We start from the raw sequence: 72,089 nt of genomic DNA, 5'->3' as shown, positions 1-72,089 counted from the left end.
ATATAATTAGAATATCATCAAGAAGTTGATTTATTTCTCTAATTCCATTTAAAAAGTGAAACTTGTATATTATATTCTGTCACGGAAAGAATGACAGATGCAAGTGCAAGTTAATCTCTTTATTAGAGCTTCACACCAGAGTTAGTCATTAAACGAGGAGAGACAGTAGCAGGAGAGTGGTGACGCAGGGACTTCGATGGGCAGCTGGAAATCCTGTGGTGAGGTGAGATGGTGTCGTGAGTCCGTGAGTCCGTGCGTCCGAATCCGTGAATGCAATCCAAAGTGAGAGTCTGACGGAGAACAGGAACAGGAAACAACGACGAGGTAATCCACTCCGGGGAACAAACAAACACGAGAGAGCACAGGACACAACACCAGGATTCCAAACAACGATCTGACAAACACGAGACGAAAGACAAGGTGTTAAATAGGCAGATAATGATTGCACACAGCTGCCGCTGATCAACAATCAGCGGCGACGCCCACACAGAACAATCAACCAGACACACCCACACAAACACACAGACACCAGAATGAGACAGCGGATTGATCAACCGTGACAGTACCCTCCCTCCTAGGAACGCCTCACGGCGTTCCCAGAACCACCTACCTGTCGATTGTAATCATCGATAAGGGAGTGATCCAGGATGTCCCTAGCAGGAACCCAACTTCTCTCCTCCGGACCGTAACCTTCCCAGTCCACCAAGTACTGGAATCCACGTCCCCTCCGCCTAGAGTCCAGAATACGATTGACCGAATAAGTGGGTTCCCCGTCTACGAGTCGCGGCGGTGGGGGAACCGGAGTGGGCGGATTAAGATGTGAATGAAACACAGGTTTAATTTTGGAGACATGAAAGGCGGAATGAATTCTCCTGTACGCTGGAGGAAGTTTGAGTCGGACTGCCACCGGACTAATGATCTTGGTGACAGGGAACGGGCCGATAAATTTGGGAGCTAACTTGTTAGAAACGGAGCGGAGCGGAATATTCTTGGTAGAAAGCCACACTTTTTGACCCACGACGTATACGGGAGGCTTCGACCGGTGGCGATCAGTCTTAGCCTTGGTGCGCGCCCTCACCTGCAGAAGAGTCTCACGGGCTCTACTCCAAGTGCGGTGGCACCTCTGGACAAGGCGTGAGCGGAGGGGACCGCGACTTCAGATTCCAGACTGGGAAAAACAGGTGGCTGGTAACCTACACTACCTTCAAATGGTGAGAGGCCCGTGGAAGACACTGGTAACGAATTATGTGCGTACTCAATCATAGAGAGTTGTTGGCTCCAGGAGGAAGGATTTTTGGAAGCCAAACATCGCAACATTCTCTCTAAATCTTGGTTGGCTCTCTCGGTTTGACCATTGGTCTGGGGATGGAACCCAGATGAAAGACTGACAGTCGCCCCCAGTAATCTACAAAACTCTCGCCAAAATTTGGACACAAATTGGGGACCCCTGTCAGACACCACATCTACCGGGAGGCCATGTAACCGAAAGATGTGGTCAACGACAGTTACCGCTGTCTCCTTAGCAGAGGGTAATTTGGTTAAGGGAATGAAATGAGTCGCCTTCGAGAACCGGTCCACTACGGTCAAAACGACCGTGTAACCCTGAGAGGGTGGGAGGGCGGTGACAAAATCTAGCGCGATGTGGGACCAGGGTCTCGAAGGGACAGACAGCGGTTGGAGTAACCCATCTGGGGGTCGGTTGGAAGTCTTACCAGTGGCGCAAACCGAGCAAGCCAAAACAAAACTGCGAATGTCACGAGCCATGGCAGGCCACCAGAATCGTTGCTTAACCAAAAACCTGGTACGATTAACCCCTGGATGACAAGCTACGTTGGAACAGTGACCCCATTTGATAACGCAGGACCTCAACCTCTCTGGCACAAATAAACGTTTCGGTGGGCAACCGGGCGGAGGCGTTACCCCTTCTAAGGCCACCAAGACCTTCGATTCGACCTCCCATGTAAGAGTGGAGACCACTAATGTCTCAGGAAGAATACACTCGGGAGTAGACGGGCGTTCGGAAGGGTCAAAAATGCGAGATAAAGAATCGGGCTTGATGTTCTTGGAGCCCGGGCGGTACGAGAGAGAAAAATCAAATCGTCCGAAAAAAAGTGCCCACCGAGCCTGCCTGGAGTTAAGTCTTTTAGCTGATCGGATTTACTCTAAGTTCTTGTGATCTGTCCAAACGATAAAAGGTACCCCAGAACCTTCCAACCAATGTCGCCACTCTTCCAACGCTAATTTGACTGCCAACAACTCTCTGTTACCAATGTCGTAATTGCGTTCGGCGGGAGACAAACGATGAGAAAAATACGCGCAAGGGTGCATCTTATCGTCTGTGGGAGAACGCTGAGATAACACTGCACCTACCCCCACCTCTGACGTGTCGACCTCCACCACGAACTGACGTGAGGAATCAGGGGCAATGAGAATGGGAGCCGAAACGAAGCGACTCTTCAGTTTGGTAAATGCAGCCTCCGCTGCATCGGACCACCTTGTAGCGCGGCCACTTTATGGGGAACATTTATACTGCTGTGAATTATTCTAATTAATAATATAAGTACAGCTGTTTTGTATATATGTTTTCCCCTGTGTTATGTTGCCCGGATATGTGTTTGTGTTCCCGTTTTACTCACGCGAGACTGCTGTCGGGAAGATCCAGGGAATCCCCGTGATGTCATGGGGTTGGACAGCTGATTGTCACGTCTGATAAAAGAAGCCGGTTTACCGGTGTTCGGGAGAGGACGCTCTCATTGCTACGTGGATATCGCGATCGATCGCTCTACACACTATTTGTTTGTCATCGTCTGTGACTGATCATCTCGTTGTGGAAGTAACATCCATTGGATTATTTCCCCTTCGGGATACGGGACAGGACAACGCTATACATCGTGCTCCCGGTCTAAAAGCCTTTCCGGTGAGGCCGATTCAACACACACCCGCACACACACACCTACACACACACATTACATTGGACTGAAACGGACTATTCCAACACGCATACATACATTTTTGTTTATATATATATATATTGTATATATTGTTGGGGTTGTGGTATATTTATGTTTCTTGTATAATACACTTTGGTTTGACATTTATTCTGTTTATTTTGTGGAGTATTTTATTCAAACCCGTTTAAAATAAAGGGATTAAGAACCGGTTGACGTTGTGTAAACTGCCTTATATAGGCTGAGTGTTACATATTGGTGGCCCGTACGGGGATTTTTCCCGACTAAGGTGTTTTGTTTTTTTTCTTTCTTTCTTTTTCTTTCAACGGGCATTATGGATAGGACAAATACTGAAACAGTTGTTGAAGTTCATGTTGAGCAAACTGATGACACTGTTACACATGGAATTGTACAAAGTGAGAATGAACCAAGTGATATGGATTTTACTGCAGGCCCATTTGTGACAAGGCGTAATCCAGCTGCAGAAATAACGTCTATGATTAGTTCACTGTACATTTCTGATTCTGAACAGTCTGATGATGATGATAATGGTATAAGGAATGTTGATATGGCACAATCATTACACACAGACATGGCACAATGTAAAGTGGATTTATTGGCCCTTAACCAAAAAGTACTCACTTTAGACAAAGATTTCAAACAGTCAATGGACAGCACATTGAATAGGGAAACCAACTTCAGGCAGGCAGTGGATTCTAGCTTGGCAGGGTTGGAGGATTATTTTATGAAGGCACTGGAAAAATTAGAAAAGGCTGTAACAAATTGTTTTCTTAGGAGAGACCATAAATGGGAAAGTCAAATGAGGAAATTGAGACTGACTAGCACTCCCACACTCTCCAGATTACAGGCCTACTCTCCGGATGCCTCACGCTTTTCGGCTGTACGTCATCCTCAGACCCCAGTTCCAGTATCTAGGGAGAAAATTCCAGCTTTTAAACCTCTTGATGATACATATGACATTCCCCCCCCTGTGCATACTAATCGTCAAAATGTGCTTACCTCTTCTTCAGTAGGGGTTGGTGCTTCCTCATTCTGTGCTCGACCTCCCATCCGCATTGAGTTCCCCTCTTTTGGCGACTCCTGTGAGACCTCGGAGGTGCTAAACTTCATAGAGCAATGTGAGAACTTCCTGGAGATCAGGCCCCTTCCTTGTGTTGAGCTTATTGGAACCTTAAGTACGGTCCTGAAGGGACCCGCTCTGAGCTGGTGGAAGGCAGAGAAAGCGAAGGTAACGGACTGGAAGTCCTTCAAAAAGGCATTCATGGCTGCTTTTCTTTCAGATGATTACCTCTCTGAAGTGGAGGAAAAGCTGAGGACCCTGGTTCAGCAGCCACAACAACGCCTGAGGGACTTTGCTTATGACTACCGGGCCCTCTGTCTTAAATGGAAGCCAGAGATCTTGGAGGAGGAACTGGTGAACCGCATCTTGAACAACATCAACCCCAGGGTCGCAGGATGCCTGAGAGGGACAGTTCACTCAGTGGAGCAACTGGTGAAGGTGGGGTCAAGAGTGGAGAAGGACTGCATGGGAGCCAAAGACTACTGGCAAAAAGTCAGCACTCAGAGCAGCAAAGAAAAGCCATACAAAAAAGCTGGAGAACGTACCTTCAACAAAAACCTGGCCGGAGTAAATCTAGCCCAACCCCATCCTGGGTCTTCTCTCCTTGTTGTGCCTATAAGGGTGAATGGCAGAGAAGTGAGGGCGGTTCTGGACACAGGCAGCACGTACACATTAATGCAGGAGAACCTGTGGAAACAGTTGAAGGGGGAGACACCAGCGGTTGTTAACTCCAGTCCTCAGAGATTTATTATGGCGGATGGCACAATTCACCAATCCAGAGACCTGCAAAAGATCAGGTTTCAGTGGCATGATCAAGAGTGCAGTATGGATACTTATATCCTGAAAGATACTCACCTCGCCTTTCCTCTTATTGCTGGTCTGGATTTCCTGAGTGCCACAGGTGCTGTCTTGGAGGTGGGACAACGCAGGTATGGGTTGAAATCTGAAAAAGGATACACGTATTACTCTTTCCTGCCTTCGCTGATACCGGCAGGTCCAGCAACCTCTACAGGACAGGTTCATTCTCTTACGGCGGCAAAGCTGAATCTATACTACGCCTTACCACCGGTTGACATTCTTCCTGAGCTCACATCATTCAACCCCGAGATCACTCAGTGGGGTTCAGACAATCAGGAAGAGATGATGAAATTGATCTCCACCTGGCCACGCACCACCTCTAACACCCTGGGTAAAACATCAGTGGTACAACACAAGATTACATTAATGGACGACATACCAATCAAATCCCAAGCATATAGAGTGTCTCCTCTCAAGAAACAGGTCATAGAGGAGCAAGTTGATCAGATGCTGCAGGACGGCATTATTGAGCCATCCTTCTCACCTTGGTCATCCCCGGTGGTCCTAGTCCCCAAACCTGATGGGTCATATAGGTTTTGTGTGGACTATAGGAAGCTAAACAGCAAGACTGTACCTGACGCTTACCCAATGCCCTTGATTCATGACATCCTTGAGTCCCTTGAAGGTGCTTCTTGGTTTAGTTCATTGGATTTACAGTCTGGGTACTGGCAGGTTGAGATGGAGGAGTTGAGTCGAGAGAAGACCGCTTTTATCACCACCAAGGGGTTATACCAATTCAAGTCTATGCCGTATGGACTCAGAAATGCCGCTGCCACCTTCCAGCGCTTGATGGAGAGGGTGCTAGCTGATTTGAGGGGGAAAATATGCTTTGTCTATATTGATGACATCATCATCTATTCAACGTCACAAGAACAACACATTCAAGATCTCAACACTGTTCTACACAAACTTACCCAAGCCAATTTGACGCTGAACATGAAGAAATGCCACTTCTTCAAACGCCAGCTCAAATTCTTAGGCCATATAGTCTCTAAGAGGGGGGTGGAGATTGATCGAGAAAAGACCAGGGCCGTTGATGAGTTCCCCCCTCCACAAGATCTCAAAGCCCTTCAGAGGTTTTTGGGCCTGGCAGGGTGGTATCATAAGTTCATTCCCCACTTCGCTGACATATCTGCTCCCTTGAACCACCTCAAAAAGAAAGGAGTAAAGTGGGAATGGACTCCAGAGTGTCAGGCTAGTATGGATGCTCTTAAACAAAGATTACAGAACTCACCTGTGTTGATACAACCTGACCTCAACAAAACCTTCCAGATTCACACGGATGCGAGTGATGTTGGACTGGGCGCCATCCTCACTCAACACTCGGATGAAGGAGAACAAGTGGTGGCGTATGCATCACGGACCTTAACAGGGGCCGAGAAGAATTACAGCACTTCTGAAAAGGAATGTTTAGCAGTGGTGTGGGCTGTTGAAAAGTGGAGGCATTACCTGGAGGGATGTCCTTTTGAGGTTTTCACGGACCACTCAGCACTCTCCTGGGCATTCAACTGCCCTAAAACCTCCTCCCGACTAACCCGCTGGACACTCCGCCTGCAACAATTCAACTTTCAGGTCCATCACAGAAAGGGCTGCCTTAACTTGGGACCTGACGCTTTATCCCGGGTCCAGGAGCCGTTTTCTACTGATGATGCCCCATGTCTTTCCATGTCATCGCAACATTCATCCACTTTACCCCACTCGCTGGAAGAAATCGCTCAAGCACAACGTATGGACAATACTATCACTCACCTGCAGTCTGGCATCAAACCTCGATCAGTCAAGGAACAACCCATCACCTTTGAAGACCACCAGGGGGTGTGGTACCGCAAGGTTCCTTTAAGAAATAAGGGAGAGAAGTATCAGTTGGTAGTACCATCCTCGTTAACCACTGACTTCATGCATTATTACCATGATAATCCCCTAGGTGGCCATCTTGGACAGTTGAAAACCCTGCTGAAAGTCCTAGATGTGGCATGGTGGCCATCCGTCAGGAAGGATGTGTGGCAGTATGTCAAAGGCTGTGAGGTATGCCAGAAATATAAACCCAGCAATACAAAACTGTCTGGATTTATGCAGAGTTCACCTATCACAGAACCGGGATACATGCTGGGAGTGGACCTAATGGGACCATTTCCCGGCAGTAAAAAACAGAACACTTACCTTCTTGTCATTGTGGATTATTTCACTAAGTGGGTGGAAATGTTCCCATTGAGAGACGGCAAGACCCAGAGAATAGTGAAAATACTCAGGGAGGAGATATTTACCCGATGGGGGGTGCCCAAATACCTGGTGTCTGATAGGGGGCCCCAATTCACTTCCAGCCTTCTGGGCGATCTGTGCAAGACATGGGGTTGTGTTCAAAAACTAACCACGAGCTACCACCCACAGTCAAATCTAACTGAGAGATTTAACAGAACGATAAAGACCATGATTGCTGCTTTTGTGGGTCAACAACATCAGACCTGGGACCAGTGGCTGCCAGAGTTCCGCTATGCCATCAACAACGCCCAACAGGAAACCACAGGAAGGACACCTGCTGAGCTCATGATGGGTAGGCAAATTCTGGGACCACTGGAACGCCTAATCCATCGGCCACCTTCACCAGATCAAGCTGCATATTCCCTGGTGGAAAGACAAAACATCATGGCGGAGGAGGTGAAAAATAGAATGAGGAAGTGTCAAGCCAAACAAGCTAGGTATTATAATTACCGTAGAAAAAATGCGCAGTTTCAATCGGGTGACCTGGTTTGGATTAAAACGCATCCTCTCTCTAGTTCATCAAATAAGTTCTCTGCCAAGCTAGCGCCCAAGTGGGAGGGTCCAGCTGAAATAAAGAGTAAAACAGGGCCAATAAATTACACTGTGTCCTGGGGCAACCCACCTAGAACAGACGTATTAAATGTGGTAAACCTGAAGCGTTATTATGGACGTTCTCCTCCGATGCCGCTGGCTGGGGGGGGGGGATTTATGTAGCGCGGCCACTTTATGGGGAACATTTATACTGCTGTGAATTATTCTAATTAATAATATAAGTACAGCTGTTTTGTATATATGTTTTCCCCTGTGTTATGTTGCCCGGATATGTGTTTGTGTTCCCGTTTTACTCACGCGAGACTGCTGTCGGGAAGATCCAGGGAATCCCCGTGATGTCATGGGGTTGGACAGCTGATTGTCACGTCTGATAAAAGAAGCCGGTTTACCGGTGTTCGGGAGAGGACGCTCTCATTGCTACGTGGATATCGCGATCGATCGCTCTACACACTATTTGTTTGTCATCGTCTGTGACTGATCATCTCGTTGTGGAAGTAACATCCATTGGATTATTTCCCCTTCGGGATACGGGACAGGACAACGCTATACATCGTGCTCCCGGTCTAAAAGCCTTTCCGGTGAGGCCGATTCAACACACACCCGCACACACACACCTACACACACACATTACATTGGACTGAAACGGACTATTCCAACACGCATACATACATTTTTGTTTATATATATATATATTGTATATATTGTTGGGGTTGTGGTATATTTATGTTTCTTGTATAATACACTTTGGTTTGACATTTATTCTGTTTATTTTGTGGAGTATTTTATTCAAACCCGTTTAAAATAAAGGGATTAAGAACCGGTTGACGTTGTGTAAACTGCCTTATATAGGCTGAGTGTTACAACCTGAACATCGTTCTGGGGGAGGTCAAGGCGGTCAGAGGCGTGGCTAGTTGGCTGAAATTGCGAATAAACCGTCGGTAAAAATTGGCGAACCCCAGAAACCTCTGTAGGGCCTTACGTGAATCTGGACTTGGCCAATCCACCACAGCCTTAACTTTGTCAGGATCCATGCGCACTCCCTCAGACGAGACGATGTACCCTAGGAAAGAAACAGACTGTGCATGAAAATCGCATTTTTCCGCCTTGACAAAAAGCCCATTCTCTAACAGACGTTGAAGCACTCGTCTGACGTGTTGCACATGTTCCTGGAGAGATGAAGAAAAAATCAATATGTCATCCAGGTAAACATAAATGAACTGGTCGACCATATCTCTCAACACATCATTGACGAGTGCCTGGAAGACCGCCAGGGAGTTGGACAGCCCGAAGGGCATGACCAAGTATTCAAAGTGCCCCCTAGGGGTGTTAAAAGCGGTCTTCCATTCATCCCCCTTCCTGATGCGAACCAAATGATAAGCGTTTCTTAAGTCCAATTTAGTGAAAACGGATGCTCCTTGCAACCTCTCAAAGGCTGAAGACATCAACGGCAAAGGATAAGTATTCTTTACCGTGATGTTATTCAGCCCTCGGTAATCAATACAAGGTCGCAAGGAACCATCCTTCTTCCCCACAAAAAAGAACCCCGCCCCCGCTGGAGAAGAGGAAGGACGGATGAACCCCGCTGCCAGAGAATCAGAAATATATTTCTCCATGGCCTCCCTCTCGGGAGCGGACAGAGAGTATAATTTGCCTTTAGGCGGAGACTTACCGGGCACTAAATCTATAGCACAGTCGTAGGGACGGTGCGGAGGAAGAGAAGCAGCACGGGACTTACTGAATACTTCCTTCAGATCCGAGTACTCCGTGGGCACGTTTGACAAATCCACCACCTCTTCCTGTAACACAGAAGCAGACACAGTGGAACAAGCAGACAAAAGACAAGACCTGTGACAATGAGTGCTCCACTCCGTGATGGAGTGCTGCTGCCAGTCGACCTTGGGGTTGTGTTCAGTAAGCCAAGGGTGTCCGAGTACAATGGGTGCCAGTGGGGAGTCCATGAGAAGAAACTTGATGCTTTCGGTGTGGTTGCCTGACGTGACGAGAGTAATGGAATCGGTAGACTGAGAAATGTTGGGGAGCCGTTGTCCGTTGAGTGCGTTGACTGTGATCTGCTGGTTGAGTAGAATGGTGGGTAAGTTGTTGTTGCGTGCAAAGCCGGTGTCCATGAAGTTCCCCTCAGCCCCAGAGTCTAGGAGTGCCTGGCAGGTGAGGTTGTGTGTGGCCCATCTCAGTCTTACCGGAAGGAGAGTGGATGGTGAGGACTTCTCGGCGGAGATCCCACCCGATAGTAGCCTCTTCATTACTACCGGGCTTGGTCTTTTACTGGACATGACCGTAGGAAGTGGCCCGTTCCGCCGCAGTACAAACATAATCCCTGGGATCTCCGCCTTTCTCTCTCCTCCCGGGAAAGCCGAGCTCTCCCTACCTGCATGGGTTCAGGATCGGATGAAGGACCGACCGTGTCCACTGAGCTGGCCGACTGTCCCTCCGCTCCACGGGAAACAGGACTGGGAAGAGCGAGACGCTCCAGCCGCTGGAGGCGAGCATCCACTCGTAAGGCGAGATCGATGAGTCCATTGAGGGTTTGAGGAAGGTCCAACACGTAGATCTCTCTGTGGACACGGTCGGCCAACCCATGCAGGAATACATCCCACTGCGCCTCCTCGTTCCATCGGCACTCCGCCGCCAGGGTGCGGAACTCAATAGAGTATTCGGCGACCGTGCGATTTCCTTGTCTGAGCTCAGTGAGTTGTCGGGCGGCGTCCTTGCCCACCACCGCACGGTCAAACACCCTCTTCATCTCGGCGGCGAGTGCCTGGAACGAGGCGCAGCACGGGTCCTGGTTCTCCCACACCGCCGTTCCCCACAAAGCAGCCTGACCAGTCAAAAGCGTCAGTACGAACGCCACCTTGGATTCTTCTTTTTCAAATGTGCGTGGCTGCAATGAGAAATGCATGGAACATCTGGTCAAGAAGGCTCTGCAAAAGTTTGGCTCACCAGCGTAGGTCTGCGGAACTGGGAGGCGTGGCTCTGGCTGGTCCATTCGCTCCGGAGGTGTGGGGGGAATCGGCGGCGTGGGCGGCGCAGTGGGAGCGCGAAGTTCTTGAAGCTGCTGGGAGAGCTCGGACACCTGCGTCACCAGCGCTTGAACAACGCGTCCGGTTGAAGAGATACTCTCCTGTTGTTGATCCATACGAGAAATGCTGTGATTGATGAACTCCGTCAACGCTGCTGAACTTGCTGCATCCATAGTTGGTCAGATCGTTCTGTCACGGAAAGAATGACAGAAGCAAGTGCAAGTTAATCTCTTTATTAGAGCTTCACACCAGAGTTAGTCATTAAACGAGGAGAGACAGTAGCAGGAGAGTGGTGACGCAGGGACTTCGATGGGCAGCTGGAAATCCTGTGGTGAGGTGAGATGGTGTCGTGAGTCCGTGAGTCCGTGCGTCCGAATCCGTGAGTGCAATCCAAAGTGAGAGTCCGACGGAGAACAGGAACAGGAAACAACGACGAGGTAATCCACTCCGGGGAACAAACAAACACGAGAGAGCACAGGACACAACACCAGGATTCCAAACAACGATCTGACAAACACGAGACGAAAGACAAGGTGTTAAATAGGCAGATAATGATTGCACACAGCTGCCGCTGATCAACAATCAGCGGCGACGCCCACACAGAACAATCAACCAGACACACCCACACAAACACACAGACACCAGAATGAGACAGCGGATTGATCAACCGTGACAATATTCATTCATTACACACAGACTGATATATTTCAAATATTTATTTCTTTTAATTTTGATGATTATAACTGACAACTAAGGAAAATCCCAAATTCAGTATCTCAGAAAATTACTACATTACTTAAGACCAATACAAAGAAAAGATTTTTAGAAATCTTGGCCAACTGAAAAGCATGAACATGAAAAGTATGAGCATGTACAGCACTCAATACTTAGTTGGGGCTCCTTTTGCCTGAATTACTGCAGCAACGCGGCGTGGCATGGAGTTGATCAATCTGTGGCACTGCTCAAGTGTTATGAGAGCCCAGGTTGCTCTGATAGTGGCCTTCAGCTCTTCTGCATTGTTGGGTCTGGCATATCTCATCTTCCTCTTCACAATACCCCATAGATTTTCTATGGTGTTAAGGTCAGGTGAGTTTGCTGGCCGAATTAAGAACAGGGATACCATGGTCCTTAAACCAGGTACTGGTAGCTTTGGCACTGTGTGCAGGTGTCCTGTTGGAAAATGAAATCTGCATCTCCATAAAGTTGGTCAGCAACAGGAAGCATGAAGTGCTCTAAAACTGACTGTGGAAACTTTACACTGGACCTCAAGCAACGTGAATTGTGTGCCTCTCCTCTCTTCCTCCAGACTCTGGGACCCTGATTTCCAAAGGAAATGCAAAATTTACTTTCATCAGAGAACATAACTTTGGACCACTCAGCAGCAGTCCAGTCCTTTTTGTCTTTAGCCCAGGCGAGACGCTTCTGACGCTGTCTGTTGTTCAAGAGTGGCTTGACACATGCGACAGCTGAAACCCATGTCTCGCATACGTCTGTGCGTAGTGGTTCTTGAAGCACTGACTCCAGCTGCAGTCCATTCTTTTTGAATCTCCCCCACATTTTTGAATGGGTTTTGTTTCACAATCCTCTCCAGGGTGTGGTTATCCCTATTGCCTGTACACTTTTTTTCTACCACATCTTTTCCTTCCCTTCGCCTCTCTATTACAGTATTTCAAAATTGCTAAAACACTAAAATCCATTTTCAAAACCAAAGTTGCAAGTGTACAAACCACTTTATTGATTGAATCACACAGTTTGCAGAACTTTAAACACTTATCATGTGCTTAGACACAACCAGCAAATCGGAATCACTCTTTGTGCAAAACTGTAAACACATTGTCATTCACAAAGCACATGTAGCATTGTGGTGCACTTAACTCAGAATGGCACAACACAGCCCCCAAAAGTGAAACACGAGCAACACATTGTTGTCATCGGTAACACACAAGCACTCAAAACTGAACACACCTGTTTCAAATCAGTAATGTGTTGCACCTAATCAGTAATCAGGATATAAAGCCATGTCAGATACAAATGGCATGTGTGATTTTCACAATGGAGGGCAGGAAAGAAGGAGCAAGTGGAAGTGGAAGAGACAGAGGAGGAGGAGACGGAGGAGGAAGAGATGGAGGAGGAGAACATTTCCTATAACACTAGATATACCTGTACATCAGAATAAGAATGGCATCTACGCTAATATCTGTCTCTCTGCTTATCCTGAGGTTTGCCGGGTGCTGGATGCAAGCCGTATCCAGATCAGATGGAGAACCTGTGTCTGGACCTGACTACAACATAGCCCAGGAGACAATGGGCCTACAGATCCAGTTCTGGCTGCATCTATAATTCAGATTTTTAATCTCCGTATCCGCTTACATATATTTATATATAATCTATTTTTAATCTCTATAATAAAAATGTATAATTCAGATTTTGATCTCCATATCCATTTACATATATTATATATATCTTCCAAGGGTTTTTTTTTCCCTCCCAGGACTTTTTTTTCCCAGTGCTAGCACGCTGGGTTTTTCTCCTAGGGTTTTTTTTCCACCCCTGGGAGTCAGCTTTCTGGATGCTCTACAGGAAGCACTACTGAGACGTGAACAGAGAGGTGATGAGCAGGCAGAGCATCCCATGTATGTGGTAATCTGGGACAGTGTGAACTTTCACCATGGTCCTAGAATTCATGAGTGGTTTGAAAATAACCCACATTTTATAAATGTGTGCCTCCCACCATACTCGCCCTTCCTTAATCCCATTGAAGAATTTTTTTTCTGCATGGAGGTGGAAGGTCTATGACAGAAATCCTTATGCACAGGAAAATCTCCTTCAGTCAATGGATGCAGCATGTGACAACATTGGAGTGGAAGCAATTCAAGGTTGGATTCGGCATGCTGAAGGATTCTTTCCCCGTTGTTTAGCAAGGGACAGGATTGCCTGTGACGTTGATGAGGTCCTGTGGCCTGACCATGCCCAGAGGCATGATGCTGAGGCAGAATGATTTCAAGACATTGCTTACTATTGATCTGTTGCATATTTAGTTTGTGACTACATTTTATGTGTGCAAGTACTTGATAATAAAAATATTTTTTCCCTGCTCTGCCCTGAGTGCAGTGTTTTGCATTTATCTCTGTAGTGTGTAATGACTGCTGTGTAGTATTTATGCATTAGCTGGATGTGTGTGTTATTTGAAAACAATGTTTGGTTTTGGTTAAAGATAACATAGTTCTGAAGCAATTGTTTGATATAGTAAGACAAGTCAAAGATTTTGACAGTGTAGCTTAAGTTTGGTAATTTGTGTTTAAGGTTTTGAGAAAGCGAGAGAAACTTTCAAAAAAAGTGTTTTAGCAATTCAGAAATACTGTAATGTGCTTGGACACAGAGCTCTGTGAACAGCCAGCCTCTTTTGCAATGACCTTTTGTGTCTTGCCCTCCTTGTGCAAGGTGTCAATGGTCGTCTTTTGGACAACTGTCAAGTCAGCAGTCTTCCCCATGATTGTGTAACCTACAGAACTAGACTGAGAGACCATTTCAAGGCCTTTGCAGGTGTTTTGAGTTAATTAGCTGATTAGAGTATGGCACCAGGTGTCTTCAATATTGAACCTTTTCACAATATTCTAATTTTCTGAGATACTGAATTTAGGATTTTCCCTTAGTTGTCAGTTATAATCATCAAAAAAAAAAAAAAAGTTTCACTTTTTGAATGGAATTAGCGAAATAAATCAACTTTTTGATGATATTCTAATTATATGACCAGCACCTGTAGTTTGGTAAAATTAGAGGAATAGTTCACCTAATAATGGGAAAAAAAAGTTTCTTTCTAGTGAAACATTTGGAGAATGTCCATGCTGTTAGTTGATATGACTGCTGAAATCATAGAAGGCTTTGTGTGAGGAACAGACTCAAAATAAATTTCAGTCAGTTCATTATAGAAAACATTACAGTTTTTTACGATTGCTTACACACTAAAATTAAAAATAACACACAATTACTGAAACTCTACACTCAAGGAGCAAAACCTAAGCCCAGATCTGCACAACTATAAGCACATTCTCAGCCTCACACTTTTTGCAAAACAGTACACACATTGTTTTGCACAACACTAAGCACACTTCTCTACATTAGACACAGAAATCAAACATAATGTCACTTCTTTGCCATTTCAAGACACTGCTTTCCAAAATACCACCCCTATAAACCAATTGATCAAACACAGCCGTCAGGTGTGCAGACACTTAGGTGCTTACAGTTTTTTCCAATTGCCAACACACAATTTTTCAAACTAGTCTGGTTTTATCAAAACACTTAACACAATTCACAAAACCACACACCCAAACTGCAAAATACCTCATATATCCTGCAAAATGAAGCACTGCAACCAAAACTACACAGAGCATTATCAAAATCAAACTTTTGCATGAAATGGCACACACTTCATTCATATTACCAGATTTTTGCCTAACCACCTACACACTGTTGGGCATAATGAAAAGCACCCCCATCTTTAGTATGCTTTGCCATAATACTAAAATATGTATCAGATTGTTCACATGCACAGAAATATTTGCAGATACACACACATGCTGTTGCAACATTTTATTTTTTTTCCTTCACTACAGTAAACAAGTCAGTACAACATAAGCACAGCAGATATATTTACATGGGACTGAACAAAAATATTCTTACAAAAAAAGTAAACTGAAAAAGAAAATTTCTGAAAAAAAAAATATATTACAGTAAAAAAACAAACAAAAAAAAAAGGCAAGAAAAATAATTAGGCAGCATCTTGCCGCACAGCCGGGTCTGGCCACAACGCCTCGTCAACATCACAGGCAATATCTTCCCTTGCCAGACATCGAGGGAAGAAGCGCCTTGAGTGCCTTATCCATCCCTGAATTGCACCCACATCAATCTCATCACATGCCTCTTCCATGGCCTGCACAAGAGGCATGCGCACAAAGGGCTGCCGGTCGTATACCTTCCACCGCCATGCCGAAAAGAATTCTTCTATGGGGTTCAGAAATGGTGAGTATGGTGGGAGGTATTGCACAAGAAATGTTGGGTGGTCAGCAAACCAGTTTTGGACTGGGGCTGCACGATGAAAGCTCACGTTGTCCCATACTACAATGTACCGGTTTCTTTGATGGTCTGCATCATTCATACGCTCTGGTGGTATGAGAATGTTGTGAAGTCTGTCCAGAAATGTGAGAATATGGGCTGTGTTGTATGGTCCAAGTTTGGCATGACGGTGGAGGACACCATGCATATTGGAGATGGCAGCGCACATTGTGATGTTCCCACCACGTTGGCCAGGAACATCTATAATGGCTCTGTGGCCAATGAGGTTTCTCCTCTTCTTCTGGTCTTTGCTAGGTTGAACCCAGCCTCATCTATAAAGATGAACTCATGTGGGATTGCATGAGCATCCATTTCCAGTACTCCCTGAAAACAAAGAACAAAAATCACTCAATATGGTGTTATCCAGTACACTGGGAAACAATGTTGTGTGTAGTGTACTGCAGTCAATATAGTACTTACATCCACATATGCTCGTCTGAACTCTTTGTTTCTTTGAGAGTTTCTCTCAAACGGCACCTTATAAAGTTGTTTCATTCTGATTTGGTTTCGCTTGAGAATGCGAGCCAATGTGGACAGACTAACTCGTTGAATGTTGTTGAATAAGGTGTTGTCTTGGATGATGTGGCTTTGAATTTCTCGTAATCTGATTTCATTATTTTCCAAAACCAAGTTTACAATGGCAGCTTCCTGTACCCCGGTGAACATTTGGCCCCTTCCTCCACCATGGTGTCATCTCTCAGTCCTTTAGAAAAAATAAAATAAAAATATATATAGGGCTTGGACAATGCAGCCTAAATATTTTCCCCCACAGTAGAGTACATTGTACAGGAAACTTGTACAGTTCATGAATGGCTGATGTCATACACTAAGTAAACAGGTGTCACCCAACTGATACACTATGACATGGGGTATACTACATGTGTACTACATGAAATTTTGGTTACATACCTGTTCTCCAGTCTAAAGGTCCGGATGACAGAGGCGACAGTAAAACGGCTCCAAGTCTGTCCAGCCTCACGCATTGTCAACCCATGGTTGATGACATGATCTACTAAGGTTGCTCTGATTTCATTTGAAAGTGTTTGTCTTCTTTGGCCATGAACTCCTCTACCTGCTCTACCCCTACCTCTCACTCTTCCTCCCCTCTTATTCTCAACCTCCCTCTTCCTCTTCCTCTTCCTCTCTCTGCAATGTCTTCCATTGTTGTTGTAAAAAAAAAAGGTTCTCACCTGTGGTCTTTTCATAGTGCTTACATCCTGATTGAAGTGTTAACAATTAACCACTGAGGTGTTTGGCCAGGTGGCACATGTAATTGGCCAATTAGCTCATGTAGTGTCATTTTGAATGGCAGTGTTTTGAAATGGCAAACATGTGACTTTATGTCAGATTGTTGTGTCTTATGCAGAGAACTGTATTTAGTGAATTTAAAAAGTGCTATTTTGAAATGCAAAATGTGTGTAAAACAGAAAAGGTGTTTAGACTTTTGGAGACTTGAGAAGAAGTTTTGCTCTCTGTGTGTCAGTTTAAATAATTGTGCTGTGCATGTCATTTTAGTGTGTTAGCAATTGGAAAAAACTGTAACTGTAAACTCAACAATCAGGTGCAAGTACAATAAAAAGGCAAAAGAGTGAGTTTATGTATCTTCATCAAAATGAAAGGCAATGTTGCAGAAAGAGGGAGAGGGAGAAACATCATTTTGAATGTCCTGGGCCACCGTGGTGTTGACATCATAATATATGTTGCAGTCCTCCACCAGCATGCCAACTTAGACCCTTACAACACGGCCCACATATTCACATTTCAGACAGACTGCACAAAATCATCACAGCAGAAGACCAAATGGATGCAGAGCAGATGAGATACATTGTCATACGGGGACAATGTAAATTTCCACCTATCTGCTCTGGTCCAAAACTGGTTTCATTAGCATCCACAATTTTCACTCTAATACATCCCATGCTGTCCCTTCCATAAACCCATTGAGTTTTTTGTTTGTTTGTTTGCTTTTTTGGCATGGAAGGTTTACAATCTCCAGCCCTATGTCAGGATGTGCCTCATTCATGGAGAAGGCCTGACCTAATTGATGCAGGGTGTGTGCAAGGATGAATTCACCTTTCAAGAAGATTCTTCAAAAAGATTCTTCCCTCACTTGCGAGAGAGGACATTGCCTGTGATGTGGATGAAGCGCTATGGCCAGATCCAGCTAGGCGAGGAGATAATGTATAGTATGTTTACTGTAGTATTTTCTGTACAATATTGTCAGTTTTTTCAGATGATTTTTTATGTTTGGTGTTGTTATTTACTGTAATTGTAACCTGTACTGGATACAGTATTTTACATTTGTCTGTTGTTTGCTGAGCTAACAGTGTTATGCACACTACTGTAGTAGCATGACAACTGGGACATGTTTTGTTTTTATTCTCCATGTTGACTGATTTGGGTATATGGAGAGAAATCAATGATATTTTCTCAGTCTGCAGCATTGGTCTTGTGTAGTGTTTGGTGAACTATTGTATAGTTGCACTTTCTCCGTGTACTTCATTTACAGTACTCTAATCACTGAGAATTAGACTTGCTAAAAGTGTTTTAGGTTAGCAACAGCAGTGTGTAACTGGTTCAAAAAGATAAAAGTCATATGAAATGTGTGTGTTTCGTATGGTAACAAAATATTGTTTTTATAAAGTTGTGTATGGTTTTGACAAAAGTGTTCCATTTTGCAAATGATCTGAAGTGTTGTGCTACTTTGGTGTAGGGTTGTATTAATTGTGTGTAGTGTTTTGACAAACCGGGCCTTTTTTTCAAAATTGTGCTTAAGCAATCGTAAAAAACTGTAAATGACTTCAGTTCAGAAGACCTCGTGTATGTGCAAGATGTATGAATGACTTTCATGGTTCAAAAATTGAGAAACACGTTCCATTCGTATATGTAAAATAGCAGCCTGGATATTACCCGAAAAATAATAATGTTGGGAAGTTTGGAACACATGAGAGTGAGTAATAGATTTTTCTTTTTTCAGGATGAAATATCTCTTTAACATTACCATGAAACAAAATTAATATATTTTTTATTATTATTATTTTAAGGATTATTGCAGTATTTATTATTGATTTTTGCACCTTTCTTTTTATTCATGAGCCTTTACAATTTTCAATCAAAACAACTTCCCCTCCCTCTTGCAGCGACATCTCTTCTCTGATGTGTTTTTACTGGTGCAAGGGCAGGACAGCCTGTCACTCACATGAGATCAGCCAATAGAAAACCACAACCATCCAATTAGTTCCCGATGGACAAAAACGAGTGACCTGCTTTCAGCCATTAACCATTAGTGTAATAAACCGTACACAAACACACCAACACAGAACAAACTCTGATGACAGAAGACACAATGAATGAGATATCCAGAGAGATCTGTAAAACTTGTCTGTATTTAGATGTATTTAAATATGTATTTTAGTATGCATGTAGCTTATCGTTCAGGACTGATGTTAATCAACTCAGTTAAACCGATTAGAATGATAGTATAATAATCACAATGATGACAAATAACTTGACATCACATGTCATAAACAATGGAGGAGATGCTAAAACATGAGGCATGAAATAGAAATCTATATATTTAGCTTTGTTTAAAAAGCATCTAAAATAAATATATTTAGCAAACGTTAAATCTAGCTTAGCAGATATTAGCAGAGTAATGATGTTAAATGGAGAATAGATATTTTCTTAAATCCTGACAGGCTAAGCTATGTTATTAATCAGCTCACTTTGTTATAATCTCAATACAATATTAATAATATAATATGAATAATTTAGTAGTAATCAAAGCATTAATCATTACTCTAAAAGGAATAGTTCACCGAAAAATTATCATTCTGTCATTATTTACTCTTCAGCCAAGTCAAACCTGTAGGACTTTCTGTCTTTGGAACACAAAAATGAAGATATTTTGAAGAATGTACTGATCCTTCTTTTCCATACAATGTAAGTGAATGAGGAGATATTTAAGCAATTATTCACTGATTATCTTCATATTGAAAACAACAGTGCAGATATTTTACAAAAAATCTCCTTTTATATTTTGCATAAAAGTCAGGTTTGGAACGGCATGAGGGTGAGTAAACGATAACAGAATGACCATTTTTTGGTGAACTACTACTTTAAGTTTTCTCATCCTTTCATTCAGTGTTTGCTGATCCTTCCTCACTGGGATCTGGATTCTCTTCGGTCTTCTCTTCCGGATCTCCCTCATTCTCTGTGTTCTCTTGGTTTTCCTCTTCTGCTCCTTCCACTTGTTTGTCTTCTTCATCCTCTATATCAGCTTCTCCGTCCTTTTTCTCTTCACTGGTCTCATTTGCCTCTTGTTCTGATGTCTGTCCCTCATCCTTTATCTCTCCATCCTCTTCTTTCTCTTCTTCCTCTTCCATTTCTTTTTTTTCATCCTCTTGTTTCTTCTCTTCTTCTTCTCCATCACATGGTGATTCTTCTGTGTTTTGAGCTGGTTCACTTTCTGTTTTAGATGAGTCGTCTATATCTTGACTGGCCTCTGCTGCCTCCTTAATAAAACAACATTCAAATGAGTGTGTGTGTGTGTGTGTGTGTGTGTGTGTGTGTATGTGTATGTGTGTGCTTTTGTTTATATTACATTGTGGGGACCAAATGTCCCCATGATGTAATATAAACCTGAGTTCACCTACATCGTGGGGACCAGCCAGCGGTCCCCACAATGTAAATGGGTTTATAAATCATATAGAATGAGTTTTTGTGAAAAAGTAAAAGTTTGCACAGTTTCCTGTGAGGGTTAGGTTTAGGGGTAGGGGCAGGGTAGGGGGATAGAATGTACAGTTTGTTCAGTGTAAAATGCATTGAAGTCTATGGAAAGTCCCCACAATTCACAAAAACAAACATGTGTGTGTATGTGTGTGTGTGTGTGTGTGTGTGTGTGTGTGTGTGTGTGTGTGTGCCTGGTACTCCATACTTCATGGGGACAAATGTCTCCACAATGATAGTAATACCAGATAGTAAATTTTGACTTTATGGGGACATTCATTCATTCATTCATTCATTCATTCATTCATTCATTTATTTTTGTCCCCATGAGGAAAAAAGCTTATAAATCATACTAAATACTAAATGTCCCAAACTAAGTTTTCTGTGATGGGTAGGTTTAAGGGTAGGGTTAGTGGGATAGAATATAAATGTATGTTCTATCCCCCTTCACTTATATGTTTGTACAGTATAAAAATCATTACGTCTATGCCCCCATAAAACATGGAAACCAGTGTGTGTGTGTGTGTGTGTGTGTGTGTGAGAGCCTTTTTGTGATTTATGAGGACACAAATTTGTATAATGACATGGGTATTACACAGAATACGACGTAAACATGAAATATGAGAACATTTCATGAGTCCTCATATTTGAAACAGCTTTAAAAACATACTAAACAATGTTTTATTAAAAACTTAAAAATGTAGAATTTTTTCTGTGATGGGTAGGTTTAAGGGTAGGGGTAGTGTAGGGGGATAGAATGTACAGTTTGTACAGTATAAAAACCATTACGCCTATGGAATGTCCTCACTTTTCATAGCAAAACCAACCTGCGTGTGTGTGTACACACTATCACTCAAAAGTTTGATTTTTCTTTATTGTTTTTGAAATAAGTCTCTTCTGCTCAGCATGCAAGGCTACATTTATTTGATAAAAATACAGTAAAACCCTGTTTTTACTGTATTTTAATATTACTGTATTTTTTATCAAATCATCCTTCTAACTTTTTTTTATTTATGTAACATACATGGTCACATGTATATGTGTGTCTCATATGTTCAGCATATATATCTTGAATAAGCTATATTCTCTTGAATATTATCTTGAAGGCTGAAACGCTACTTTACACTAGCCACAAAGGTGAGTGACTTCTGAGTGACTCTGTTAAGAAATGAATCGTATGTGTGCAGATTGGGTTTATGTAAGAGTATTAGAGATCATGATGTGGTTAGTGTACCTCACCTGCTCGACTTGTGAAGTCTTGTTATCCTCTGCACTTACGTCCTCTCCATCATCTGCACATACACAGACATAAAAGATAAAACAGCAGCGCCATCCAATGGTCAGGATTAAAACTACGATGTAATTGCTGCAGGTCAATAATTACAACTACTTTGCACATTCACACACAGACACATCTGATATTGTATATAAATCCTAATTTGATGCTTCTATGAAAACTTTGATGAAAAAGTAAAATGGCTTTCATGCCTTCATGCTCAACTGCATCAATAAAATGAGCAAAAGTCCAACAATGAAATAAAGAAAATCATATATATGCCTACTTATATAAAATAAAATAATTTTCATTTATGCAAATTTGTGATTTTATTGGTGAAAGCAACGATGATCAATACGATCATCGTTAGAGATCTAGTGGTTAACATGACAGACTCTGATTTAGCTTCAGAACTCAAATAAGCAAGTACAGAATAGGCCTATGTCACACTCTTATTAAAATCTCTCATTAATTAATTACAGAGTCAATTTTTAAATGACCATTAGCTTTCGACGGTTCTGTGTAATTATTTTTGCAAGATTTACAGTCAAACCATTGTACTCTCTAGTAAACAAGAAAATTACACGAGTGTTTTAAATACTTAATGAGCAATAAATCCAAACATTGTGTGTGAAATCAATATACTCTAAATAATTAAACAGCAGAATTAATGCACCTCATATAAGTTCACGCTTTCCCCAATAGCGGCTATAAAAATATTGCTGTGCAGATGATAGCATTTCACCCAGGCATTTAATGCGTTTCAAATGCAAAACTGATTGAAGTTTAGCAGCGGAGATGAGCCGGCATAGCAATAATGGGCTTCTTTGAATATTTTATGGAAATTGCTCACATTTATTAACTGTAGTCCAAAACCCAGACTGTAAGCAGGACTGCTAATGTAACAATAAACAGTTAAATGTGATTGAGAGAAGGGCTTGTCTCATAAAAATGCTAAATCAAATTAAATAATATTTTAAAACCTTCATTAAAGGCTGTTGGATGGGGGATGGGGAGGGGGTATAAATCCTGACTCGAATGACGCACGTTTTTGCCGCCTGTTTTTAAGCCTTCATTTCCAACATGACTGCTGTTAGATAGTAGGTTTTATTTCTCTGCAAATAAATCTTTGTAAGTCTTTCTCTTCAGTCTTGCTTTCTGTCGGCTGTGCATGAATAGTGACTTACAGAATTACTGTAAGTCACTATGTAGTGTAAAAACAGCTATGAATTTTGAAGAAATGCAAAGACCAATTACAATTCAGTATCAGTACATATTACGACATGAGGAGAATTTTTAGTCAAATTTTAATATTACGACAACATACTCCAGTATAGGGTATACTTACTCAGTTGATTGGGTTACATTAAAGAGACAGTTCACCCAAAAATGAAAATTCTGTCATCATTTACTCAACCTCATGTTGTTCCAAACCTGTATGAGTTTATTTCTTCTGTTGAACACAAGATACGATATTTTAAAGAATGTTGGTAATCTGACAGTTGATGGTAGCCATTGACTTCTATAGTAGGAACAATAAAAATACTATGGAAGTCAATGATACCATCAACTGTCTGGTTACTAACGTTATTTAAAATATTTTCTTTTGTGTTCAACAGAAGAAAGAAACTCATACAGGTTTGGAACAACATGAGGGTGAGTAAATGATGACAGAATTTTTCATTTGTGGGGTGCACTGTCCCTTTAAAGCCTGGGACACACCAAGCCGACTTAAAAAACTAGCAGTGAAAACCGATGGTGTTGTTGCCTTGCTTTGGATACATCTGGACCAAAAAGCTGTACTTGAACACACAGCACAGATTACAATTGACTGCAAACTAGCACTTGCATGTAAAGAAGTAACTTTCTATATCAGCAGTTATCAATAGTCTATATTTGTCATTCAAAAGGAGAAACCGAAACAAGGATATGAGATATACACAGATATACGAAACGTAAACAAAGCAGCGCTCGCTTACCATTTTGAATATCAGTTATGTTGATAACTTTCTTCATTTTAACCCGGCTCATGTTGTTATGAAAATATTCACGTTTTGAAATGCTCGGGTAGGATAATGTATGTCATACATTATATAGAATGTCTTCTGTCTGTGCTGTCTTGACTTACTTGTTCTCTTTCATCACTTTCAGTTTAATTCTTGTTCACTGACTCGTTCACTAAACTGAACATCCCAATCAGAGTTCCCACTCTCACTGATGGCCCCGACACTGATTCAACATGCTGAATCGGGCAAACAGCCACCAACGTGAACCCGACGTGCTCTGCAAAAACTAGCCCGACACATGTTCGCAGATGGCCCAACGTTAACCGACTGTCGGCTTGGTGTGTCCTTAAGAATTGCAAACATTTTTTTGTATTAGTTTTCTGAAATGTTATGTTCAAATATGCAAATTAGGCATTATTTAATTAAATATGCACTAATTTGCATACATTTCCAAAACAAAAATCTCAACATTGGATGAAGCCAGGTTCAAAAATCTTGTTTTGTTGACAGGTTTTTACAGAAGAAATTTAAGATATATCTTTTTATTCACTTTTTTTCTTTATTAAAAAAAAAAAAAAAAAAAGTCAACTGCCAGAAAAACACATTTTCACTAAATTTTTAGGCATAAAATGCCTAGTTCTGCTAAAGTGGAGATTTCTGGCTTTAAAAGGTATTTATTGTAATTTATTGTATTGTATTGTATTGTAATTTACAGATACAAATATACAAATAAATAAATTGTTTTCTTTCTCAGAAACAGTCTCAGCAGTTCAGGCAGAATCAACCTTACAAGTTTAACACTTAGTGTTAGAGGTTTAGAACGAACTCTGAGCAGTGAGATTGAAGAACATCATCTACTCCATTCATAGCTAGAAACGAAGACTTTCACAAAAGACACAAGTGGTGACAAGTAAACAAAGCACCACTGCACTTATGAAGTGAGATGTGTATTTGAAAGACGCGTGTCAGGTGTTCAGCACTTCTCGGCCGATTTTACACAAAAGACCGAGAGCTCCAGCGGTGATGTGAAGAACTCACACATGTGAAGCTGTTAAGGCAGTCATTGGTTGCTAGGCACTCGGCCAATCTTTTTAACTCCTGCGGGCCGGAGAAGAACAAGTCCTGCTGTTTTCACGCTATAGATGAGGTATTTATGGATTATTTTAATAAAGACCTCCTAAGGCTCACTATAGCTTTCTCTCATCCACATAATGTTACCAAGCAAACTACACAACCCACGAGATGGAGCATCAGAACCACTCTGCCGTCATGAATTCTGCTTTACATCACTGTTTGACAAGCTTTACTTTCGTTCTTAGACCATGTGATGCATAATGAATCCAATGCAAATCAATTACAGCAGAAGCGATTGAGCCAAACATGAGAACATGGTAATAAAATGTGCAAATGTGATTGGTTTGCATGCACCTGGCATCAAATGTGTTGAATGATTTTGCTCTTATGCAAACAGGGACAAAAACGTGCTGCTCCAGAGGCAACCAATCACATTCATAACCTCATCAAAACGGATAGTTGTATGAAATATGTATGACAGAAACTGTTTAATCACAGATGATAACATTTTAATTTTACAATTTTAGGTTGCTATGCACTTGGTAAAAATTGCATGTTTTTTTGTTTTTTTATTTAGTCTTGCCCTGAAAAAGCTGTTTCATATAACAGATATTTACAGACAAAACAATAGCTGAATTTATTAAAGAAAACCTGTTCAAAAGTTTACATACCCTTAATTCTTAATGTGTCATTACCTGATGAAACGTGGTATGTGTGATGTTTTGTGATAGTGTTCATGAGCCTCTGTTTGTCCTGAGTTGTATTCTTTGGTTTTCTGAGCTACAGTGCTTATAAAACAAATAGCATATTAGTGATAGTATTCGTATATTAGCAACGCGAGCATTGGTGACATTACAGTTAGATGCTTTTCGGTAATGTTGATTTTAATAGTCATTTGAATTTAAATCGTAATGAATTCTACTGCAGATAATGTAAAGAGTGTGTTCCGTCATTCAACCAGAGATCTGAGCCATATCAACAGACCAAACAATCAGAGACCCTTTTTACACCAGACTAGAAGAAAACACCTAGCATTACCCTAGAATCCACCAGAGCACCTTAGCAACAGCACAGCATCACCCACAACATAACAGCATTGTCTTCAGAAAAACGTTCAAATCTAGTTTGATCTACTTTTTTTTCTAATGGCATTAATGGAGTTTATAATGCAGGAACAGTGGCAGAAATAAAAACTGAAAAATAATGATATTGGACGCATCAGCCCCTCAAAGCCATTAATCTCTCAGGTCAAGTGCAACGCTATAAATGTGCTAAAATATTTTTCTTAACATCCTCCACATTTAGTCTACAGACTAAAACGACTGAATATTATTTCTTTCTCTTAATCCAATAAGCCTCCTTCAAAGGATCATAAAAAGTGTTTTTTTTTTCTCAGCCTGGTTGGCACGCAGGATAAGGATGTAATGTTTTTATGGCAATTCATGAGGAAGTGACATGAAAACAGCACAGCGCTCAGACACGCTCGCTTACAGATAGACCTGTCTGCTCAGACGTGCAGTTCCAGCATTTGTTTTTCCCTCATAAGTGAAGACTGCTGGGAAGCATTAAGAAGACGTACTGATTGGCTAATTCGCTTTGGCAGTGTCACCTTTTTTCTATCCGAGCCGGCCCGGGGGGATATATTAAATCATGTTGTTTGCTTATAAAAGCAGCTTTTAACACGCTGATAGCCAGATTAATGAGTGAGCTTGTAATCATAGGCTGCGGCAGTGTCATAAACACATGGCTGTAACGCTGTCCTCTACAATAAATGAAGATGAGAGATCAACCAAACGGCCACCTTCAGCTGCGACTGACCTTGCGGGGATGAAATTTACCAGCTAAAAGGGCTTTTCATTTTGCTGTATGATGTTGATGGCAACAAAATTGCTCTCACAAGGTTAAACTATATAAAGATTGTGCAAACAGAAGGAATAAAGAAGGCAAAACTGAGAAAACCAACAGAGACATGATTTCTTAATAGGTGAAAGCCTTGAAATGCAACAATGACTAAAATGACAGTTTTATCATTCTCAAAAACAACATGTCTAATCTTTAAAAAGCCAAATATACTTCCACTAAAGCTTCTAAGGTGCCATTAAAAAGACACATGTAACCTTCAGTCTATTGGCAGGCTTATTACAGAATAGGAATGTGCATGGTGAAAGAGACCAATTCAACACAAGGCGTTTTGTTACACCTCTATAAAGCACAAGGGCAAACTAACCATGGCTCTTGTGCGAACATTTCCAGATTTGTACTACACTGTGATAATTTGCATTGTTCTGAAAAAAAATGAGTGATAGTCACTTAATACCAAAGTAAAACTGCCACTATCTCTATTATATTGTGGTCTCAACATTGAGAACAAATGCAGAACAGACCCCTAACCTCATACATCAGCACATAGTCTTAACATACATCCCATCTGGAAGACAGCAGAGCTGTTTAATCAATTTATTCACCTATAATAGTGACATGAAGCTGGTATAACGCACAATAGAAGTCATTGCTGGGATTTTGGGTCTTTAATGGTCTTAACACTGCATAATCAGTATGAATCACTCTGCAATGAGGCTTAATTGGGAATATTTTAAGGCACAGTTTTGGTGGAAAGCAATTTGCCACTTCTGACAAAAATAAATCACCATGCTTTTGGTGGGAGGACTGTATAAAATCACACTGATTATCACCTCCTCCTTGTCTAAGTGCATACAAAAACCGGGGGCGGGTTAATCAGTCCTGACTTTCATTCGCCGGAGTGTTTTCTTGCATTCCTGTTGATTTGTCAGAGGAAGACAGGAGACTCCTATAAGAGCGCTGTTACCAGCGAACAGCAAACCCACCAAGGCAATTGTCCAAGCTCCGCCCAGCAACTATTACACGGGCCTCCATCTTGGCCAATCATGTACGGCAGCCTCTTTCAGAAGAATTTCAACAGCCATTTCTGAAAAAGTTCCTCCAAAACATCATACATTCAGGGGCCTGATTCAAAACCACACAATATCTCAGCCCTAAGCTTAATTGTAAACATGAATATTTCATGCATCATTTAAAGAAAAATATGTTTTGATTTAGTCAGCAGACAGTGAGGAGTGAGTCCGTCTCCCGCTGCTGTAAAGACTGGATGTAAAGAGGGATATACTGATTAAAAAAAAAAAAAATTAAAATAAAAAACTACCGTGACCCTACAGACATTGTTATCTCCTGTCCTGGAATCTGAGCATTCCAAGAGCTCTAAAAATTTAACCAGTAACTGACTTTAGACTATTTGTATCACTCCGCCTGTTTGTCCCAGATGGACTGTCAGTCTCTGTGTTAGTGGTGGTGATTTTATGGTGATCATTTTTGCAGGTACACAGTTTCACAAGTGGGTGGCAACAAATGATTTTATGAGTCTTTATGAGTGAGTCACTGAATCATTCATTCAACCGATTTGTTCAAGACTGCAGCCACATACAAAATATGCATACTTCCCTGTTATATTGTAGGTGAAAAGCAATATGTGAAAAGAGTAGTATGTCCGAATTCACAGTATTCATATATGCTGTAGAAAATTATTTTTCAATGTTGTATATAAAAAGATTATTAGAGTATGTTTTACAAGAAATTACAATTTCAATCTTTCTGCTAAAAAAAAAAAAAAAAATGTTTCACTTGCCTGTTCTTTGTAAACATTTGTGAAAATTACTAGCAATTTCTGAATGGAAATCCTACACCCCTAGGTGAAATGTACAGAGCCTCTAAAACGAACATGGTGGTGGAAAAAATATATTTCAAAACTTTTTAATTTCCCAAAGAAGCTTCAGTCATTGAATGATTCGCTCAACCGATTCATTCAAAAATTCTGATTCATTCAAGAATGAAACAAGTGCTTAGATTGTATAAACATTTTTGCTGAAAGTAATAACATTATTTTTTTTACAGCTAAATGTGTATGTCTGTCATTTCTAAAAACAGGTTTTCCTGAACACTTTCCTTGTCATCAACATGGTCAGACAATTTGCCATGTCAGGCTGTCTGGGATGCTCAATCCAACAGAGTTTTAATTTCTTGCTTATAGGTATTAAGGTAGGATAGGATCTTTATTTGATATTATTAATGATTAATATCATATTATTCACATAAAAAATAGGTACTGCTCTGCTACAGTTTACATTCTGGTACATTTAATACTAATGAGATTGCGCTGGTAAAGACACAAGGAAAAGACTGTGTGACAAGAAAATTGCATTTCTACATTTAAAGAAGGATCTGACTCCCTCTTCCAAACCCTCTTATATTCTCTTGTCTCTCGCCTCTGGTTCAGATATTGCATTACTGCCATCACTGCAGGCCATGATCTAATTAGAAGCTAGCAACACTTTAGCACTTGTCAAATCTCAGTCTGTTCGGAGGTGCTGAAAGACCTCAGACACACACACATACACGTTCTGATCAGTGAAGTGAGGCACAGAGAGAGGCACCTTAATGGCCTATTTCAGCATTATTACAGTATTGTGGATGGATTGTCACCAGGAGCCCTGAGATACTGAACTGTGAAAGCTATCAGCAGCTCTTGTACGTCTCCACACTCTTCTGATCTCTCCCTGTCATTACTGGAGTGGGACGGAGCCGCAGCAATTTCCCCCTGATTCCTCCTTCCCTCTCTCAAACACAACCACACATCCTCACTCTCCTCCAAAACCCTCTCTGACTTCATTACGCCATGTGATTGGAGAATTTGCCCTACATTCATTTAACACTTGTGCCATCTGTTAGACTCCCTTGTTAATGGTGTCAGATCCTCTGCAAATCATTGATATTCAAATGTATGCACATAGCGTTATATTCCAGCACATAGTTTCCTGCCTTCTAATTCACGGTTTATTTATCAAAGAGGGATATTCATCAGTGTAAGAGATACAAAATGTTTTGCCTGCATTGAGAGCTGCGCTTTAAGACTGTGCTTTACTCTGAACAAAACAGTCTTTATTCATTGGAATTTTAAATGAATGTGTCAGTTTAATAATAACAAAAATAATTTTAAAATAATCAAGGCATCCTCTATAATTTGTTCATCATTTAAAAGTTTTATACCTAAAGAGATTTACAGTACTTTAAAAGTACATTTTTAAAAAGTCACAGTTTATAGGTGTCTTTAACTATTATGGATTTGCATTAAAAAATATGTACTTATTGCACCTCGATAGCAGCACACATGTTTTTCATGCAAAACATGTGTGCTGCTATTGAGGTGCAATACGGGTAAGGGTAAGGACAGGACTTATGGTATGGGTAGGTTTAAAGGTGGGTTAAAGGGTAAGGGTCAACAGTGTAATTATAGATGTAATTACAGAAATTAATTAATTGCATGGAGATATTTTTTTTAAACATAAGAACATAGAAACTTATGCACACAATCAGTGCATTGTATCAAATTAATAATTTAAATGGGTTACACTTTATTTTAAGGTGTCTTTGTTACACTGTAAATATACATTTATGTACTGAGTAATATTAAGTAACTACATGTACTTACTATAGGGTTAGGATTAGGGTTTGGTTTAGGGTATGTAATTAGGCATAATTTATAGTTATTACTATAGTAACTACATGTAACATTGTGACCATGTGACACTTTAAAATAAAGCGTTACCTTTAAATGTTAAATACAAGTTTTTTGGCAGGCACTTTTATCCAAAGAGACTTGTGTTGCATTGAAGGTATAGTATACAGTTTATATATGCCTTGACATTGCTATTCCTATTACTATTTGAGATACAGTATAAGACAGCCATATTGACTGAGAAAAATGATGATACACCTTTAAAGTCAATTTTAAATTATAAAACTAAATATCTGAACATTTTGTTTAGAACATGTATTAAGAAAGTAAATACTAAATAGGCTCCATTTTGATTTTTTTATGTTGATTTTAAATGACTCCTACCGCCCATTAACAAATTCAGCATGTGTTGTTTCTGATCTCTTGGCTTTTAATTCAAATGATCTTGTTTCACACTTCACATACAGATTTGTAACAATGTTGACATTATGTTTAAAATTATTTTGTCTTGAACCCGTGTCAAGACAATTCTAACATCAATGGATTTTTGCTGCTCACTTCAACGCCACACTTTTACCTTAAAGGATTAGTTCTCTTCAAAATTAAAATTTCCTGATAATTTACTCACTCCATGTCATCCAAGATGTTTATGTCTTTCTTTCTTCAGTCAAAAAGAAATTAAGGTTTTTGAGGAAAACATTCCAGCATTTTTCTCCATATAGTGGACTTCACAGGTGTATGACAGGTTGAAGGTCAAAATTGCAGTTTCAGTGCAGCTTCAAAGGGCTCTAAACAATACCAGGGTCAACAAGGGTCTTATCTAGCGAAACAATTGGTCATTTTCTAAAAATAAATAAAAATGTATATACTTTTTAACCACAAATGCTCATCTTGCAGTGCTCTGTGATGCGCCACGCATTACGCAATCACGTTGGAAAGGTCACGCATGATGTAGGCAGAAGTACTGCGGTAAGGCAAACAACTCCATGTCATTTTCTCATCCAACATCATTGTTTTACCCTGTTTGACTTAGTCTTTGCTCACTCGCTTTTTAGACACTGGATCGGTACTTTCGCCTACATCACACATGACCTTTCCAATGTGATTACGTAATAAGTGGCACATCGCAGAGCAGTGCAAGACAAGCATTTGTGGTTAAAAAGTATATATTTTTTTAAAATGGCCGATCATTTTGCTAGACAAGACACTTATTCCTTGTCTGGGATCGTGTAGAGCCCTCTGAAGCTGGAATGAAACCGCAATTTGGACACATTGTACCCTTGTGAAGTCCACTATAAGGAGAAAAATCCTGGAATTTTTTCCTCAAAAACCTTAATTTCTTTTCGACTGAAGAAAGAAAGACATAAACATCTTGGATGACATGGGGGTAAGTAAATTATCAGGAAATTTTAATTCTGAAGTGAACTAATCCTTTGATATTAGATTCAGCATTAAATTTGAGCACAGATCTGTATTTTCACTTCCTGATGACAAATAATAAATCCTGAAAGAACCTCAATTATTAGCAGCCAAAATGAACAGAATGCCGCTCAACACAACTGAATACAACCAGCTCCAGTAAAACATTGGACTAGTCAGTGCAGATGATTACATCAGGCAACTAAACTCCTTGGTTCTGTAATCCTATATCCTGCATGAAGGAATCAAATGGAGACATTTATCCTGCGACACTGGAAACTTCATTAATTTACAATTTGATATGGTCAAACTGACTCACTATTACCACTTGTTTATTGGCTTGATTCTGTCATACACACTCAAATCACCAACTAAACTGACCTTGGTAAATATTTTCCTGGCTTAAGTCCTCATTCATGAAATAAGCAGAACAAATGTCTGTGTAAAATCACAACAGATTACGAAAGAACCATTTTCACAGAGAAATACATTATGCTCGACCCAAGAAACGGAAGCTCCCCCTGAAAGCGTGAAGAACAGAAGAGATGTGCTTTTGTTGACTTCATTGCCATGGAGATTTAATAGGCTTGTTTCAGACACCTGGGTACCAGCAGGACCTTGAGTGCTAATGAGGGAGAGACGCTTCTACACTAACTACAGACACTGCTCAATATGTGACACCTCCTCACTACCAAGCCTCTTATTCCTGAGCTTTATTTTCACCACATCAATTTAAGTATGAATCAAATTTCGTTCATAATCTGGAGCGTGACTAATAGCATTTGCGGGCGATCTCTGAAAGGGCTCTCTTTGCACTGAAATGTCATCATTCGGTGAGATGTTCTGGAAAGAGACATGTGCAGTCAAGCATGGGGCGGATCGCACACTGCCGGCTGCAATCTGAGGACACATGATGATGATGATGATGATGATGATGATGATGATGTAATTCCTCTCATGCCACAGCAAGAGCATGAGCAATACACTCATAGAACACCAGTGCCACCTCTTGGACACACAGGGAAGTGCATTATATAAGCATCAATGGATTACATCATCGTAATCCAGACAATAGTGGTTGCAGAGACACTTGGGTACAGACACACATGCAAAGAAAGACAAAAAACTAGATAGTAATAGTGATAGATTATGCATCTTTACAGTTAAATCAATCAGTGTTAAACCTATTTATATTGATTCAGTCACACTGTTCATGAGACAGTGACAAGCTAAAGGTACATTTTTTTCTTACAGTGTACATAAACTACTGTTCAAAAGTTTAGGGTCAGTAAGATTTTTTAATAGAAATTAATACTTTTATCCAGCAAAGATGCATTAAATTGATTAAAAAATGACAAAAGACCTCTATAATGTTATAAAATATTTATATTTCAAATAAATGCTATTCTTTCTATTCATCAATGAATCGGTTTTTACAAAAATATGAAGAAAAACAACTGTTTTCAACATTGATAATAATAAGAAATGTTTCTTAAGCTGCAAATCAGCATAATAGAATGATTTCTGAAGGATAATGTGACACTGAAGACTGGAGTAATGATGCTGAAAATTACTTTAAAGTATTACTTTAAATTACCGTAAAGTACTTTATAACTTTACGATAACAGGAAAAAAATAATATATTTTTTAAATAAATTGACATATGTACAAAACAGTTATTTTAAATTGTAAAAATATTATACAAAATTACTGTTTTTACAGTATTTTGATTAAAAATGCAGTCATGGTGAGCAAAAGAGACTTCTTTCAAAAACATTTAAAAAAAATTTACTGACCTAAAACTTTAGAACACTAGTGTAAGAGTAGTTGTACATGCTGTGTTCCTATTTTGGACAGACAAATGTCTAAATATGAATTTCTTCATTGACTTCAGATTTTCTACTGATGGTCAAACGAGTGTCTCTTACCATTGTCCTGAGCCTCATTAGACGCTGTGAGTTCGCTCCTCTTCTTGCGTATGCTCATGAGTCTGGCCTGAGAGATCTCTCTGACCATAGACGACAGCTGTTCTTTGGAGCTCTGGTCCGGAGGACTGCTCTTCTCCTGTCCATACTCAGACTTACTGAGATGATGGTTCCCTACCTGACAACAGAAATATTCAACAATTTTAACATATGAACGCCCAACGCAAAATCTTTTATTTATGTTTTGTACTTACATCTCCATTTTGTCGTCTGTATTTGTATATTGGTGGTAGTGATGCTGCTTTTGACCTAAAATCACATTCAATTACAATCTGTTTAAAAACATGCTTCATTGAATTGAAAATACTGCGTCTTTCTCTTACCCGTTCATTCGCTTTATTCCTATGGGTTTATTGAATAGGAGGTCACCGTAAGGAAGCTTTTTAAATTTGTCTCGGCCAACAGCAACATAAAACTGTCCATTTTCTAACTCCTTTCCATCCATAACGGGAGTCCCTTCAAAGGTGTAGAGGCTGCAACAGAAGATGTTAAAGGCTAAATTGAGTAAATATTGCTTAGATGACATATTAATGCTTTCTTTTCCCAAATGAGGAAAGGGCACTTATCATCTAAAGGACTTTTAATTAAGTTTTTTCAGGCTTGTACAGTCCATCTAACAAAAAATATGTTTTAAGAATGTTTTGCTAATGTTCCCTCCCATTAAGTTATGAAAACAATTTCTGAATGTTGTCTGAACATTCAAAATGTTAATGTTAACATTCAAAATTAAAAACATTTCTTGGTCATGCAGATGTTTAAGTAACATTCCATTTTATCATTTTGCAAACATTACTGGAACATTTCATTACATTTTTACAATCAAAACGCTTAAGGAAAAAAAAAAACTTTCCATGAACGATGTATAAATATTTTATTTATTTTTTTGGCTAACTTTTTGAAAACATTATTAAAGACCAGATAACTTTAAATGACCATTCATTTAATTAAAGACTATTAACGTTACTGAAAAAAAATGTTTGTTCATAACAAGAACCTGCCCAGAACATTAGCTATAGTTCTGAGAATGCTCCCTGTTAGCTGGTAGTGTACTAGAGAAGCAAAATAATGAAAGTAAATTATGATCTGATTTCCGAAATATCTGAAATGATGTCATTTTTTAAATTGCTGTAAGGAAGCTTCTCTTAAAAATAAATAATTAAAAAACTCTTACAAGTGCACAAGAGTCAACCTCTGACTTTAATGAGCAACTGCCAGCAGCATTAGGTAAAAAATAGCTAGTACTTTTTTTCCCTTCTGGAAAAAAACAAAACAAAAAACCTTTAGAAGCCATTTCATGAACATGAATTCTGACTAATATAAACTAAATTCACTTTTATGCACCTCCGCACACCCCCCACAATTCGCAGGCCCATTTTCTCTGTGATCATCTCCAGAATCCGCTCAAACTGGCCAATCACACGGCTTGGAATCAGGAGCCTCACCGCTGGATTCAGGACATCTCCATTTGCCACAACACTGAGTACACAGAAAAACAAATTTACATTTATATTACAAATGTATATTTGTAACATTGTAGATGTACAAAGAAACAAAATGAATACAGTACATCCATTCATAAATAAATACATAAACACATACAGTTCATACATGCATATAGAGTGCTGGTTCATTAGTTGCTTAAAAGAATAGTTCATCAAAATGAAAATTCTTCCCAAACATCCAACTTCCTTACTGTTTGATTATTTATTTATTTGTGCAAAGAGCTGCAAAATTCCTCCAAAAATTGACTAAAAACCAGCATAATGGGTTTGGAACAACAGAGTATAAATAATGGCAGAATTTTCATTTTTGAGTGAACTGCTTAGGCTTTTAAGTGCTCCACAGAGATATTTGATTAAATCTGAAAAAAAAAAAAAGAAAAGAAAAACAAAACCCACAACACAAATGCTTCTTTTAGACACTAATCCCCGGTTTCACAGACAAGGCTTGAGCCTAGTGCCAGACGAAAATGCATGTTTGAGCTGCTTTAACGGAAAGCAACTTGCACTGGCTTATCTTAAAATATGTCAGTGCCAAAGTTTTGTCTCAAGATACACAAGAGTAATGTTTTTTTCTAAGGCACATTTATAAAAGTTACTTAAATGTCCTAACTGAACTAAGGACTAATCCTGGCTTAATCTAAGACCTGTCTGTGAAACCAGGAGGTTAAAAAGTTTGCAGTAATGCTGACTAAACAATTATGGATTGAAGTGTGTCTAAATTTCAGGGCTATAAAATAAAGAAATAAACAGTACTTACAATATTGCACAGGGTTCTTTGATGGGTTTGAGGAATCTGGCAGACACTATCACACGACTCTGAGGAACAGGTTTCAACTGCACATAGGAAAAAGACTTAAATGTGTGGCACACACAATAACAGTATTAATCTACTCATGGTACTCTGAATTCATGTTTGGTTTCCCTTTAAAAAAGTTAATCAAAAGTTAAAGGTTTTAAAAGTCAAATATACTAAATTGCTGTTTTTCATGCTTAAATGTTCAAAAAACACATTATTTTTTCACAGCTCTTCTCTTCCAAGTCTTCTAGGGGACTGGACTGGTAACCTGAAGGTTTCAGGCTCGATTCTCAATACCGGCAGGAAATTAATTCCCTTGAGCAAGGCACCTAACCCCCAATCACTTCCTGGGTGCCACAGCAAAAATGGCTGCCCACTGCTCCTGGTGTACGTGTCCATGGTTTACTTTGTGTGTTCACTACTCACTACTCCTAATGTGTGTGCACTAACTTGGATGGCTTAAATGCAGAGTACAAATCCTGAGTGTGGGATACCATACTTGGCCTTTACATGTCACTTTCACTTTTTTCACTTTAGTTCCAGTCTCTGTGAAGCCCCTCCTTCCGAAAAGCACAATGTGCTCTGATTGGTTGGCTGGACCAATGTTTTGTGATTGGTCAACCACTTTGAGCGTGTTCGGAAACGTCTCGGCCATTACCATAACCGTGAGTTTCAACACTGCTAACGCAACTCAACCAGGCCTCGCATGTGCCTTGGACGGGAATTTTTAAATGAGGAATATTTTGATGTGTACATTCCCAGAAGAAAACTCAAGACTACAATCAAGGCATTTCAGGCAATTCAGAAATATTGCACACTGATATAGAGAATAACTCCCTTTGGAGTGACTTTGTGCATTATAACTTTGCAGACCTTTTTCATGTTCAAATAGCAACATTAAACACTAAAGAAAGATGAAAGAAAAAAAAAAAAAAACAATAGTTAAAAAGTATGCTGAATTGTATTTCTCCAGACACACTTACTAACAAGTTTCATATCCTCCTGAAAACCAGAAAAAAAAGTAAATCTTTATAATTTTTTCATGTCATTACATCGCTTAGAGCATGAGGAAAAATAGAAAAATAACATTTTTGAAAATTATTGATTTATTTTATTCATATGTTATGCTATGTCCTCTGTAGTGGACACCAGGACTCAATGGAATTATTTGATATACCATTTTGCTTTATGCAATATGTGTGTAAAACGGCCACAAGTGTTTTCCCATTATATACAATGTATCTATACAGGGTTTTTCCTGCATAGAGACTTATGAGACGGCCACCTCCGTTAAATTGTTGACAAAACTCAGACAGGCAATTAGATACCTCTTTACCATGGTTCTGGTTCCTGGCCTTTGTCCATTCTTGAAGAGTTCCGCCCATCCACCACTGCAGAAAATGGGGTTCCAGGCCAGAAAGATCACTTTCACTCCGGCCCTACAACTTGCTGGCCTCGAACGGAGCCACTCAGGACATTCTTTGAGCATGAACTTTTTTTTCAATATTCATTTAAAAGCAGCCTACTTAAGTGTGATATGTTATTATATCATCATGCTTATAGGGTCATAAAACCCCAGAACAAATTTTTTGAGCTGTGATCAGATATGTATAGGCTGCACATCACTGAAAACACTAAAGGTTCTCATTAATTTTATTTAAAAGTTGTAATTAGTTATTTTTGCATTTTTCAGAGCAATTTCTGTCTTCCAGTTTGAAAAGCAAAGTCAGAGCAACGTTACAAAATCTGACGTCATCGTGTACTACCATCAAGATCTGGAGTGCTGATTGGCTCCAGTATGGACTGGTCGAACATGCTGACATCAACTGTTTCTGATGCTTCTCTGCATTTATTGATGACATAAAGCTCATTCAATCCAAATGCGTTTTCCTGTGACATGACCAGAGCAGAAGTTTGGGTGCATGTGGTTTGTTTTGCTGTAATCTACCAGCACAAATGGAAAAAATGTTTGCATGAGATCGCATTACAGCGGAGAATTCAAATGTCTCAAAAGTGCTGTTCATTCACCTCTGCATTCGGACATGCGAGCCGTGTGTATGTTTCCCTCACCACAGCAGCACATGAGTGTTGTTTGTATTTTGCCCGCGATGCGGTTAGAACTGGAGTTTGAATACGAACACATGAAAATACAATTGTTACACATGGAGCGCGCATGATCGGTTTCAGCACGGAGCTCCGCGATGAGTTTAACAACACCAGCCATGTGGCTCATAGCTCATATACAGAATAAAGTATTCGTGTTTAAAGTTTTTATAGACATATTTCACACACTCTCCTGCACCAAACATGAACCAGAATGGTGTATGCACACACTCGTTTATCATGAGACTGCAGTGCTCGTAAACGTAATCTAAGTATTATTAGGCCTTTTAAATATTCTTTTGCATTTCTCCCTTGTGCTTGGGAGTTTGTTGTCATTTTTCTCCGTGCTTATATATTAATATTCATTATTCTGTATAATGAGTGCGTTACATGCTTTAAAAAAGTGTTTGCTTCTTTCGCGGTCAGGATTTCACCACCTCCAACTCATTTTGAGCCAGGAAAAACCCTGCTATACAATGTATCTAATTTGCATATTAATATGTTCTTGAGGCAACATTTAATGAAGAAAGAAGTGTAATAATGGGGGTAATAATTGGCAATATTTTCATAATAATATTGAATATTTCATAGGAATATTGAAATATAATTTCTTTCCCTATTCACTTGTTGTGTCTCTCAAAATGCCTAATAAACACGCTTTAAGTCCTGGTGTCTTCTACAGTGGACATGTATGAAATTGTCCTGTTTCGTAAAACAAAAAGTCATATTTTAATTTTAAACCCCATAACGTTTTCCTGGGATGTTGATTTATGTCAAATAATTTGAAAATTTGTCAAATTTAAATGCTAATTACAAAATATTATCATATTTCCAAAAGAATGTTAAATTTGATTGCTACATTAATGTAAGCCATATTTAAATACCAAGGAGAGGCAGTTGTCACTGAGAAACTTCCAAACATTTGGTATCTCTGAAAAGCCCTGAATGTGCTCTTTACAAGACAACTAGACTTAAAACGTATGTTGTCAGAGAAATTCACTAAAATATAATGTCCACTACAGGGGAAAAAAAGTCTATTCCTGGGTCCCAGGAGGATAGGGTGGTTAAAATAAAAATGATAAGTCCACTACCCTATAGCAGAAACACAACTGTACTGGTTTATCAGCTTTTGTAACTGATAGCTAATGTTGAATCTGTTTTTTTTTTTTTTTTTTTACATTTTACAATTGAATCTAAGAAATTAAATAGGAAACTGCATTGAGCAGACAGTAGAAAACACGGCCTCAAAACGTGAAATGTGAGAGCTGCTCACTGTCTGTCAAGGTCAGATGCAAGTTCGATTAACCAGTGTGTTTAAGTGAGGGCCTTGCTCAGTTCAACCCAAACACAGACAGACAACTGCTCTCATCTAGTGTTTCAGTGTCTCTCGGGCCCCTGCCGTATCCCCTGGTAACCCCACAGGCACTTGTGTAAATAGCAGAGGGACGGTGAGTCTTTGGGCCGCTGCCAGGCCAAAGCAGCCGCTCTAATTGAGACAATCAGGAGCCAGTAGGAACAAAGTGTGGCCCTCATCGTAAATAAATTGGCCTGTTCAATCTTGCCTAATGATGATTAGGACATTGTATCTCCAATTACCAAGGCAACAGCCATTTAGTTCACCGCAATAATAAAGTGGGCTCTGAGCAGGTGTGATGATACTCACTCTCTTTGCCTTAGAGAGTTCATAAAATTTTAAGACTGTTGTAAAGTCCCTGTGCTCTTTTTCAGTCTTTCTTTTCATTCCCTTCTGTAACTAGTCTTGAGTACAGCGGGAGTATATGAAGTGTCATTCAGATCGTCTCAGAGCTTTGTTTGTGCATTGGGTCAGAGCCATTGACTTAAATATGCATCCAAGGAGGTGGATAATAATTCACAGGTTAATAATTCATTGCCAAATGAGCCGACAACAAAGTGATTCTTCCCAGACGACAACGCAGACGGTGTGTGTCTAAACATTACACCTCGCTTAGGTAGTTTTTCTTGAATGTTAAAAGCAGGTGCGATATGCTGAACTAGCACAATAATGGTCCAGACATACGTGTGAAGGGACCTGCATGCTGCTTTTCCTTTAAACATATACCTTGAAAAAAAGATTGTGTTTTGAAAAACATGTTCTTAAATCATTTGCTTTGTTTGCAATGTCTAAATCTACAGGGGTCTTTAGTGTTCTGGTACATAGCTACAGTAGTCCTCAGGGACACGTGGATGAACTTATATACCCAGCTGAATCCATTAACAGTGTAGTGACTGACTGCTATACACTGAATGTTTGTGCTCTGTTCTTAATTAATGGGATCAGCAGTGTTTTATATAGGAGTTGAGCTTGTATTCATTATGTATACACATACACAGATTTCAGCTGTACAAATAAAGTGTAAATATTTGTCCTTACCACTCCATTGGGCTGAAGCGTTCTTTTCTTCCTGGTTCCTATCTGTAAATAACTAGAAAGTAAGTTGAATTACTTTCCCCCTCTTTCACAATGCAAAGTAAAAGATTATTTGCAGATTTTGTGAAGTTCCTATTAGTTGCCATAAAACAGCTATAGTAAAACATTTAATTAATGAAAGTTAAAATGTGTGTTTGATCTAAACGTTCATGCTTAAATATGTGAAATTAGTTATCTATATTTTTATTACAACTTTATGAAACTAAAATTTTAATTTGGTTAAAATTAATGAGTTGGATCAGAAAGTGAAGGCAAAACATCATCATTTGTCCACCATACAACTTTCATTCTAAAAGTGCATCCCAGGATGCACTTCATGAAGTTGGTTGATAAATGTTTACTCTCTCTCTCTCTCTGCAGTTTTCATTTGTGCCCCGTTTTGATCACTGCATCATTCCCAGACTTTCATTTGTGCTATGACAGAGTTTTCGTAACTTTGCTGCCACTGTAAAATATGTAAAATAAAGAATCAGTTTATGTATGTGTAAATGTGTGACTGGTAGTGTACATGTCCTCATGGCATATTTAGGTTTGATCAGGCAAGGTTAAGATATGATACATTTACCTGCACAAAAATAATACAATCGGATGACTCAATCGGATTGAAAAGGCTTCATTTAAACATCTCTATCCGTTTATATGGCGATATTTAATGGCAAATATTGAGAGCGCATCCAATAGATGCGCAAGCACAAATGGCTCTGCTCTCGATCAGATACATGCGCGCGCTCAAAACTCTTCTTGCATCAGATATCAGCGACATGACTCGCGACAACACTCGTGAAAAGAATGTGCTTTTGGGTCGAAATTGTCATATTGCTGCACGGATATAATGCAAATAAAATATCAAGTTGACGTTGATTTGAGTTAAATAAGGGAACTAACGCTGAAACGTGTCGTTTTTTTTTTTTTTTTTTTTAAATCATGCGTTGTGGCTCGTGTAAGTTAGTCTTTAGACATGCGCGTCAATCTATCGCTCTCTTCTTTCCAGGGAAATAACAACGTGCACACAAACATGTCCCTGCTCTTGATATACAAACATTAATGAACTTCTTTTAACTTTATGAGGGGAAAAATCTAATCCTCTGATAATTAGAGCACGACTGGACATCTGATTCTATTAACAAAAATGCTTCCATGAGACCATTAGGGAACACAGAAATCGATCCCGGATTATCTATAATATAATATGGATGTAATGGGGAAGGGTTGATGTGGGGCACTTGGCACCCACCGGCAGAAAAATCGGCGCCTATGCTTTCATGAACGATGTATAAGCCTAAAAAGTGTTTTTATGCTAACATTTTGAGAACATTATGAAAGACTAACATTACTGGAAGAATGTTTGATCATAACGTTGAGAGAACATTGCCAAAACGTTTGTCAAAGTTCTGAGAATGTTCCTTGATAACTGATCTCTCCGTGATCGCGATTATGGCCAACTCTCCAGCTAACAAAAATATATTGTAAGAACGTTTTGCTAATGTTTATATTAATAAGTTATGAAAATGCTATTTCTGAATTTTCTCGGAACGTTGAAAACATCCAGTTTTTGTCCTAACGCTTTGATAACATTATTAAAGACCAGATAACTTTGAACGTTCTATAGGCTAAACGTTACCGAAAAGAACGTTTGTTTATGATAGATAGATAGATAGATAGATAGATAGATAGATAGATAGATAGATAGATAGATAGATAGATAGATAGATAGATAGATAGATTAGATAGATTAGATAGATTAGATAGATTAGATAGATAGATAGACTTACTCTATCTTCTTGAACTTCTCTCGTCCAGCAGCCACATACTGTTCTCCGCTTCTCAGGTGCTCCAGTGAGTCTATCCGATGTCCCGCTTTGGGCGTGTAAATGTTCCTCACAGCTCCAAACGGAGCCCGGACTCCACCAGTCACCTCCCGCAGCAGCGTGTCGAAGGTCGAAACCCTCTTCGCGTTGATCACCAAACGCCTGGGCTCGTAATACGGATCCCCATTCCGATATAAATATATATTTTTCACTTCAGGTTGAGACAGAAAGTTTGGCTTCTCCACACTCATGGCCACAAAAGGTGAAAGTTATAAAAAGAAAGAAGTTATAGCGCAATGCTGTTATATCTCCATTGTAGTGCCACAGTGCATATAATCCTCATGATCGAAGCGACATGCATGTTTGATCAACACATCAACATTCTGTTACGCAACAGTAAGCAAACAAACATATGTGGGGGAAAATTCGTGTGGAATTTCCGCAAATAAAACTTTCAAACGGGATGTTCATATCATGATGCTATAAAGATGTAAAGCGCAGACTAAACAGAAAGATGCTGAATAGCGGCGTTACAGCGCACGTGAAGCGGACACGCAGGCATCTCGCGCACTAAATGCCTGTCCGCAATGGTCATGGTAACTCTTGTGTTCTTTCCAGCGGTTTCTATAGTGACATTACAATCTTTAAGCCCGCTGATACCACCCTGCACTAACTCAAGAGACTCGGCATTATATATGGCAAGCCGTTTTAACATTTAGCAATCTACCTTAAAACAATCTGCTATATTGGTAGTAGCTACTTGTGCAATTAATATTCCAAAAGTGACTATTTTTTTTCCAAGTTCACCAGTAACTTTATTTGACACTATATTTATTCAATTGGTAGTCAGAGACAAGTTTCATATTTTACAAACTGCACATTTTTGTCAATGAATTATGGAGATCTCTGTACACCTCTGACTAATATAGTACATAATAAAGTTACTGAGTTTCGTAGAAGTCATTCCAATAGTCACAGGTATCCTGTTTGATAGTACTTTTTATATTTATTAGATATAGTGCCCATGAATGAAACACTTAATCCCAATAATAAACATTTGTAAATTTTAGTAATATTTCTTATAACCATTTTACAATTCAATTAAAAATCTTACTAAGATAAAAAAAAAATGTGACTAGTAACATACAAAATACATAGTAGTGCCTACATTTTTTTATTTATTTAATTAATGTATTTTCATTTGTTGCCATGAGTACTTTAATATATCATGAAATTATTTGAAAAAAGAAAAAAAAAATACTAAAGAACAAAAAAAAATTTGTTTTTAGCAGAATACATACAAGTACCTAATGAATAGTTACGGTCAAAGTTAGGCCATAGTATGTGCAAGCTCAGTTAGTTTTAGCATACTTACCATTGGCTTGCCATACTGAGTGTATTTTAGTAAATTTAAAATTACAATATGTATGTTATACAGTATATAACCATTTACTGCTAAATCAGCTTTTATATCCAGACATTAATGTATGACCACTTTTGGATGTGGATGTATACCACATTCAATAGAGTAAAACAGAGTCTCCATTCAGCCTAATTGGACACCAAGGAATTAATGTGCAAGTACAACCCTCCATTGCTCTTACCTAGTTATATCTTGGAACAAAAAACATGTTTGTTTGGTGTGTTGCATAACAACTGTGTGTTAAATGCCTTGACCACTGCAAGATTTGTGCCAAGGGAAAGCAGCCTTGGAAATTTGGTTAATTAGTGCATCTCTCCACACAGGTTTGGGAACAGCATTTTTCTGTGAAGAACAAGTGTTATCCATTATATACATATGCTAAAATTCATATTGCATTTAAGCTTTTAGCAGTTGCTCTTATCCAGAGTGAAATGCAAGAAATGTTTTAATAATTTTAGCTAATAATTGTGGTGCTCCACAGGAAAAAAAAAAAGGGTCCCACAGGTTTGAAATGCCTTGAGGGTGAGTAATTTCAACCCGATCTCACGGCAATTCGTACGTATTTTACGAGGTGGCTAAATCGTATGAATTCATACGACCTCACTCGTACTAATTCATACGTTTTTTGCTAAATCGTATGTATTTTACGAGTTGACAAATTCGTATGAATTCATACGAATGACCTACCCCAAACCCCGCCCCTAAACCTAACCGTCACTGGGGTTTAGACAAATCGTACGAATTTGCACGAGTGAGGTCGTATGAATTTATACGAAATAGCCACCTCGTAGAATAAGTAAGAATTGGTCGTGAGATAGCGTTGGTAATTTCATACTTTTTCATCTACAATCTATTGATTCAACTGAATCAATGATGATTCAAACTCATGGCTGATTGGTTGTATTTTAATTGTATTGGTTATTTTAATTGTATCAGTTAATCAGTTATCACTTGCTGTAGTGTCCAACTGATACTGTAACCCATGAATGACAGCAAAACACAGGAGTAAAAGAATAGATGCAAAAATAACAAGAGTATTTATAAGTCTTCTTTTGTACAGAATTTAGGAGGTACTCTTTATTTTATGTTGCACTGGCCTGGGGGTGTAAGAAAATATAGATACACTTTAATATTGCAATATTTGGTTTGGCAATATTGTATCGATTCTCAAAAACACTTCATCAATATTTAACTGTTGGTTGCATCCAAGATTCATGGCGATGGCTTTGTGTTGAACCAGAATTAATGCTTTAAAGTTATTGAAATAATCATTTTTGAACTCTGAACATTTACTCTCAGTCTTTCTCTTCCTGTTTCTCATGGTTTCTCAATAAAAATCATAAAAGTAATAATAATGTGAATTACATTGATAACCTCATAGAATAGCATAGTTAATAGTGGGCCACATTGTAACGCAGTTACGTGCCCCACCTGTACATCTGGGATTTAAACCTGGCTAGTGTCTTCTGCTAGTTAGCCAAGTATTAAAGAAATATCTAAACTGCTAAACAACAAATTGGGGATTCAAATAATAACAAATTTGTCTCATTTTAAATAAACACTAAAAAACTATGATGAAACATTAACTTCAGTAAGAAATTTACTTTTGCTGGTTAAATAAATATGGGGTGATATCTTACAAAGATTTTTCAAATCTGTCATTTTTTCTCTATATAGTGTTGATATGGCAACTATTAAATATACTGAGTTTGGTTATGCTATTTTCACAGAGTCAACGTTCTACCCAGGTTGTGATTTGTGAAAAAACTAGAGGGAGGGATGTTTTGAAAAGTTTTTTTTTTTGAAAATTTGTTAAAGACCCCCTGTGGTGAAAATCAGGTTTTTAGTGTTGTTTATATGTCTATGTGGTGTTTTTAATATGCATTAAGACAAACCATGTGCAAATTTATAAGTCAACACCATTGCTGAGAATTTTATGTTTAAAACTGCATGGAAAAAAAAAAAATCGCGGTTTGAAATCGCTGGTGTTTGTGACGTCACAGACTACTTTGTAACCAATCAAGACAACGTGCCAGTGGGATTTAGCATATCATTAACCATGAGTGCTCTGAAGCAGGAGAGTCTCGAGAGAAGTCAGGTTATCCTGGTATATTTTCTGTTGATATGAAAAATTGTGTAGATTTAGCAATATAGCGAGTCTATGATGTTTATTATGCTGTTATAATAAATGATGTTTTATAAACGTAGTTCAGGAGGAACAAGTCAAATAAGATACCCAATCATTACATCATCTTAATCATTACGTCATCTCAACCAGCTGTCAACAATCTGTAATCAACGTATCTACCCAATCGGCATGAGTTCAGTCCTGTATAATCACAGTCAAACTCACCCAAGGATCCTCGACAGTTTCCAGAATCCCTCCACCACCCCGTCTCCTCACACTCTCTGGATTACTTCATGTAATCTAAAAGGAGGGGGGGAGGGGGTGTCAGGTTTAGGGAAGGAGCGAGGACTCAAATGCAGGGAAGGAAGGGCTTTTTATTAATAATAAAAAATAAAACAAAAACACAACAAAAACTACCCCGTGGGGGAAAACAGACTTAACAAAAAACAAGACATGACTTGACTTGACTTGGCTTGACTAAAACACCAGGGAAAATATGACAAATTACGACAACGAACCAGCCCAGGACTGCAAACACAAGGAGAATAAATAGGAGGCAGGTAACAAGGGAGGACAGGTGGGGCAAATCAACCAATAATGAGATAACAAGGTGGGCGGGGTCAAGACAATAGACGAGAGCACATGGCACAAAGAAACACATGACAACCCAGCTAACCAAAATACGTGACTGTTACGTAACTGCAACGTAATTTGGTGACCAAACTTTCGTCTTGGCGACGTAAGGCAACCGGAAAAGTGAAAGGTGCCTATACGTCGCAACAACGTAACTTTGTGACGTTGCCAGTTAGTAACTGCGACGTCGTGGCAACGTTGTGTATCAATAGTTGTGTGTTGGTCATCAGTTGGTAATTCTTATTTTTATTTATTTTTCTATGGGCGGACATGCAGTAGTTTAACCTAATTTATGTCCTCATTTGCCCAAACTAATGTAAAGGCTATTCCAACAGCTGTGAACGATGAATGCAGACTCGAAATTAATTCAATTCATTTATTTTGAAAAACACACAGAACATGAATAAAACTCCAAATAAAAATAATGAAATACACTCAAACTATAAATAAAAACATATAGCCTACAGCGAAACATAAAATAAAAGCATTCAAGACGTTTTGCTCTCAGTATCATTAAAAACATGCTATGCTAATGTAACATTTTGCATAACATATATTTCAGACGATCAAGGAAATCACAAAGGTAAAAATATTAACAAAAGTACTTAAAGTAGACTGTGGGTAATGTTACTTAACCAATCTGACGCAGTTGTTGAACTTTATTGCTATAAAACTGACGAGAAACACGGAGAAACGTCGACGCTGTCCTCTCCAGCAGCTTGAATGTTTTCCCGGTTGCCATGGCAACTCTAACGGCCACCTGCACTAACGTAAACATAACAATAAAAAAAGGTTTTGCGTCTTTCCAAAGTTAACTTTATACATTTTTATAAAAGCCATTTATTCGTTGTCACCTCGGAAAAATAAATTCTTCTCTCAGAAAAATTAACTTTACACTCTTATCAACATACTGTGGGCACGCGCGCACTACATTTGTGGAGGCGCGCGCTGTATGTCACGTCACTATATATAAAAAACAGTCATCCATACTCTGATTTGGTGAAAAGAAACCTTTTTTTCTTAAGGGGACATTTCAGTCTTGTGTCTGACATTTAATTACACGTTTTATATTGCAAATTCTGGTAATAATAACATATAAAGAATGTGTAAATGATGGTAATGAAATTACGAGCACATGACGTTGCTGCTACGTTGCCAGTAAGTCATGGAATGACCATTATATTACGAATAGAGGACGTATCTGGAACGTCCTTGGTAATCTTGTAACGTTTGGAGAACGTACTGACGACGTTGTGATATGGTAATTTGATGGTAATATTATTACGGGCATACAACGTTGTAGTTACGTTACTAGTAAGTCATGGAATTACCAATATATTACGAATAGAGGACGTATCTGGAACGTTCTTGGTAATCTTATAACGTTAGGAGAACGTACTGACGACGTTGTGAGATGGTAATCTGAAGGTAATGAAATTACTGGCATGCGACGTCGTAGTTACGTTGTCAGTTAGTAAGTCATGACATTACCAAAAAGTACGAATACATTACGTAACTGTTACGTCGTGTGTTAGCTGGGAAGCCATGTGCTCACACCAAACAAAACAAAGACACAAGCACATGGCCAATGAAGACAAATCACAAGCCATGTGCTTACACAAAACGAGACATGAACACGTGACTATGAAAACTCATAAGCCACGTGTTCACACAAAACAAGACAACAGAGCACGCAGCCCGTGAAACACAGACTGCGTGCTACACAACACAAGACAAAAACAACATGAAAGCACGCGGCAGGTGGAAATAACCGCGTGCTACACAACATGACAATACAAGAGACAAAACAGGAGACAAGAACGCACGGCAAGTGAAAGAACACTCGACCGTGCGCTCACAGCAAAGACAGGACTGGGAGCGCGAGTGTCCGAATCCCGACACGAAACCGAAACCAAACTAGACACGAGTGCCGGGATCCGAACGCCACGCTCCCAACATGAAACAAGGCACGCAGACAAGAGAGCGCACAGCCCCGAGAACCCTCGAGACCGTACGCTCACACAAAAACACGACAAGAACGGGAGTGTCAGAGCTCTGTCACAAAACCAAGAAATAAGCAAGACTGAAGTGACAGAACCCTGACACTGGGAGGGGGGGTACTCTGTGTTCGGGCCGATTACCGAGCTCGGAGCCCTCTCCCCGGACAGCACGCCAAATACGTTTACCAATTAATTTACCTGACTTATTTGTAAGTGTGAACTCATGAAACTATATTTTTCCACTGATGTTCAAAGCATTTGTAAGGATATGATTGTTAGAAGGCAGCTGTCTGACTCTGAGATGAAGAACGGAAACATGGTTTGTGTGTAGCGTATGCACACGTATCAGGATAATCAATAAACTTTGGAGTTTCCAGAACGCTTTTAACCTGATGAACTTTGTTTCTTAATCACTAAATCGGCTCCGAACTGTCTACTAAAGATGAGCCCACTTGACACCTTTGTGGCCCTCCGAGTTAACACAGCAGGCCCAATTTCCTTGCTCTTAGGACATCAAAGGGGCCCCTCATGTGGACTACGGGCCAGATCCACATTCCAGCACCCACACACACTGGCACACACAAAAACACACACACACAGACACACATACAGAAACACACAAACATACACTTTTAACTGCATATATATATATATATATATATATATATATATATATATATATATATATATATATATATATATATATATATATAGCACCACTATGCTGAAATATATATTTCATATATTTTAGGGCGTATGCATGTTTCCTAGTGTTTAAATGAGTGTATTTGTGCTAGTGTGCATTTTTAATGATATAATTTTGTCTGTAAACCATAACTTCTCTCCTATGCCTTTCTGACCTATCGAGTTTGATCTCGTTTCAAAGCTCCGGACTCGAGCTATTCATTGAGACATGTCACCAAACGGACAAATGTATTTTTCTATGTGTTTAATGATACTGTGAAGAACACACTCCGTTTGGAGATCTGATCTGGTAGTCATAAATCATTGGATTAAGTCGTGAGGCCAAACAATGGGAAAGCTTTCCCCGCCAACTTTGCACCCATGTTATTGGCTACCCCACCTCAAGGAGGTGTGTCGGCTTATCTGTCATAAAAGCAAAGACGCACAATTTCGTGTGTTCTCCCCCGATTGTCTCACGAGCATCTCGTGCACGTTTTTCCCGGACCCCTCCGGTGACCACGCGCTGTCATCGCGCTCAGCTTCGGGATCGCCATCTTCCAGCGAAACTCACTCTCGTCCTCAGTTCAAACCTTCCCGCTGAACGGAGGAAGCCAACGAACTGCACCAGCGCTAACCTGAAATTCGACACACGCAACCAATGCAAGTATACTGCCGTTTCTCAATCTTAGATGATGAAACTGATTTCCGTGCTGGCTTAGGACTGGTTGTGAGTTTGCTACTTGCCTTCTCTCTTTCCTTCTCTACTTCTATTCTTGTACATAGGTGTGTATTTTCTTGTATATATATTTAGATGTATAACCTCTGTATTCGTAGTTTGCATATATTAAAACGTTATTCATGCTCGATTGTTCTGTTTGTTCTTTCAGCTGAAAACCCAAGTCACTTTAACGTTTTTCGATCGTTTTATGCTTTGATGTTATAATAGCAGGTTGTTTTCATGGCCAGACAACTTTGTTTATAATATTCTGTGAGGGACTTAGTTTGCTGGACAAACGAAGAGTTTCTCTAAATAATTATTAAACCAGAACTAATCATATATGTAATTGATTATATTTCGTTGTAATTGATTCACGATATATGTTTAATTCCCCGTTGGGTCGATATATGAATCATAATTTATTCATAACCTTATGAATTATTATATTCATATTTCATCCATAAATTGATTAATAACCGCTACATTTCGTTACATGTGTAATATTAGCAACACATTATTAGCTGTTTGATAACGTAGTCAAGCAAAAGACTAATCATATTAATTACTGTGTCCGACAGAACCGTCCCAAGAGCTGTGCCAAGTGTGCGAGCGCATGAGGCCTCACGCCAAAATATTGTTACCGCAGGATGAATGTAGCTCTATCTCTAGACATTTTAAATGTTTTTAAATCTGAAAACTCCAAAAAGCAACGAATTTGTTAGCCATCCATTAAGCGCATGTTCACAGAGGAAAACGGCTGAAAAACAGTGCTGCTTGTTCTCTCGATACTGTCTGTTACTGAGAAATCCACGCAGATTCCACGGGAGCACAAGCGCTTAAGGGTTGACACTACAGGCAAAAACACTGTTTTTTCAGGCACCTGTCAATTTTGAGATTTTACACTTTTTGGCTTTTCATAAAGTGTTTTTTTAGACTGGTGGAAAGAAAACAGCCAAAATACAATTTTAAGTGTATGTTTTATACTATCTATTTTCATCTATAGATTTCAATTACAGTAAATATCTTTAAAGGCCGCTTTCTCAAAGTGAGTTTTTTCTCCTGCTCTGAGTCAGAAATCTCCACTTCAGCAGAACTTACATACACCAAACTTTAGTTCTATTCCTATCTAGCTATATTCTGAAGGTTTTTACAGAGGGATTTGTTGATATACAGTAATTTGCCGGATTTTGTACAACAGTTTATTCCTAAAAAAATTGTGATTTTTTTTTTTTTTTTTTTTTTTTTTTCTGGCTGCTGATAGTATTTTCTGATTTATGATAAAAGGAGATATCCAAAATTCCCTCTCTAAAAACCTTTTAATTTAATATGTCCGAAAAATTAAACAAGCATTTTGAACCTGACTTCATTCAATATTCAGATTTTTGTTCTAGAAATGTATGCAAATTAGCGCATATTTAATTAGATAACGCCTCAATTGCCTAACATAACATTTTAGAAAACTTGTAATACACAAAATGTTTGCAATTTTTAATGTAATCAGTCAGGTTTTTGTGAATTTCAACTTAATTCACATTTATTTGTTTAGCGCTTGTTACAATACCAATCGTTTCAAATCAGAAAATATCCCAGAAAATTCCACATATTAAAACGGAATGTTTGAGCGCTTTAAATTTGGTCAAATCTGATGGGTTATCAATGTTTGTTGTTCATCAGCTGGAAGAAAATTGTTTAAAAAGTGATTCCAGCAATATTGTTTTTCTTTGCCATCATCGTTGTGGTGTGGACTCTACCATTCTCTTAAAATATTATTTTTTAAAACTAATCTGGTAAATGGGTGGTGTATGTGGTATTGTTAAATGCACATTTTTGAAGCACTGCAAAATCAAACCGACTGAACTTAAATCCATGATTGTGCCAATATTTTCAGACTGTTGTGATGAGATTTTTTAGGACTTGTTTTGGAAATTGTGTTCAAAAATGTCTTAAATTGTAAGTAAATGTTTTTGAATGTATGTTCACAAATACTCCAGACTTTGTTTCTAATGTCTTAAAAAAAAAAAAAAAAAAAAAAAAAAAAAAAACTTAGTTGATTCACAACACTACATAACGGGTTCTCATTCTGCGTGTGTTTCACGCTGGATGACGGTCGTGCTGAGCGGTGCAGGTACAGAGGAGAAGTAGAAGAAGAGAAGAGGATGACACCATTTGCTAAGGGGGATGTTTTCATTTTCATCCTTACCACACATTTTAAACCACAAACTACGGAGTATGTTTTGGACATTATTTAACCTTAGAATAACAACATTTCTTACTCTGCTGAAGCACCCCTAAAAAAAGGCTAGCCTCGCCCATGAGCTAAAGTATTTGTATCAATACTGTGCACCTTTTCCCCATGATGGGGAGCCTTTTACCCCATGTGTGGGGTCTGTGGAGGAACATCAGACTGTTTCCCTGTAACATTTCTAGTGCTCACTATGCTCTACTGTCTTCTGTTAAGGCTGCTACTGTATTTGCTGTACGTTCATTAATGTTTCATATTCACGTCTTCACATATTGTTTTATTTTCTGCATTTACCAATACATATTTAATGATATGTTTGGGATATTAATAATATCGTCTATATAATGTCTTGATGTCGATTTTAGATCATCTTGCAATTTAAAACTTAGTAAGCACTGCATTATTATCATTGACCACAAGATGGCGCACTATATCAAACTACAGAGATGGAATGGAGTAGCTCAGTCTAATGATAAGGCCGGTCGATTTGGTCAAGTTTAGCAATTTAGAATAGGCTACATGTTATTTTGATTAATAATCAACCATGATATTTGGTGATGAGCTGTCCATCAGCTCAACATCAGATGACTTAAAGCCTTTGACAAGGATTTAGCTGGTTTAATGTAGGCTAAAGCCCTGACATTATTAAAGCCCTGATATCTGCATTAGGCCTATTAATCACACAGAAATGATCGTTCTGTCATCATTTACATGTGTCGCTCAAACTGTTCAGATCAGCTTTAAAAGATCAGAAATCTTGTTGAAAATAAACCTGAGCCATTTTCTAACATTGGGATTCAATTATGATACAACCAATTTAATTCACATGCTTGTTTTCATTTACTTACCATTAGAGAACACAAAAGGCTGAAAATGTAACTTAATATGCATCAAATCTGAGTACGAAAGAAAAACAACAACTTACATTATGTGCTCAGTTTGTCAATTAAATGTTATGTGTGCTAATGTAAAGCTGTGTGTTCATGAGAGGAACAGAGAACGATGTGGGGGGCTTTGCACTTGTTTTTGTCCTTCGCAAATATGCTTTTAGATTCAACCACTGCAACATGACAGGAAATTATGGGTAATTGCTGTTGTTTATTGGCTGTAGTAATGGCTGCGTTTACACCGCGTCCTTGTGTAGCCCAAAGTGCTTCATAATTGGAGCTCTTTGACAACACGAGCGTGAGACGACACTATCTGAGCGGACACTGTCAGCACATACTGCTTTCCATACAATACACCTACAATCATGTTTACTCTTCAGAAACAACTTATGATTCCTCTCTCTAATTTAAACATTCAGTAAATATACTTTTTTGGACATTAGAATGATTTAGTCAATTGATTTACCAGTGAAGAAGACAATTGATTCAAATGAAACACAAATAATAGCAGTCAAAGTTCTGCTGTAAATGTTCACCAGTGTAAGAGTCATTCCTGTCCTCCTATTATACATATCTTAACAAAAATGTTTTTTTTTTTTTTTTAATTCATGTCTGCCCGTAATCTGTAATCAAAATAACTTTCCCTCCTTCTTGCAGCAACATCTCTTCTCTTCTCTGATGACGTTTACTGGCGTGAGGGTGGGAAACCTGTCACACATATAGGATCTACCAATAGTAAACCACAACCACAACGTGCCCTAGCTTGACCCCGTAAAGAGACGAATATGCACAACAAAGACCAGGAGTCTTGAAGCTATAGTTTAATCAGAGTAGAGTTTACTGAAGAGAAAGTTCTCCACATTTCCAAAAGTAATAGAAATGAGTAAGAGGATCCAGCCTCAAACTTACTACTGATACTATAGTACACATCATTCTTCCAAACATGACATTGTGTTCTTTACGAAAATGACGGTAGTACTGTGAACTTGTTTCATTTGATTCCACTAAAAATAACCAGGTGGGGTTGTTATTCTCTCTCATCAAATGAGCTTTTTGATTTATAGCAAAACCTCAGGGAATCACTTCAGATTATTGACTGTCAATCACTGTTCACACCACTGCTCTCACATCTGCTATAAACTTATACAAGAGAGTAAAGAACAGAAATTAATTTAAAATTAAGGGGGAGTTAGGGTTAGGGCATAATGCTGTTTCATGCATTATTTACACTGTTAAAGAGTTGGATTCTCATGCTAAACATGGCCACAGTTTCAAAACACGAGTTGGACGTATGACGGAGTATCTCTGTGCCAAATAACTACTTCCGGTTTCAGAGAGTTTTTTCTAGTATGGCCCTTTATTACGTAACAAAAGGCAGAATTCCTTGTATAGGCACTTCTCACTGATAAGCGTGCACACACACATCACCCAGAGCAAGAGAAAGAGCACGCCCATCAATGCGTTTCATTCAGGATACGGAAGCCGAGAGATTTTTCAACAATGGCTGTGTCTCAATTCAGGGGCTGCACCCTTTGAAGGCTGCATACATCATTGGTCTCATTTAAGAAAAATAACCGTTAGATTGCAATGTAAAAAAGAAATTACAGTATTGTACACCTCACAATGAATGGCGTGCACTGTGATGGGTGGATGTTGGAACCTGACGTGTCTGTGACAGTACCCCCCCCTCCACGACCCCGATGCCGTGGTGGTCGTCCTCTTCCCTGCGGTGCCGGTCTATCAGGGTGACTGTCATGGAAAGTTTGAAGTAAGTTGGGATCAAGGATGTCGTTTCTTGGAACCCAGGAGCGTTCCTCAGGGCCATATCCTTCCCAATCGACCAAGTACTCCAGCTGCCCACCACGACACCGGGAGTCCAAGATCTCGTGGACCTCGTATGCTGCACCGTCTTCCAGGATGAGTGGAAGGGGGGGTTCGGTGGGAGTCACGTCAGGTCCTGTGGAGAGAACAGAAGGGTGAAAAGGCTTGAGGAGTGAGACGTGGAAAGATGGGTGAATACGATACCCTTGTAGAAGTTGGAGTTGGTATGTGACCGGGTTGATCTGCTTGACGATGGGGAACGGGCCAATGAACCTGGGACTCAGCTTCTTGCAGGGCAGAGGCAGTCTGATGTCCCATGTCGACAGCCATACCTTCTGTCCGGGCTGGAAGACAGGGGTGTTGGAGCGTCGCAGGTACGCTGTCATCCTGCATCTGCGCAGGGCTTGTTGCAGCTGGTGGTAAGCTGAATCCCAGACCCTCTCGCTCTCTCGGAACCAGTAATCCACTGCCGGAACGTTAGATGGTTCCCCGGTCCAGGAGAACAGTGGGGGTTGGTAGCCGATGTATGCACTGGAATGGAGTGAGTCCTGTAGTCGACTGCCGGAGAGAGCTCTGGGCGTACTCGGTCCAACCCAAAAACTGCTTCCAAGAGTCCTGGTGGTCATGACAGAAGGTACGGAGGAAGTGGCCGATCTCCTGGACCTTCCTTTCCGTCTGCCCGTTTGACTGAAGAACATTAAACCGGGAGAAGAACATGGCCCAATCTTTTGGCAGCACAGAGATATCCTAGGTTTTTGTGATCTGTCAGAACCAGGAACGCATGTTTGGCTCCCTCCAGCCAATGCCTCCACTCTTCCAGAGCAAGCTTTACAGCGAGGAGTTCCCTGTCACTGATGTCGTAGTTGACTTCCGCCGGGCTGAGCTTGCGGAAGGAGAAGGCGCATGGGTGGAGTCTACTTGGCTTCCCCTGCTGCTGTGACAACACCGCTCCCACTCCGGTGGTAGAGGCGTCCACCTCTATGATGAAGGGCAGCTCTGGATCGGGGTGGACGAGTAAGGGAGCGGTGGTGAAGGCTTCCTTGAGGCGGCTGAAGGCGTTGGTGACTGCTGGATTCCAGGACAGAGACCTGGGCTTATTTCTGAGGAGACTGGTGAGAGGATGGGTGATGGAGCTGTAGTCTTTGATAAACCGGCGATAAAAGTTTGCAAATCCAAGGAAACGTTGTAATTCTTTAATGGTTGAGGGTTCTGGCCAGGTTGTGATGGATTCCACCTTCCTCTCGTCCATAAGGATGCCACTGTGGTCGGTGATGTATCTGTAGGCTGATGGAAGGAGCACTTTTCTGCTTTGAGGAACAGGTGGAACTGACGAAGGTGGGTGAGGACCTCCGCAACGTGTGTGCGATGTTCGACCTGGCTCCGGGAGTAGATGAGTATGTCAACGATGTATACTAGGATGAAGCGATGGAGAAACTCCCGGAGCACCTCATGAATGAAGTCCTGGAATATGGAGGGGGCGTTGACCAGGCCATACGGCATCATGAGGTTCTCATAGTGGCCAGTAGGAGTAATGAAGGCGGTCTTCCACTCGTCCCCCTCACGTATCCGGATGAGGTTATACGCGCTGCGGAAGTCCAACTTCGTGAACACAGTGGCACCACGGAGATTTTCCAGGGCCGCTGGAACGAGAGGAAGGGGATATCTGAATTTAACGGTGATCAGTGATTATTTACCCTGTAACTACATGAAATAAGAGGGTGTAGTACAAACAATGTTCGTTAGTGTAGGAAGGAAGGGGACAGGGTCGGCGGTTAACTGCTGACTGAGCTTTATTTCAAAATTCAGAAACGTAAAACCAAAAACTGTGCAAGGCACAAAACAAAATAAACCACAAAGGGCTTCACTCCAGTCACGGCATATACGATCCACAAAGGGCTTCACTCCAGTCACGGCATTTACAATCCACAAAGGGCTTCACTCTGGTCACGGCATATACAATCCACAAAGGGCTTCACTCCAACGTGTCGTGCACCAGCGGCTCAGTCAGCAGTCCCCCTCTCTCTCACCGACTCCTGCTTCTCACGGCGTTTTAACCTGTCTCCGCGCCAATTACTGAAACGAGAAACAGGTGTTCGTGATTTACATTTAACTCGCTCACTCACCAAAGATCTCCCGATGCTCTCTCCCGCTGCAGACCTCGATGAACCACACCCCCCTCGCCACATACCCCCACCGCCCGACTCAGGCCGGGGAGCCTTCCGGCCGGCGCCCCCAACCCCCCCCCCCCCCCCCCCCCCCCCACCCCCTGGAGAGGAAATCGGCCACAGCCATCTGAACACCCGGCCTGTGGACCACCTTGAACTTAAAAGGCTGTAATGCTAGATACCAACGAGTCATCCGTGCATTGGTATCCTTCATGCGGTGGAGCCACTGCAGGGGAGCGTGGTCCGAACAGAGAGTGAATTCCCGTCCCAGGAGATAATAGGTGAGGACGGCCCACCTGATAGCCAAACATTCTTTCTCAACGGTGCTGTACTTAGCTTCCCTCTTTGAGAGCTTGCGGCTAATGTACAGCACCGGCCGTTCCTCTCCCTCTATCTCCTGGGACAGGACAGCACCCAGCCCTCTGTCCGACGCGTCAGTCTGCAACAGAAAAGGGAGAGAAAAATCAGGAGAGTGAAGCAATGGCCCGCCACAAAGAGCAGCCTTTACCTGGTTGAAGGCCTGCTGGCACAGCTCCGTCCACTGGACCTGGCGCATCCTTTTTAGTTAGATCAGTCAACGATCTGGTGAGGGCCGAATAATTAGGAACAAACCTCCTGTAATATCCCGCCAGCCCGAGGAACTGTCTAACCTCCTTTTTAATCTTGGGGCGCGGACAGGTCGCAATCGCTGCCGTCTTATCAATTTGGAGACGCACCTGTCCATGCCCCAAGTGGAAGCCCAGATACCTTACTTCCACGCGCCCAATCGCACACTTCTTCGGGTTGGCCGTGAGCCCGGCTCCCCTCAGCGATCTCAGGACGGCCCTCAAATGCTGCATATGCCGCTGCCAGTCATTACTGAAGATGATAATATCGTCCAGATAGGCAGCAGCATATGCACCATGGGGCCGCAAAATTTTATCCATGAGACGCTGAAAGGTAGCCGGTGCCCCGAACAGCCCGAACGGAAGGGTAACGAATTGGTGTAATCTGAACGGCGTCGTGAAAGCTGTCTTTTCTTTGGATAATGGTGACAAGGGGATCTGCCAATACCCTTTCGTTAAGTCCAGTGTCGAATAAAATCGAGCCGTACCTAGCCGGTCAAGCAACTCGTCCACCCGAGGCATTGGATACGTGTCGAACTTCGACACTGCGTTCACCTTGTGGTAGTCCACACAGAACCGAACTGAGCCGTCCGTCTTGGGAACCAAAACTATCGGGCTCACCCAGTTACTGCTGGACTCTTCTATTACTCCCATTTCAAGCATAGCCTCTAATTCTGCCTGAACTACATTTTTCTTGTGTTCATGCAATCTATACGGCCGGCTGCGAACCACCACGCCCGGCTCTGTCTCGATGTGGTGCTGAATGAGGTTTGTACGGCCCGGTAGGGGAGAAAACACGTCTGCAAATTCTGCTTGTAACTTGGATAAATCAGTGAGCTGTGAGGGTGAGAGGTGATCTCCCCCCGGGGCCAGAGCGAGGGATTGTTTTCTGATATTCGCCTCTGGCCCGAGATCATCCTCTCCGCTAATCACCGTCGCCAGCATCACTGACTCTGCCTCATTCCATTTTTTAAGGAGATTGAGGTGGTAAATCTGACGTGCTCCTCTCCTATCGGAACGCACAACCTCATAATCGAGCTCACTGACTTGCCGTGTCACCACAAATGGTCCTTGCCACTTTGCAAGTAATTTCGAGCTTGAAGTGGGAAGTAATACAAGCACTTTATCTCCCGGTGCAAATTTGCGTAAGTTGGCTCGTCTGTCATACAGTTGGCTCTGTCTGTGCTGGGCTTGTAACAAATTCTCCATAGACAGCCGCCCCAATGTGTGGAGTTTTGCTCTCAAGTCCAGCACATACTGAATTTCATTTTTGGCCTGAGATGGTCCGTCCTCCCAAGTCTCTCTTAAGACGTCTAACACCCCACGAGGCTGGCGTCCAAAGAGAAGCTCGAAGGGGGAAAACCCCGTGGAGGCTTGTGGGACCTCTCGCACTGCAAATAACAGAGGTTCCAACCACTTATCCCAATTTTTGGCGTCCTCTTGAACGAATTTACGAATCATGGATTTAAGTGTGCGATTAAACCGTTCGACCAGCCCGTCCGTTTGTGGGTGAAAGACGCTGGTACGCACGGATTTAATGCCCAACAATTCGTAAAGTTCGCGTAACGTGCGTGACATAAACGGCGTGCCTTGATCAGTGAGGATTTCTTTCGGAATCCCCACTCGGGAGATTAAACTAAACAGTGCATCCGCAACACTCTTAGCGGAAATGTTGCGGAGTGACACTGCTTCAGGATATTGCGTTGCATAATCCACAATGACTAATGCAAAGCGATGCCCTCTTGCTGATCGCTCTAATGGCCCGATGAGGTCCATACCAATTCTGTCGAAGGGGACCTGCATTAATGGAAGGGGGCGCAACGGCGCTTTTGGGGTGGCCAGTGGGTTAACCAACTGACATTCTCGACAAGACGCGCACCACCTGCACACATTCTCGTGAATGCCCGGCCAAAAGAATCGGGTCATGAGACGATTTAGAGTGGCCGTTTGTCCTAGATGCCCAGCCATCGGGTTAGAATGAGCCGCGTGGAAAAGCATTTCCCTGCGGCTCTTTGGAACTAATAATTGGGTCGTATCTTCTTTTGTTTGAGTGTCTTGGGTCACTCGATACAACCTATCTTTTATGATCGCAAAATACAGATAAGAAAGTGGGCGTCCAGGCTGGAGAGGCTGAACATCGATAGTGCTGACCTTTTCAAACGCGTTTTTTAGCGTTTCATCGTGAGACTGCTCCAGGGGAAAGTCATTGCGATTTGAAAGAATAAGTCTTCCAATTTCGCTCTGTTCCCCTGAAGCTGAACTCACTGGTCCCTGATCAGTCTCTCCTGCCTGTACTGGCACCTCCTTATCCCGCGATTTTTTCTCCCAAGAGTCATCTGAGCATAAACACCCCAATAATTTGTTAAATGCAGGCCAATTTGTACCCAAAATTATCGGATGCCGGAGGTGCGGATTAACTGCCACCTCCACGCTATGCTTTTGACCCCTAAATTGAATATGACGGGCACTAACGGATATTCCACCACATCCCCGTGCACACACCTCACCTTAACCAAGCGGCCTGCATCCAATGCCCCGGACGAAATCAGGCTTTGATGCACCGAGGTTTGGTTACCTCCTGAGTCCACCAAAGCCTGATACGTACCCCCCTTGACACTCACAGGTATTTGGTACTCGCCAGCTTGACCGGGGGCAGCCTGCGGATCGTCCGGGACCCGGATCAACGCCCCAACCTCCATCACTGGACACCTGTCCACAAAGTGCTCCGGGTCCCCGCAACGCCAACAGGCCGGCCCAGACCTGCCCGCCGCTCTTGTGGCAGAGAGCGGGTTAAATGGTTGACGCGGAGAGAGGGGAGAAGCAGGAGCGGAGTCCGGCCCGGCGGCAGGGAGTCCCGCCCCCCTGGGCGGGGCTCTTGGTCCATAATACGGGCCCTGTTCCGTTCCACCCCGCCCTCGGGGCGGAACACGTGGCGGGCCGGGCGGACGAGACCTGGGTAGAGGGACAGGTTTAGAGAGAGAGGGGGAATTAAAAGAAGGAGAGAGAGAGGCAGATGGTAGGGGTTCGCCGACCCCTTGGCACGCCACCATGTGGTCCTACGCCAATTCGATGGCTGAGTCCAGCGACGTGGGGCGGTGGCACTGGACCCACTCAGCGGTTTTCTTGGGGAGCCGAGTGATAAACTGCTCCAGTACCACGCGATCGATAACCAGGTCCACGTCGCTTCCCTCAGCCAGTAGCCATTTGCGGCACGAGTCCCCGGACTCGCCCAGGTCCAGAGAACAGAAGCATTGACGGTGCTGCTCGGGGGTCCGGCCGACCCGCTGGACGATGGCCCGCCGAAGATCGTCAAAGACCAGGAGGTTCTCTGCTGGCAGCTGCTGCGCCGCCACCTGCGACTCCCCCGAGAGGAGCGGGACCAACCTCATGGACCATTGGTCCCGCGGCCAGCCACTTGCCTCGGTTGACCGCTCGAACAAGTCGAGGAAGGCCTCGGGGTCGTCACATGGCCCCATTTTGTTCAGCGGCAGGTGGGTAGGTGCAGCCGGCTGCCCGATGATCTCCTGGCGAACCTCCCGGTCAATCCAGCTCCGGAACCTCTCACGGTCCTCCTGCTGGGCCTGCACGATGGCTTGAAAGCGGCGTTCTTGGTCGGTGCGCAGGTCCAGCAGGGCCTGATGTTGCTCCTGATGCAGGACCGTGAGGGAGGCGATGACTTGCGCAAATGTCGAAGGGGAGGACGAAGTTTGCATGGCAGCGGCCACCCAGCTTCCTTCCCGGGTTTCGGCACCAGTGTAGTACAAACAATGTTCGTTAGTGTAGGAAGGAAGGGGACAGGGTCGGCGGTTAACTGCTGACTGAGCTTTATTTCAAAATTCAGAAACGTAAAACCAAAAACTGTGCAAGGCACAAAACAAAATAAACCACAAAGGGCTTCACTCCAGTCACGGCATATACGATTCACAAAGGGCTTCACTCCAGTCACGGCATATACAATCCACCAAGGGCTTCACTCTGGTCACGGCATATACAATCCACAAAGGGCTTCACTCCAACGTGTCGTGCACCAGCGGCTCAGTCAGCAGTCCCCCTCTCTCTCACCGACTCCTGCTTCTCGCGGCGTTTTAACCTGTCTCCACACCAATTACTGAAACGAGAAACAGGTGTTCGTGATTTACATTTAACTCGCTCACTCACCAAAGATCTCCCGATGCTCTCTCCCACTGCAGACCTCGCTGAACCACGCCCCCCTCGCCACAGAGGGTAACAAGCACCACTTTAATTTACGGCCCGTAATGTCATACTTACCCTGTAACTACCTGAAATAAGAGTGTAACAAGCTCCACTTTAATTTACGGCCCGTAATGTCATACTTACCCTGTAACTACCGGAAATAAGAGGGTAACAAGCTCCACTTTAATTTACAGCCCGTAATGTCATACTTATCATAAGTCATATTATCATTGTCATAAGTACCCATAAGTACCCCTTTAGATATAAAATATTTACAGTATAAATAATTTTTTATTTTCCTGGTTGTTACCCCTTTATTCCCAATACTTTACATATTGTTCCCCTATACTTACACATACTTGCTGTATAGTTACACTATAATTATTGAAAGTTATGCTGTAAATTCGTTGTAATTACGCAGTACTTTCCGGGCTGTAATCTAAAGCGTTATCATAAAGTCTGTTATGTTTTGCGGTGTTAGATGGTTTCTGTCTCTATAAATGATTCATCCAAATATCATCAATAAGATCAAATAGGTTTGATAATATCAAAATTTCAGAAGATGGTTAAAAATATGAAAATGATCTTCAGGTTAACATTTTGTCATTCCCTCTATGAGCAATGACTTTATCTTTTTTATCAACATCTTTTTTATTTTACAATTTTAACTTGATAGTAATTGTATTTAGTTGAAGAGCTGGAATCATTTATAAAATGCTTCCTTAAATGAAACACAGCCACACCTCATTCATTTTTAAGTAGCAGAGTTCAACAGGTGTTGTACGTGTAACCGTATATCATAACCAGCTCTGTGTTCCAGATGGTCACATTTGTGCCAATTTGTCTCATAAGTGTCAGCAGATGCTGATCAGCTTCAATCAATGACGGTTAGTGTGTCATTTGCACGTCTAAATCAGCTCATTTATTTGCCTAATATGAAGCTTTGCCTGCTTCACACCTCTGAAGCGATCAGATTTCCCATCTGTCCTCAGGTGTGAGTGTCTGCGTTCATCTCCGGCCAGCTCAGCAACGCTCATCCTCAGCCTGGAAATCTTCCTCAGATTGAGGCCGTCACACATAATCAACAAGCAGGATTCTGGAACACGCAAGTCATCTCGATAAAGGCCAAAACAATTATTTACCTATAAGGTCAGCGGGGCCTCTGCTTTTACCTTTATTAAGTGCTAGATGATTTGTTATATAATATTCTGACCTTTTCTTCTGATGGTTTATTGACTGCCAAAATGTCTCAGAAAATATGCCAGCCAGAAAAATAGAAACTGGCTGTTTATCAACAATCAGAGAAACTTAAAATCACCATGAAATCAATATGCAGTATTTATGACAATATTGGAGTATTTATTCTAAAAGACTGATCTGTGCACATTTTTTTAAATTTATTTATTTATTTATTTATTTATTATTTTGTTGTTTTAATTTTTTTAATAATCCATTCCCTATTGCAATGACATATTTTCTCTTCTCTGATGACTTGCAGAACAACCTGTCACTCACATGAGATGGCAATCCAATAGCAAACCAAAACCCTTCCAACCAATTACCCACAGACAAAATCATGTCCTGCCCTACATTTGTTCTTGTTCCAGGAGTTGTATATGTCACAATAGTAGTGGCAGAACTAGACTTTTATACATGGGCTGGCCAGGGGATGGCCAAGGCTACTTTAAGGGGTCCATAGACAGTAAAAGATTATCATGTGTAACACTTATTTGTTTTCATTCTTTTGACCCATTCTTTTGATAACATTGTATTCTAATAAGTGATAAGCTAACAAAATTGTAGATACCTGTGAAATTTCACAGTTCTCAAATCCAACTTATATACCACAGCAAAACCTACAAGCCTAACTAATATAAATTTAAAACATTGAAGACAAGTGAACAGTCATTAATAAAATAAGAGCAGTGCTAAACATTAAGTGCTTGAAGTTTGTCAGGTCTAACAGTTAATTCAGGTGTAGAAATTGAATAATCAAATGTAAAATAACATTGATTGTCTGCACTGTATAAATTAAATATAGATTAATCCTTGTTAAAGCTACAAAAGTTATTCAGTCAAGATCAGTGAGTGATTTTTTTTTTTTTTTTTTTGTATTATTCCTTTGTTCTTTGATTAACTTTAATGATAGATGCCAGCAGGTAGACTGTATAGGTAGGCTGCTATCACATTAAGATCAAATGCAATATTGCATCTAGTATATTGGTGCACATCCGATTTCTTTCTCAACTTTTTGCATTTGGTTAAGATATAAGCGCAAGATGAGTATTCGTGCGCGCTCTGTGTGCACGCTATGTATGAAGCGCCATAGGCTATGTGAAGGTAAAATGATGCGTTAAAGAAGGAACCGAAGATAGAAGGTAAACAAAGCCTGCAAACCTCCAATTCTTTTTAGTGAGGTGATAGCCATAAGAACAACCTTTTTTACAGTGAGAAGCTTGACAGGCACTGACTCTAGAAGTTCAATGGGGGTCTCTACCAGCCCCTCAATGACTATAGCTAAGTACCATAAAGGAACCTTGGTTTTAATAGGAGGCCTCAGTCGCTTGGCCTCACGGATGAAGCAAGAGAGCAGAGGAGGCTTCCTGAGTGGTACCCCATCACTAGAGGTATGGCAAGCCGATATAGCGGTCAAATAAACCCTGAGAAGGGTGCAGCATGTGTCTGCTGATAACGTCTCCAGCAGAAAGTCCAGAACTCAAACAATCTGGCAGATAACTGGATCTGCATGATGTGCAGTGCACCACCTTTCAAAGACACCCCATTTACTAACATAAAATTCTTCTAGTGGAGAGAGCCCTAGCACTGAGAATGGTCTCTGTTGCTTTGGGTGAAAGTCCAGTGTCCTTCAGTTGGTACTCTTCAGGAGCCAAGCATGGAGGTTCCACATCTCGGACTGGGGATGAAATATTGTCCCCTGTGCATGAGACAGGAGATCCCTCCTCTCTGGTATCACCCAGAGTGAGCCATTGAGGTGCTATCAGTAAGAGGCAAGACCCTTGTTGATGAACTGCGTCTCAGAGAGAAGAAGATGGGACATCTCCAGTCCCCTGTCTGTATTCTCTGTCTGGATGGTAAATATGCTCCCATATTCAGATGTTCAGGGATATAAACTGCTTTGAGTGACAGAAATTTGTCCTAAGCCCAAAGACAAATCTGCTGCTCGTTTAAGCAGTGTGAATGCAGGCCGCCCTGGTAATTTATGTAGGAGACTGCTGCCGTGTTGTCCACCTGCACTAGGACATGGCAGCTTCTCAGCTGCTGGAAGAAGTATTTCAGGGCCAGAAATACAGCCATCAACTCAAGGCAGTTGATGTGCCAATCGAGCTGATGACCCTCCCATACCCCTTGGGCTGGATGGCCACCTAAGGGTGTACTCACACTAGGCATGGTTGCCTTAAACCGAGCCCGAGTGCAGCAGGGGTAAAATCCTCTGCATGACTGCCTGATCCCTGGCACGCATATGTCTAGGCAGGCTTTTTCCGTGGCCTGGAGGAGGAGAACACGGATATAAGGTTCTCGGTCATACACTTTCCACTGCAATGCCGAAAACCACTCCTCTATCAGGTTTAGAACTGAAACTCTGTATGTGAGGCAATTTGATGCATTTCTTTATTACAGTAGCATAGTGCATACTAGCATAGTGTATGTGTTGTCACAGCACAGAGTACAGCACTCAAAAGTTACTGTACAGAGCAGTTTCACTGTGAGTACACCTACCTGTTTTCCTCCCTGAAGGTTCTGATGATGGAGGCGATGGTGAAGCGACTCAATTTGGCTGTATTTGTTGCCCAGCCTCCCTCATAGTCATACCATGGACAAGGACAAGGTCAACTAAAGTGGCTTGCCTCCTCCTCCTCCTCCTTCTCCTTCTCCTTCTCCTCCTTCTCCTCCTCCTCCTTCTCCTTCTCCTTCTCCTCCTCCTCCTTCTTCTTCTCCTCCTCCTCCTCCTCCTTCTCCTCCTCTTCTTCTTCCTCTTCCTCCTCAATCTATTCCTTCATTTCTCTGTAGATCCATTGTTCAAAACTCAATGACCTGATTCGGCCCCTTTTATCCAACTATTGAAGGATCTGATTGATGTGTGTTCAAATTTGACTCTTAGTGTTTTCACCTGGGGAATTGTGTGCTAATTGAGCTCAAGCTGTGCTGACTTGAGTGAACAGTCTAGAGGGTATGCACGTGATGTCACTGTCGACCGTTATGACTGGCAAAAGACTGAAGGGGCTTGCACACCGTGTATGTGTTGTCACAGCACAGAGTACAGCACTCAAAAGTTACTGTACAGAGCAGTTTCACTGTGAGTACACCTACCTGTTTTCCTCCCTGAAGGTTCTGATGATGGAGGCGATGGTGAAGCGACTCAATTTGGCTGTATTTGTTGCCCAGCCTCCCTCATAGTCATACCATGGACAAGGACAAGGTCAACTAAAGTGGCTTGCCTCCTCCTCCTTCTCCTTCTCCTCCTTCTCCTCCTCCTCCTTCTCCTTCTCCTTCTCCTTCTCCTTCTCCTCCTCCTCCTCCTCCTTCTCCTTCTCCTCCTCCTCCTCCTCCTTCTCCTCCTCTTCTTCTTCCTCTTCCTCCTCAATCTATTCCTTCATTTCTCTGTAGATCCATTGTTCAAAACTCAATGAACTGATTCGGCCCCTTTTATCCAACTATTGAAGGATCTGATTGATGTGTGTTCAAATTTGACTCTTAGTGTTTTCACCTGGGGAATTGTGTGCTAATTGAGCTCAAGCTGTGCTGACTTGAGTGAACAGTCTAGAGGGTATGCACGTGATGTCACTGTCGACCGTTATGACTGGCAAAAGACTGAAGGGGCTTGCACACCGGACGCGAAGCTCAGCGCCTCGCCACGTCTTTAAAATTCGAACGCATTGTTTTCTATGAGTGTATGCACACCGCGGCTGTCCGCGGCGCCCAGCTACGACTCAGAAAAAAATATAAAACAATGCGTTCGAATTTGAAAGACGTGTCGCAGCGCGGTGCTGAGCTTCGCGTCCGGTGTGCGAGCCCCTTGAGCGGCAGCATTGGTTTTCAGCGTGAATGTTGTGAAAAACACACAAAACACACCCAAAATGGGAAAGAGCTTTGTGATTGACTGTACAAATAGCTTTGACACAAAACCTGAGGTATATATTTAAAAACTGCAGAAAAAAGCAACAGGGAAAAAAGCAAATGGATCACTGCAATTCACAGAAACAGCTCGATTCCAGGCAGAAAAAACATGGATTTTGTGATTTTGAGGTAAAATCATACCGTATATATTGTATTGTTATATATTATGTTGACAACTACATAACTACACAATTAAATATTTTTATATCTTATATTCTGCATAATTGGGTGTTTTTCAGTAAACACTGACAAAAACTATACTATAAAACTAGATATGTTTTAGGGCTGGACAATATGACGATATAACATTGATATAAGTGATTACGTGGATTTAAACCTACCTATATTGTAGTTATATAAAATATTCACAGGCAGATTTGATGTGTCTCCCCGCCTTCGAAATCAGGCACATATAAATGTCAGGAAACATGACTCCAGGCTGCATGTCAATATCCATGGATTAGGTTTATTTGACAAGTTGTAAGGAACACATTCAGTTCCAACCTTTAGTGTAATTTGTTAGTTTTACTCGCGTTTTCGCAGTTTCCCCTGTTAAATCCAGTTACGCAGCAGGTTCTTTTGCCACTCAGTCCAGCTGAGGGAGTGCGCTTTTGGCGGGAAAGTGACGTCGATGCATACCCTCTATTGAATGCGAGTGCTTTCAAAATGACCACATGGTATACGCAATTAAGCGATTTGTGTGTAGAGTTCTGCAGTGACAGCTTAACAAATCTGATTCATGTGTCAAAACAGGGGAGTAGTGTTTAGAGTTTAGGGAATTGGGTGTGCTTTTTGATAAATGGCATTATGGTTTTGAAATTTTAGTTCAAAAGCCTGGTTATAGTGTTTTAGCAATCGAAAAAAACTGTAATGTTCCAGGCCTGAGCACGATTACGTCATATATGATGTTACTTTTTGCATGGAAGAAAAAAGGAAGAAAAGCTTCTAATATGAATTAAACATGCATAACAATTATAGTTATAGGCCACCTGAAATAAAAAATAGTTATATTATTATATTAAAAGTAAAATTAGTATTATTATTTTATGCAGCCATAAAAGTAGCCACAACAAATCTGGTGTCCTTTATCCTTTTTGTGAATTTTAAATCACAATTTTAACCAGAAAAAATCACAATTAGATGCAGCCCTAGTTGCTTCTGATATCAGCATGTTCACAATTGTTTTTTTTGTTGTTTTTTTTTTTTTTTTTTTTTACAGGAACCAAATGCCACTGTCATGCTGAAACTGTTTTTCTCTGAGAGCGCTGTACCAACATCAGCAAGCTTGTACAGGAACATGGTAAAATGTAAAAACAATCACCTTGGAAATGACAGGTATGTTGAACAGGAACTGTTTCAGGAATGGCACAAAGGTGTGTGGGACTGTTCAATTCTCTGTCTTTAGATCAGTGTGCTTAATAATGTTCCTTTGTTATATATATTTGGATTATGTTGTGTTGTAAATAATCAATCAATAAAATAATTAATAATACATTCAATTAAAAAGCCATTCTTTTAAATCTCCTCACATTCTTTGTTCTAGTTCCCTAACAATCCCATTCAGCTGACAAGGCCATTGGGGGAGGGTATTTGTCTTCCCAAGTGTGAAACATCATTATTCATGATCATTCACGACCTCCCTGCATACAGCCTTCTGACACAAAACATGTTTTACAAATTTTAAATCAATATATTGTTTTATGTGAATGAGTGGGAAGGATGATTTTCACATTGTTTTGAAGAAAAATTCTAGCCTACATCATACATTTTTCAAAAGTGTTGTGAACAAATATTCAGTTTGGGTTTTATGACCTTATTTCAGTGACTTCATTTTTTTTTTCACAAATCATGCATAAACGTCATTTTTTTCAAAACTACAAACTTTTACTTACATGCTGCTCATGTATTATTGTAGCAGAGTTTGTTCTGAATACAGTGTAATCAGTCTTTAGGCATGCATATGTTAAAAGTAGCATAAATAAGCACAAATGTCAGGGCATGTCAAAAGACCTCCAAAGCCCAGAAGAAAACTCAGGGCCTAGAGGGCTTCAAAATGATGTAAAAATTATCCTGTCTACTTGTTCATATAATAATTGATTTAAATTTTGTAAGACACTTTTTGTCAAGATGGACAGCCAGTGTCAATCTTCATGAATAATGCTGTGATTCACACCTGAGAAAACAAAGACACACATAATGAGCTGCATAATGATCCACTTAATGAGCCCTTTCAGTCAGGTAGGCTATGTGAGAGGAAACTATAACAAGTACAAAGTACAAAGTATATATATATATATATATATATATATATATATATATATATCTATATATATATATATATATATATATATATATATATAAAACCCCACAATATGGAATATAAGTGTGGCAAATTCTGAACGGGTATGGACTTCTTTCCCTCACACACTGTAGGCTGGGGGGAGGGTCTATGTGACACTGCCACATAAGGAACATGTTTTAACCACTCTGTATATAACTGTATATTTGTGTATCAGAGTTTTAATAGGTTTTACATGTTTCATTGTCCATTTTACTCCTCTTAAAAATGTGTGTGTTTGTCTTTAAGAACTGAGACTTCACCTTTCATATGACCAATCACCTGACAGGTAGTCGAAAGTAGCCTCTCACTATAAAAGGAGCAGTATGGCCTAAGATTGGGTTAAAACGTTAGGTTAGGTTAAAATGTTGCCTGGTTTGTGGAGTACCTTTTTGTGAACCCTCGCTATTCCAGGACTTCATTCTTACACTTGCACTTTGGAATATCGACATTGGATTGTATATACACGGGTGGACACATTGGACTATCAATACACAGAGATTCCTATGGACTGTTTTAGGGTATGGAACTGATGGACTATATGCTTTTACCAGTCTAAGGACTCTTTATATATCTTGTGTTGTTTTAGTTCAGTGTCATTTCTATTGGTGTAAATACATATCTGTTTTTTGGGGGGGGGGGTTTGTTGTTTTTTTTTTTATATCCGCTGTTTTCTTGTCTTCATTTTAAACCCAACGTACAAATATTTTAAACAATTCTCCTTTTAACTCTTTGTTTCCTCTGCCAGTAAGGCTGTGTTACACAGTCTGTGATCTCAGCATTATATTCATTCAGAATGAATGTTTCTGAAACAAACCCTGACATTTCAACATTTCTTTAGACATATGTCTCATTTTTGTGTCATTAGTATTCACTAAGTTACAGTTCATTTTCTGAGGACTATCAGAATAGACTTCATTTAGAGAGAGACTGCGGCTTGTGCATCATGTTAGCTTTCTTTATTTTGCAAGAAGCACAACATATTGTTTTTACTCTGAGTGTACACAAATAAAAGAAGACATTTCACAGATTAGAATGGTGTATAACTCTTAATTGTATGTCCAAAATTGATGGATTATTTTGAGTCTCTTTCACACTGATAAGAAAAAAAGCAAGGTGGTATCACCGGTGCGACCGCCGACTCGAAGGGATTAACAGATGAATTTGCAGCTTTACTTGCAAACTACAATTCCTGTTCATCAATAAGGTGAGAACCAGATACATTACAAACCCAAATACACTCTAATTAATTTCATGATTTGAAAAGTGTACTATCCAAGTAGTAATAAATGTTTGCCGTCATAATGATGACAGTAGCGCACACAAAAGTAGTAGCTGTTCCGTGCTCCAGCACGAATAGTGCTCACACTGCATGCTTACCGCACACAAGCCCACCTTTTCCAAGCAGTCCATGGACAGCTAAACGAACCGGGCATGGTATGGAGCAATCACACTAGTCAAACGAACCTGGCTTTCGGGGTCAAACACGCTCGGGCACGGTTCAGAGCGCCTAGTGTGAGTACAGACTAAGGCCGCTCCCCAGCCTGACACATTCAGTTATGAGTGGGACCCAAGGCGAGGAACCGTGGTCTGAACCACATAGAGAGGGTACGTAGCCGGCGCATTATCCTTATCTGCCTGTGGGGATTTGCCCTTGGATGAAATCCCTTGGCTTTGAGCCACAACGGAATTGGTATCATGTGCAAAAGGCCAAAAGGGATCACAGTGGATGCAAATGCAGTGGGACCTAACATTTGTTGGTACTGATGAACAGTAAGAAATTGACCTAACCTGACTTTGCTCAGGGTGGTCTGGATGGTCTTGACTCAAGTGGGAGACAATTGTGCCCACATCGTGATTGAATCCCATGTGGATGCCCTGGAGTTGCAAAGGAGCCAGCGCTCACGATCATCTTGATCGATAGCATCTTGAACTTTCTGAGAGAACGGTTCAAGCCTCAAAGATCTAAAATCAGACGGAGTCCCCCATCTTTTTTGGGAACCAGAAAGTATTGACTGTTGTAGACACACTCTCTCTCTAGGAGGGAAATATGTTCTATGGTCCCTTTGAACAGAAGAGATTGCTTTTGTCAAGTCAAGTCACCTTTATTTATATAGCGCTTTTTTGTGACAGTAAGTGCACTTGCTTCGGTTTCATGGTAGTAGGGGACCATGCCGTTGAAACGCAGAGGACGATGAAAAAACTGGATTTTGCAACTTTTTTTTCTACTGTTGTCAGGACCCAAGTACAGATACCTGGCAGTAGCTTCCACGCTGCCAGATTATCTGAAATAGGTACCAATTTCGATACTTACCATTGAGGGGGTGCTGGATGTTCTGTGTCCTGGGTGAAAATAGGAAGCAATGGAACACACAACACTTCGCTGGAAATCGCTGCCACCCGAAACACCAGAGGCAGCAGAGATGGTACAGTGGTTTTGTAAGGGTGCCGGGAAGGGGTGGCACTGTTGCTGTATTTTTATGTGAGAAGGACCGGGATGAGACTAGGTGGCCGACAGCCCCTCCCCGAGTATGGCAAGGAAGGAATTGCACGAATGCTTTCTTGTTTCT

General features: G+C 40.9%; 1 protein-coding gene across 1 annotated transcript; it reads right to left on the bottom strand.

The window, feature by feature from the left end:
• Positions 1-19,987: 19,987 nt before the first annotated feature.
• On the bottom strand, positions 19,988-55,707 carry LOC137028977 (doublecortin domain-containing protein 2-like). The gene is made up of 10 exons (XM_067398465.1): positions 54,883-55,707; positions 42,510-42,805; positions 40,681-40,732; positions 36,147-36,223; positions 35,229-35,363; positions 34,211-34,360; positions 34,082-34,136; positions 33,831-34,005; positions 21,819-21,871; positions 19,988-20,365 (listed from the first exon to the last, which is right to left on the bottom strand). The coding sequence occupies exons 1-10, from the start codon at positions 55,705-55,707 to the stop codon at positions 19,988-19,990; spliced, it is 2,196 nt and encodes a 731-aa protein (XP_067254566.1).
• Between the last annotated feature and the right edge of the window lie 16,382 nt (positions 55,708-72,089).

The sequence above is a fragment of the Chanodichthys erythropterus genome, chromosome 2, assembly GCF_024489055.1.
Source record: "Chanodichthys erythropterus isolate Z2021 chromosome 2, ASM2448905v1, whole genome shotgun sequence".
NCBI lineage: Eukaryota > Metazoa > Chordata > Actinopteri > Cypriniformes > Xenocyprididae > Chanodichthys > Chanodichthys erythropterus.
The sequence above is the reverse complement of the archived record's forward strand: the minus strand, read 5'-3'. Positions and strand labels throughout refer to the sequence as shown.

What these genes read in the sequence shown, in the direction of transcription:
- LOC137028977 (XM_067398465.1), bottom strand. Translation starts at nt 55,707, where the DNA reads ATGACCACCAGGACTCTTGGAAGCAGTTTTTGGGTTGGACCGAGTACG. An exon ending in CACAGTGCACGCCATTCATT is followed by an intron (nt 42,806 to 54,882) that starts GTGAGGTGTACA and finishes TAACTTTCACCT; the next exon opens with TTTGTGGCCATGAGTGTGGA. An exon ending in AAAGAACCCTGTGCAATATT is followed by an intron (nt 35,364 to 36,146) that starts GTAAGTACTGTT and finishes CTGTGTACTCAG; the next exon opens with TGTTGTGGCAAATGGAGATG.